This window comes from Triticum urartu, chromosome 3 (assembly GCF_003073215.2).
Source record: "Triticum urartu cultivar G1812 chromosome 3, Tu2.1, whole genome shotgun sequence".
NCBI classification, from domain to species: Eukaryota; Viridiplantae; Streptophyta; class Magnoliopsida; order Poales; family Poaceae; genus Triticum; species Triticum urartu.
The window spans coordinates 655,862,482-655,934,570 of record NC_053024.1 but is presented as its reverse complement, the minus strand read 5'-3'; the positions used below and the strand labels follow the sequence as shown (position 1 = coordinate 655,934,570).

At 45.7% G+C, this 72,089-nt stretch overlaps 1 protein-coding gene and 1 pseudogene across 1 annotated transcript; one reads left to right on the top strand and one right to left on the bottom strand.

Annotated features, from left to right (window-relative positions):
- The first annotated feature begins 9,691 nt into the window (after positions 1 to 9,691).
- On the top strand, positions 9,692 to 10,250 carry LOC125549016. Its single transcript, XM_048712520.1, has one exon. The coding sequence runs from the start codon at positions 9,738 to 9,740 to the stop codon at positions 9,972 to 9,974; it is 237 nt and encodes a 78-aa protein (XP_048568477.1). The 5' UTR covers positions 9,692 to 9,737; the 3' UTR covers positions 9,975 to 10,250.
- Positions 10,251 to 14,038: 3,788 nt separating this feature from the next.
- Positions 14,039 to 69,905, bottom strand: LOC125547115 (annotated as a pseudogene).
- Between the last annotated feature and the right edge of the window lie 2,184 nt (positions 69,906 to 72,089).

The following is a 72,089-nucleotide window of genomic DNA, read 5'->3' as shown; positions in this document are numbered from 1 at the left end:
ATCATGATAGAGGCAAAGGTGTCCCGATGTTTCGATGAGATGGTGGCTATCGTTTTCTGTGGGAGTCGACCTTGACGATCCGACTACGAACGTGCGAGATGTCGCGCCTTAGCAATCGCTAAACCAACTTCTGAGGGTTATTGACCATACCGGAGCACGATCAACCTGACCACGAGGGTCTGTTTCCTGCAAGAAAACGAAGAACAAGCAAGAAACTGAGATTGCAATCTGGATATTGCGAATATAAGATGAAAGCTTTATTGATCAAGGTGGGGTTCTGTGACGCCTTGGTCTGGTCATTGAACATAAACGAAGTATGCGAAGTTGCAGCTATGGCGAACTTTTAATCTAAACAAAACCCAAAGTCTAAACGATGCCCTAAGGGCTGTATATATGGAGGAGAGAGGGGGAATTTCGTGGACCTTGGTGGTGGGGTCCGAAACCAACCCTAACTCTTCTTTCCCCACACATACGGACTCTAAAAACAGCCTATACTTAAGTACTTCGAAAATACATGGGCCTGGCCCAATAATAAGGTGACGCAGCACCTAAAATAGCCTCTGGACGAAATTTATGAAGTGGCATCTTGTATATTTTGTCCCATGCTTCATGCACTCATTATGGTGGCTTCAAAGTCCTGGAATCATCACTTGTAACTCCGTTCTTGTTCCCCTTGCGCATGCCATCATCTCCATGCTTGAACTTGCTCCAAGGTTCATCTTTCTTGTCCAAGCTAGGCCCTTCCTTTGTAAGCAAAACAAATGTATCCAATTTAGGCATCATCATATTCTCATGAACATTAGAATCGTTACCAAGAAACGGAAGTACCTGATAATTCAATTGGCGTGCGCGAGCTCTAGTAATTGGTCCAGTATGTATAGCAGTAGGTGCTGTGGGTGTAACAATGGTATTGATGTCCTCATCATCCTCCCCTTCTTGAAATGAAGTCGTCCTCGATGAAAGTTCATCGTCCTCACCCAAATAAGGCTTCAAATCTGCAATGTTAAAAGTGGGACTAACCCCAAAATCTGCAGGCATCTCAAGTTTATATGCATTATCATTTATTTTCTCTAACACCTTAAAAGGACCATCAGCACGTGGCATTAGCTTTGATTTGCGCAAATTAGGAAATCTATCCTTACGCAAATGTAACCAAACAAGATCTCTAGGTGCAAACACAACATTTTTCTACCCTTATCTCCAGCAAGTTTATATTTAGCATTCATACGCTCAATGTTTTCCTTAGTTAACTCATGCATTTTTAAAATCAATTCAGCACGTTCTTTAGCATCAAAATTAACCTTCTCCGAAGATGGAAGAGGCAACAAATCAATAGGTGCACGAGGTAGGAAACCATACACAATTTCAAAAGGGCACATCTTAGTAGTAGAATGCAATGAACGATTATAAGCAAATTCAATATGAGGCAAGCATTCTTCCCACATTTTCTTGTTATTCTTCAAAACAGCCCTAAGCATAGTAGACAATGTTCTATTGACTACTTCAGTTTGTTCATCAGTTTGGGGGTGACAAGTAGTACTAAAAAGCAGCTTAGTCCCCAACTTAGCCCATAAACATCTCCAAAAGTGGCTAAGAAATTTAGTATCACGATCTGAAACAATAGTATTTGGCACACCATGCAAGCGAATAATTTCACGAAAGAACAAATCAGCAACATTAACAACATCATCGCTTTTATGACATGGTATAAAGTGTGCCATTTTCGAGAACCTATCCACGACAACAAATATGCTATCCCTCCCCTTCTTTGTTCGAGGTAAACCTAAAACAAAGTCCATAGATATATCCTCCCAAGGAACACTAGGTACAGGCAAAGGCATATATAAACCATGAGGATTGAGTCGTGACTTAGCTTTTTGACATGTAGTGCAGCGATCAACAAAACGCTCAACATCCCGTCTCATCTTTGGCCAAAAGAAATATGTAGCAAGTATATCCTCCGTCTTCTTGACGCTAAAGTGTCCCATTAATCCTCCTCCATGCGCCTCCTGCAACAGCAAAAGACGAACAGAGCTAGCTGGAATGCATAGCTTGTTAGCACGAAACACAAATCCATCATTAAGAACGAACTTGTTCCAAGTTCTCCCTTCCTTACAATTCTGCAATACATCTTTAAATTCAGCATCATGAACATATTGATCTTTGATGGTCTCCAAACCAAATATTTTAAAGTCAAGTTGTGAAAGCATAGTATAACGACGAGACAATGCATCAGCAATAACATTTTCTTTACCCTTCTTGTGTTTAATGACATAAGGGAAAGTCTCAATGAATTCAACCCATTTGGCATGTCTATGATTCAGTTTTGCTTGAATTTTAATGTGTTTCAAAGATTCATGATCAGAACGTATAACAAATTCCTTGGGCCATAAATAATGTTGCCATGTTTCTAAGGTCCGAACAAGAGCATATAATTCTTTATCATAAGTAGAATAGTTCAGACTAGGCCCACTCAATTTTTCAGAAAAGTATGCAACAGGTTTGCCATCTTGTAATAACACACCTCCTAATCCAATTCCACTAGCATCACATTCAAGCTCAAAAGTCTTATTGAAATTAGGAAGTTGGAGTAAAGGAGCATGTGTCAACTTATCTTTCAATACCGTGAAGGCTTCTTCCTGTGCGGTACCCCAAACAAAAGGCACATCCTTTTTTGTATGCTCGTTGAGAGGTGCAGCAATGGTGCTGAAATCTCTCACAAAACGCCTATAGAAACCAGCGAGGCCAAGGAAACTCCTCACTTGTGTGACCGTTTTGGGCTGCGGCCAACTCTCAATAGCTTCAATCTTGGCTTTATCAACTTCAATTCCCTGTGGAGTAACAACATAGCCAAGAAAAGATACTCGGTCGGTGCAAAAGGTGCACTTTCCAAGGTTACCAAACAAACGTGCATCACGTAGGGAAATAAAAACAGCACGTAAATGTTCCAAATGTTCCTCCAAAGATTTGCTATAAATCAATATGTCATCAAAGTAAACTACCACAAATCGTCCAATGAAAGCACGTAAAACTTCGTTCATTAACCTCATAAAAGTACTAGGTGCATTAGTTAACCCAAAAGGCATGACTAACCACTCATATAATCCAAACTTAGTTTTAAATGCTGTTTTCCATTCATCTCCCAATTTCATACAAATTTGATGGTATCCACTACGCAAATCAACTTTGGAGAATATTGTAGAGCCACTCAATTCATCAAGCATATCATCTAGCCTAGGAATAGGATGACGATAACGAATAGTAATATTATTAATGCCTCTACAATCAACGCACATACGCGACGTACCATCCTTTTTCGGCACTAAAATGATAGGAACAACACAAGGACTAAGGGATTCGCGTATATAACCTTTGTCGAGCAGTTCTTGTACTTGACGCATAATCTCCTTCGTCTTCTCTAGATTGGTACGGTATGGTGCACGGTTGGGTAATGATGCACCGGGAATTAAGTCAATTTGATGCTCAATCCCTCGAATAGGTGGTAATCCCAGTGGCACGTCTTGTGGAAAGATGTCAGCGAACTCCTGCAAAATGTTAGTGATAGCAGGAGGCAAAGAGGAAGGCACGTCCTCGAATGAAAATAATGCCTCTTTGCACACAAAAGCATAGCAAACAGATTTGCTAAAATCTAGATCATCAATATCAGATTTGGTGGCAAGTAAACATGCACTTTTCAATTTAATTTCAGAAGCAACAGTAGATTGTTTATTATTAGGCTGCATTTGTTGCTCAAATTCTTTTGCCACAATCTGATTTTCACTCTTATTTTTCTCCTGTTTTGCTTTATTAGCTCTATTAATATAATCTTTCAAAATGGAATCAAGATTCATAGGAAGCAAAGTAATATTTTTATCCATATGAATAAGAGTATACTGATTGTTTCTACCATGGTGTACAGAATTTTTATCAAATTGCCATGGTCGACTAAGTAATAAGGAACATGCTTGCATGGGTACCACCTCACAATCAACATAATCAACATATGTAGAGATACTAAAATGCACACGAACAGTACGTGTTACCTTAACCTTGCCGCTGTTGTTGAACCATTGGATGTAGTAAGGATGTGGATGTGGTCTTGTGGTGAGAGATAGCTTCTTCACCTCAAGCAGGCCACCTCCTCGCGTCGTCCCCGTCTCCGCTCAACCTCAAGCGCGGCCACGCCTGAAGACCGCTGCCTCCACCCCGCCGCTCTTCCCGCCAAGCTCGCACCGCCCTCCCCAAGCCTCCCCTGCAACGCTGTGAGCGGCCTCCTCCCCCTCCTCGATTCACCGTCGTAGGCCGCCGTTCGCACCGTCCGTGGCCGCGGTCATCGCGCAGTCGCTGCGCCCAGTCTCGCTCGCCTGTGCACGGCCTCGCCCCTTCCCGCTCGCGTCGCTTCACTTCTGCCCCCGCACCGCAGCCACTGCCCATGACCATGCCCGCTTCCCTTGCTGCTCCGGCCGCGCCGCATCTGCGCCGCTATGGCCCCGCCCCAGCTGGTGTCGCGCGCCGCCGACCGTTTCGGCCGGACCCCAGGTCATCGCCGCCGAGCCCCTGCCCCTCCCCTGCATGCGTTGTTGTGCAGGCGGGAGGTGGCTAGATGGGTCACTGACCACCGGGCCCACGCCCCTGTCTTAATAAAAATGAAAAACAAATGTTAATAAAAATTAATTAATTAATTAGTGGTTCAGTTAATTAACTTAATTAATTTTTCCTAATTAACTAATTAGATAATTAGTTAGTCAGAGGACTCTATGATAGTGGGGCCCCACCCCTAGTTAGCTTAATTTAAACCCCCCTTTTTTAAAATATGTGTCACTGACAGATGGGCCCCATTGACTGGTCAACTTTGACCCAGTCAACGCTGACTGTACTGCTGACTGGGCACTGACCGGCCCCACACGTCAGGGTTGACCATGGTCAACTCAGTTGACGGATGACGTCATGCTGGTGCAATAACCCTATTTTAGTTTAATAATAATTTCAGGATATTGTTTAAATCTTTGAAAAATCATAGAAAATAAACCGTAGCTCGGACGAAAAAGCTTTATACATGAAAGTTGCTCAGAACGATGAGACGAATCCGATTACACTCTCCGTTCGTCCGCCAGACATCCCTAGCATAGCGAACCTGCAACCGTCCCCCTCCGGTTCGTCTGTCCGAAAATACCAAACTTCGGGAAAACATTCCCGGATGTTCTCCCCCTTCGCCGGTATCGTGTAACACCATGTTAGATCATGTCTAGCTCTGCTTGTTGTCCTGTTATGCACTTGCTTGCTATGTATTTATTGTTTCTTCCCCCTCTTCTCTCCGGTAGACCCCGAGAACGATGCTGATGCCCTTGTGATCGACTACGTCGTCGACGACACTTCTTCTTTTTCAGCAGAGCTTCGAGGAAAGCAAACCCCCCTTGAGCATTCCGATATCGCCTATTTCTTTCCCTCTCATGCTTGGATTAGAACTGCTACTGCTTTCTGTATGATCCTACTCTGATGCATAGCCTTTTGTTGTTACCTGCTTTCATACCTTACCTGCTTATCCTAAACTGCTTAGTATAGGTTGGTTAGAGATCCATCAGTGACCCCCACCTTGTCCTTGTTGCCCCTGCTTCATCATTGAAGACCTGATCAACGGGATCGGAGACCAGGCCCCGGCACCGCACATCACTTTCCCCTTAGTTGCTCGACACTACTGGGTTACTATCGAGTGCCGAGGGTGAGACCTCTACAGCACTTCTGATGTTAACCCTGTAGTGTAGCTATTCGGTCGTGGTCATTGAGGGTGATTCCGCCTTAACCACTTCCGATACGACTTTGTCGTGCAACCCCTCAAGTGTGAACCTCGAGGGTGGTTCCTCTTACGTTCACCTTGATGATTACATCGAGTGGAATTCACCGGGGGTGATTCCTCGGGTTTTCCCCTTGATGTTTGGACACATGGATACTTGGACTTTACCACTGTTACTTGGAAAGACGGGTCGGCCCTGAGGGGTATCCGCGCGAGCTTAATTGCGAGTGATGTGGAGTCGGGTTGACCTGGAGGGTGCCCGTGAGATAATTACGAGGCGTGGCCGGGCATTCTTAGCCCTTGCCGCAAGTCCTCGAGACGGGGCGACGGGGTCACATCTTTCGTGAGTCTTTGCTTGTTACCGCGCGTTCCTAATCCACTACGATTTGGATATTTGATCCAAGGGGCCTCTGGCCTGATAGCACTAACCATCACGTGGGCATAGTATGGGCGTTCTGCGTCGTATACATCAGTCGAAGCTTAATAGACGTCAGCGACTGAGCCGCGCGCACTGTGTTGGACTGGTAAGCTCCTGCCTTTTTAGGGAGGTAGCTAGGTCTGCTCACCAGCCGCGTACGCAACGTGCAGGAGTTCCCGGGGCGATGGCCCATGACCCCTGGGGGCATAGGTTTAGTCCGGCGTGCTGGCCTCTCTATTAAGCCTAGGTCGGGTTGCGGCGTATTGTTTGGCCGAGGCCGGGCATGACCCAGGAAAGTGTGTCCGGCCGGAGTTAATCGAGCGTGGTGGGTAAGTTGGTGCACCCCTGCAAGGAAGAAAACATCTATCAATAGCCTGTCCTACTGTAACGGACACTTGGAGTTGTATCCCGATCGATACAACTAGAACTGGATACTTGTGATGAGAAATGGATTGTGATGAGAATTGGATAGTATGGCTCTGGGATTGCTTTCTCGCAGGGAGTCGAGAAAGGATCTCTGGCCAAGGTTGATAACACTACTGCTACTTTACTTTATGCTACTCTACTCCCTCCTGTTGCTGCAAGATGGTGGGTTCCAAAAGATGCTAGTCTTCGATAGGCTAGGCTTTCCCCTTCCCTTCTGGCATTCTGCAGTTTAGTCCACAGATACAACCCATTCCTTTGATACAGATGCATACTTAGTTTAGATCTGATGTAAGTCTTGCGAGTACTTTAGATGAGTACTCACGGTTGCTTTGCTACTTCTTTTCCCCCCATATCCGATTGTTGCGACCAGATGACGGATCCCAGGAGCCAGACGACGCCACCGATGACTACTACTACCCGGAGGATGCCTACTACTACGTGAAGACCGCCGACGACTAGGAGTAGTTAGGAGGCTCCCAGGCAGGAGGCCTTGCCTTTTCGATCGATGTTGCTTTTGTGCTAGCCTTCTTAAGGCAGACTTGTCTAACTGATTTCTGTACTCAGATATTGTTGCTTACGCTGACTCTTGTGTTTCCGAGCTTATGTAATCGAGCCCTCGAGGCCCCTGGCTTGTAATATAAAGCTTGTATTATTTTATTTTGTGTCTAGAGTTGTGTTGTGATATCTTCCCGTGAGTCCTTGATCTTGATCGTACGCATTTGCGTGTATGATTAGTGTACGATTGAATCGAGGGCATCACACTAGAGCAACTCGCCACTCCTTCACGAGCTGGCTTGGAGCGGCGAGTTGCTCAACCATGGGCCAGCTTGGAGCGGCAACTTTCTCCGGCGGGCTAGGCGTCGTAGGTGGAGCAGCGAGTTGTCTCACTCTTATCCGGTGATCTCGGCGGGCCACCCAGCTGGCTTTTATGCCGGAGAATTGCTCTTCCTACTCGTCGGGTGCCATCGAAAGGGTGGAGAAAATGATGGAAGTAAGAGATGGGGAGCTGTGGAGTGGTACAGTTCTTGCCCGGCGTCTGGCATCCTTTAAATAGCGGGCGAACTAGAGGAGCTTGCCCGACGTTAAGTTTAATGTCGGCCCGCTCGTGAATGAACGTGTGCTAGGAGTAGGTTTCTCGACTTTCACGCGGGTTTGAATGCAGCGAGGAGGCGTGTTCTGTCGGGCGTGCAGCGGGCGGCGCCCTCGGCTAGCGCACCGCTTCAATGACGGAGGCAGTGAAAGTTCGTGTTCGCACTGAACCATTTTCAACGTGGAGCGGCCACTCTACAGCGACATGAATGCTGGCAGCTTGCGTCGGAGAGAGAACACGCGCGGGCGAGGGAGGAGGGGGTGGGTGGGTGGGCCAGTTTGGTTAGAAGCGGGCGTGGGTGCTATCCGGACGCCCACAAGGCCGAAAAATGTTAACTGAGTATTAAAAATGTTAATCTTGTACTTTAAAATTATTAATTGTGTATTAAAAAATAAATTAGATATATACCAGAAATGTATACGAAAAGACAGTGAAAACCAAGAAAAAACATAAAAGCCAATAAAAACTAGAAAGAACCAAACAAAACCGGAGAAATAAAGAAAAAGGCCAAGAAAATGTAGAAAGAAACGAAGAATACCAAAGAAAAACAAAGAGAAGTAAAGAAAAATAAAAGGCCCAGTTAAAACAGAGAAATCCAGTGAAAAATATTGAAAAAAAACAAAAATAGGAAACACCTGGAAAACCAGTGGAATAACCGGCTCTTTTACCTTTACTTGCCCGCGCCCTACTGTCCCATCACAACTCCTACATTGAGCTACTGGTTTGTGGCATGACGCTTTATCCTAGAGAGCTGGGTTCATTCCCCTTGCTTCTTCTTTCTTCTTCTTTTTTATTTGAAGTGTTCACTATTGGGCCGCTCATTACTGTTGATGCCTCAGGCGAGAGCACCTTCCCATCTTGCCTGAAGCGAGACATAGCTCTTGCTGCGCCCAGGCAACGTATATAGGGGGCATGTTTTAATCTCAACCATTAATCCATATCAAAAATGGTAATGTTTCGAAAAACAAGGTGTTACCTAAACTATTTCGTACTCCCTTCATTTCAAAATATTTTAAGTTTTACATTTGTCTTAAATCAAACATCTTTAAGTTTGATCAAATCTATAAAAATATATCAACATATACAACATCAATCGTATATAGCATGAAAATATACTTCATGATGAATTTTTATAGTTATACTTTATGATAAATCTAATGAGACTAATTTGATGGTGCAGATGAATTATCCATAGGCATAGTCAAAATTGAAGATCTTTAACTTAGGGCCTGTTCGGAGGCCCTTCGCTCCACACGTCCCGCTCCAGGAGCAGCCGGAGCTGCAGTTTAAAACAGCGGAGCGAGGAAATTGGTACTCCGTAGATTCTGTGATTTCCGAAGCGGGTGGGTTTCCGAACAGCCCCTTAGAATCAGCCGAAAATTCGGGTATTTTGGAACATAGTGTATTTTCTAATAGTTAAATAATAATTAAATGCCCTGTATTTTTTAGGGTAAAAATGCGCTATAATTTAAAACAGTTTTGCTAAAGCACATCTAGATGTGTCATAAGTATTGCACTCATATGTCATTGATCTTACATTAAGATTCATGTGAATATTTTCTTTCCCTTTTATCTTTTTCTCTTTATGCTTGATTCACTCACTTAGATGTGCAATAACTAGGGCACATCTAGATATGCCCTAGACACATCGAATTTAAAAACCATTTCTCCTTTCGTTTCTCGAAGATATGGATTACGGGACCGAGCAAAGTTTAAAACACATCGCATGCATGACGCATACCAACCGAAGGTCCCATGCTAATAGGCGTTCCAATGGCTTCAACATTAGGAATATAGGATGCACGCCATTCGCCTACACTTAAGCAGAACCGCAAGAACACGAGACATTCTCCTGAACCCACTCCCCACCACCCCTCTCGCCCTCTCCTCCCACTATAAATCCTCAAGAACACCGCATCCTTCACCCACCACAAGAGCTCGCTAATAATCCACCGCAATAAGCAGATAACCAACCTCCGTCCGCGCAATCTCTCAATCTTCCACAGGCATCAATGGCGGGCGCAAGGAACAACGAGCTGCGCATGACCCTGCTCGGCCTGGCCCTGCTGGGGCTCCTGCTGCTGAGCCACACCGCGGCTCCGGTGGAAGCCGCCGCGGGCGTGCAGGAGAACAGCTTCTCCATGAACGGCGCCGGTGGCCGCAGTCTCAACAGCTTCAGCATGAACACCGCCGAGAGCGCTGAGGTCGCCAAGGGGGGGAAGGCCAAACCCGCCGCCGGCGACTTCTGATCGACGACCCTCCGCCCGCCGCCGTCGAGTACTAATTAAATAATTTATCCTCCGGTTACCTCGTGCTTGCATGCATGCGTGCATGGCTCGTGCGGTGGGCGCGCAGGATCGATCGATCGGCCGGCCACCCAGAGCTCCTGCATGCACGCGCGTGAATGCTGCCTCGTTTGATTAGGTATCGTGATTTTTGTTTGTGTTTGTAATTTGGATGTGCAGATGCAGTGCATGTGCTGCACCCATCCGTTGTGTTCTTCAGTGTAAGGGCCGTCTGTTCTTTCGTACGTGGCCTCATTGATCATTATGAAAGTTATTATATTACTAGTAAATGTGCCCGTGCGGTTGCTATGGGTTGATTGGGAAAAAAATTCTTCAATATCATTTTTGTTCTCGTGACATCACTCAACCATTTTTGTTCTCGTAATATCTTTCAGCTTGAACAAGATGAAGAAACTATTTTAGGACATGATAACCTCAAATTATACATAACCGAGTACTATAAGCAGTTGTTTGGACCTTCGGAGGATAGTTGTGTGTCCCTGGATGAGTCCAGGATTGAGGATGTGCCTCAACTCACTGTTGATGAAAATGATACTTTGGTTGCCTCGTTCTCGGAGAAAGAGGTGTTTGAAGCTATTGCGCAGATGAAAAACAATAAGGCTCCAGGGCTGAATGGATTTTCGGCGCAGTTCTATAAAAAGTGTTGGCATATTATTAAGGGGGATTTGTTACCAATGTTTCATGATCTATTCTTTGGATAGTTTCAGTTATTTCATTTAAATTTTGGAATAATAACACTGCTTCCTAAGAAAACGGAAGCTGTGAGAATTGAGCAGTTCAGGCCGATCTGCCTCCTCAATGTTAGTTTCAAAACTTTCACCAAAGTTGGGACTAATAGGCTCACACAAATTGCGCATTCTGTGGTGCAACATTCCGAAACTGCTTTCATGCCGGACAGAAACATCCTAGAAGGGGTGGTGGTCCTTCATGAAACGCTCCATGAAATTCACACGAAAAAGTTAGATGGAGTTGTTTTTAAGGTGGATTTCGAGAAAGCGTACGATAAAGTCAAATGGCCATTCTTTCAACAGGCCTTGCGTATGAAAGGTTTTGATGAAGCCCAGCGACGCCAGGTAGAATCGTTCACGCAAAAAGGGAGTGTTGGAATTAAAGTGAATGACAACATAGGTCATTATTTCCAGACACATAAGGGCCTGAGACAAGGGGATCCGATGTCTCCTATCCTGTTCAACATTATAGTTGATATGTTGGCAATTTTGATAGGAAGTGCTAAGGAGGCTGGTCAGGTGGGTGGCTTGGTACCTCATCTAGTTGATGGAGGTGTGTCCATCCTTCAGTACGCCGATGATACGATCATCTTTATGGAGCATGACTTGGACAAAGCGAGAAATATGAAGCTGGTGTTATGCTTATTTGAACAATTGACCAGGTTAAAGATTAACTTCCACGAAAGCGAATTGTTCTGCTTTGGTAGAGCCAATGACGAATAAGAGGCATATAGGCAATTGTTTGGATGCGAATTGGGGACTTTACCTTTTACGTACTTAGGTATACCAATCCACCATCGTAAGCTGACAAACAGAGAATGGAAGTGCATCGAGGACCGCTTTGAAAAGAAACTGAGTTGCTGGAAGGGCAAGCTCATGTCATACGGAGGCCGATTAATTCTGATTAACTCGGTTCTCACGAGTATGCCTATGTTTCTTTTGTCGTTCTTCGAAGTCCCAGTTGGAGTTAGGAAAAGACTAGACTTCTATCGATCACGATTTTTCTGGCAAAGCGATGAATTAAAAAGAAAATACCGACTCGCCAAATGGGATATCATCTGTCGAACGAAAGACCAAGGGGGTCTTGGTATTGAGAATCTTGAGGTCAAGAACAGATGTCTTCTCGGTAAGTGGCTGTGGAAGTTATCGACTGAGACTGATGCTACTTGGGCGCAAATCCTCCGTAGCAAGTATCCTCACTCCAAAACTTTGTCATAGGTGACAGCAAGGCCGACTGACTCACCTTTTTGGAAAGGGATTATGCAAGTCAAATTAACCTTGTTTAATAGGACAAAGTTTATTATTGGCAACGATGCTAGTACGCGATTCTGGGAGGATACTTGGCTCAGAGAGACCCCCCTTGCCATTCAATACCCGTCTCTGTATCGTATTGTTCAACGACGTGAGGCGTTCGTTGCAACGGTACTTCAACCCAATCCCCTTAATATTCAGTTCAGAAGGACGCTAGTTGGCAATCATTGGGAAGAATAGCTCCATCTAGTAAGTAGACTGATGGAGGTTCAGTTATCTCAACAACCCGATAAATTACGCTGGAAACTTACTAGGTCTGGAGAGTTTACAGTTAAATCAATGTATGTTGATGTTATCAACTCAAGCTCGATTCCTAGTTCCAAACATGTTTGGGCTGTCAAAATTCTTTTGAAAATCAAAGTGTTTATGTGGTTTGTCCATAAATAAGTAATATTAACCAAGGACAATTTGGCAAAGCGTAATTGGACAGGACCAACTAGGTGTAGTTTCTGTGATTGGGATGAAACCATCAAAACACCTTTTTCTTAATTACCCGTTAGCCAAAGGCCTATGGCGGACAGTCCATATTACATTTAATATTACTCCACCGAGTTCCGTTAACACGTTATTTGGAACGTGACTTAACAGGATAGAGCCTGTAAGAGCGAGACATATTCGCGTAGGAGTTTGTGCTTTATTGTGGGCAGTCTGGAACTGCAGAAATGATTTGGTTTTTAACAGAACAACAAATATTCATTTTTTGCAGGTTATCTTCCGAGCCACCGCGTTGATCCTTATGTGGTTGCTACTCACTCCGACGGAGGTCAGGGAGCGTTTGGTTACTGGATCTATCCGCTGGGAGATGGTAACACGGGATATCTTCAATCGGTTTGGATGGCGGTCATGTAATAGGATAGGCAATTAGTTTACCTGTCTCTCTTATGCCAGCCAGTTGTGGCTTTTTATGGCCAGTTTGTTTTTTGACCCTTTTGGCTCTTTGTGAGCCCTTCTTTATTTTCGTTTTGAGACTCTAAGACCTTGTTGAACCTATGTTTCTTTTTAATAAGATGGCCGTATGCATCGTTCTGATGCAGAGGTCGGGGAATCCCCTTTTTGAAAAAAAGGAAAAAAACTCAACCATTTAAATTGGCCCCCCTTTGATAGCTAAAAATCTTTGGCTCGCTGTCCAAGCTTTAGGATGGAAAATGGCATAACTCAAACATTGTCCTAAAATTCAGCGGTAGCGTCAAATTTGACTCTTTATACGTCAAGAGCTTCTTTATTAATTTTTTTAACTTCCAAATCAGTATAACACAACATTCCACACACACATAATAATAATTCAATAAATTTCACAAAAATAATTCAATTATGTTTCAATTTGGTCAACCTTTAGTTAGCATTTTGTTTTCTTTGATATACCTTTTTTTACTCAACTTTGATTTTGTTTTTATTAAATCTACTATTTTAGACACATTTTTAGTTTAAAATGTACACCTTTCTCTACTTCTTCTCACTCTTTATATCCCACTCGCATTATAACATTTCTACCTATCAAATACCTATCTCATGCACAAACGTTTTATACTACATGACGTTTCATAACAAAAATTCAGAGAAGCAAGCAGTATCAACAAAGCATCAGTTTACACTTAACAATGTTATAGCAATTTACCTGCTAGCAAGCTGCAGCTATAGCAATTTTAGCAGCAACGCAAAAAAGCGACACGCATAGCTAGCAATCAGCAGCCAACACACGCGCGTAGCTTAGTAATCAGCGGCAGTAGCAAAACATACAGAGCAACATCTTCTCACCGTCTCATCTCTGGCACACATCAGAGGCAGAGCACGCCATGCTCTCCCCTTGATCTCCTCCCTCCCCTCCTCAGTCCTCACTACCGAGGCCCCTACCTCCCCCATCCCCTCTGGCTACCTTCCTTCCCGTGCTGGCCGTCCCCATCCCCTCCAATCGAGCTCGCCCCCAAGTGCATGTCGTAACTCCCCTGCTGGAGCTCGACGGTGTACCTATCATGCGTGGGGCGAGCTCACCTCCCTCCCCTGCTGGTCACTCTGCCCTTTCTCCACGGGCATGGCCATGGCCACGACGGGAAGGATGTCCGGCTTCACGGAAAAACAATGTCAGACCAGGAAGGACACCGACAAAAATGGAAGTCATGGGAGTTGACCAAGAGCCAGGTGTTGTTTCTGACAGATAGTTGTAAGATGGGTCACTGGAAATGCAAAGTAACATGAAGCACTTATAAATAGATGCATAAGTATGACATAATAAATTCTATTGTTTTCAATAGTAACAACAAAAACTATTTTATGAAGCAAAAACTATAGATGTGTGAGCAATCAAACAGAGTACCATGAGGTTGCTATTTTCAAGGTGTTCTATAGCTGAAAGCTCCTTAATAAATTCAAAAGACAAACGTGAGATGGAACTGTTAGAACCAGTATAGAAGTTGAAACATTTTGTAAGATCAATTATTAGATATACTCCTGAATTAATGGCATATAGCATTTTCATGTCAGAAAGTTATACAGTGGAGGGGTCACCCCCTCCATTACTTTGTGTATAATATAGATTTCCTCCTATAACGTAAATAATATGAAATGTCTCTTGACATCCTATTATAAAATGAGAAGACTAATTGAGGCTCAATTTAGGCAACAATTCAGTCACCTGCTATCATAACAGAACAATCGTAAGGATATAAGGTGCATTTTTTTTGCTCTCTTCGAGGTACATCAAGTTAGATCAAGATTTACTGTAGTACCCATAACTAACAACAGTAAACGTGCACTACAATTTTTGCACGAGAAAAATGGAAGAAAATATTTATAAGTTCAAGATATGAAAGAGAATGAAATCTGGGGAAACCGTCTTAGTGAAATTGATAAAGTTAACAAACTATATTGAATAGAAACATAAACTTTTAAAAGGCACACCATTAATGTAGTTCTTATATTTAAATATGCCTGTAAGTTCCTATAGAGCTATAATTTGCCGTCTTGATAGCACATAGGAACCCCTCTAGAAGAATATTGTCAAGCAGCAAGTCCTACAAAAGAAACCAGATGCCAGTTTAGAGAATATTTCCCAAAATCAGAGCTAATACATGTTCACGCAATTCATGCTCAGAGCCATTCTTACCAGAAATGTTTTATTTGGTGTGGCATTTTATAACACAACTGACGAGTGACGAGTGCCACTCAAGCGGAGGGCGGTGCCCTTGGTATGGTCCATGCCAGCAACCATACTAGCCTCTGATAAGTCTGGCTTGTATCCAGAGGATGCAAGCCTCTGCTCGATCTCATCCAGCTTCGCGTATATCTCCTCTGACCGAGGGGGTGACGTGTCGCCTACGACAAACTGATGAACCAGGCCATCCATTTCAATGGAGCTGAACCCTGGCTCCTTTTTGAGAACCTCGTCGCTCATCAACCGACGGACCATGCCCACGTCGTTCCACTTCTGTGCAGATGCATAGACCCTCGAGAGCAGGATGTAGACACCACTGACAGCAACATCCGGATGTTGGATTAATTATGCATCTATGGGATGCCATTAGCAGGATCAAAATTGCATCTAGATCACCCAATAACCATGAACAGAGAAGGGATCAGAGGTTCTTTACATGTCACGGCAGTGGACATGATTGCATGCTCGATGTAGGCGTGATGAAGGGGTGATGTAGTTGAGGTAGAAGTCCTCCTCAACGTCCTGATGCCCTCAGGACGCCACCGGCACTGTCCGGGGACGGCAACGGCGGCTGGAGTAGGTCTTCCCGTCGCTGCAGCGCTCCCCCTGATCGGTTGGGGTGAGAGGATATCAGGAGGGGAGTGAAACCGTACGAGAATTGTGATCGCGCAGGCTGCCAACCCTCTTCCGTACCTCCTTTTATCTAGCGCTGGAGACAGGGGACCTAAACAATCAGTTGGTTTGGGTGCCCCCAATCAGGGCGCCTTAGTTGGGATAAAAAGCCCACGTACGTTGGTGCGTGGGGCCTTTTTCACTAACGCTACCTTCCTTTTTTTCTATTAGACTAATAGATCTAACTGACCTGTTTAAGTCGTCAGATCAAACCAACATTCTCCCCCTTGATCGTTAGGCTTAACTTCATTCCCCCATTCTACATAGGAATGATGTACCAAAGTGATGTGTTACAACAGCTCAAAACGCCATAGAATCTCAACACTTATAGCACACCCTGCCTATTTCGAAATGGAAAACATTTTGCTAATTAAGGAGTGTTTATTTTAATGGTCCTCTTATTCCAGAATCATAAGGCTTCTAGTAGTCCCATGCCGGCAACATGCTCACAAAAAATATTGGGTGGTAAGCCTTTTGTTAGCGGATCCGCAAGCATATGCTTCGTTGTTATATGTTTAACATCAACTATTTGATCCTGGATTCTATCTTTCACAACACGATACTTGATGCCAATGTGTCTGACAGCATCACTTGACCTGTTGTTACTCGTATAGAAAAATGTAGGTTCATTATCACAGTATAATAAAATTGGTTTAGATATGTTGTCAACCACTTTAAGTCCGGGAATAAAATTCTTTAGCCATACAGCCTGCCCGGTGGCCTCATAACATGCTACAAATTCTGCTTGCATCGTAGATCCAGCAGTTAACGTCTGTTTGGAGCTTTTCCACGATATAGCTCCTCCCGCGAGTGTGAATATATAGCCTGACGTGGATCTCTTACTATCCACACACCCGGCAAAATCAGAGTCTGAATAACCAAAAATTTCTAGGTTATCAGTTCTTTTATATGCAAGCATGAAATCCTTAGTTCTTTGCAGCCTTCCAATGGTCCGGTCCTGGATTTGATTGGTATCTGCCAAGCATCCCAATTACAAAACATAAATCTGGCCGTGTACACACTTGAGCATACATGATGCTTCTGACAGCTGAAGCATAAGGAACCGACTTCATCTGATCAGTTTCATATTGGTTCCTCGGACATTGAAATGTCCCAAACTTATCGCCCTTAACTATAGGAGCAGGTGAGGGTGAGCACTTATGCATATTGATTTTTTTCAGTGCTCTCTCAAAGTATGCTTTTTGAGATAGTCCTAACGTTCCTATGTACCTATCTCGATGCTGAGGACATACGAGGCTTCACCAAGATCTTTCATATCAAAACTGGATTACAAAAAATTATGCAGTGTATCCTTATCGCTACATGCCAACAATATGTCATCAACGTATAGGACTAAAAATGTGAACCTACTGTCTTTAAACTTAACGTATATGCAGTTGTCCACAACGTTTTCGGTGAAACCAAAAGTTTTGATAATTTTATCAAACTTGAGGTACCACTCTCTTGAAGCTTGCTTCAAGCCATAAATTGATTTCTTTAGATGACATGCTAAATGTTCCTTCCCTTCCACAATAAGGCCTTCTAGCTGAGCCATGTAAACTTTTTCTTTTAATTCACCATTTAGAAATGTCGTTTTAGCATCCATTTGGTGTAGTTCTAGGTCGTAATGAGCTACTAATGCCATTATGACTCTGAAAGAATCCTTGGTTGACACAGGAGAGAAGGTTTGCTTATAATCAATGCCTTCTCTCTATGTATACCCTTTTGCCACTAGCCTTGCCTTGAACCGTTCGACATTCCCTTTGGAATCATACTTGGTTTTGTAGACCCACTTGTGCCTACTTTCTTAGCTCCATCGGGAACTTCTACTAAGTCCCAAACATCGTTTGAACCCATAGACTTCAACTCGTCTTCCATGGCAACAAACCACTTGGACGAATTTTCACTTTTAATGGCTTCCTTATAAGAGGTTGGATCCTCCACCTTTCCCAGATCATTCATATCCTCAATCATGAAAGTGACATAGTCATCTGATATGGCTTTCTTCCTCTCATGCCGTGGTCTACCCACAGGAGGAGGTGGTGGTGGTACATCATGAAGGAAATATGCCCTAGAGGCAATAATAAAGTTTTTATTTATCATGATAAATCTTTATTATTCATGCTAGAATTGTATTAACCAGAAACTTAGTACATGTGTGAATACATAGACAAAAGGAGTGTCACCAGTATGCCTCTACCTGACTAGCTCGTTGATCAAAGATGGTTAAGTTTCCTAGCTATAGAAAAAGAGTTGTCATTTGATAAACGGGATCACATCATTAGAGAATGATGTGATTGACTTGACCCATCCGTTAGCTTAGCACGATGATCGTTTAGTTTACTGCTATTGTTTTGTCCATAACTTATACATGTTCCTATGACTATGGATCATGCAACTCCCGAATACCGAAGGAACACTTAGCGTGCTATCAAACGTCACAACGTTACTGGGTGACTATAAAGATGCTCTACAGGTGTCTCCGATGGTGTTTGTTGAGTTGGCATAGATCGAGATTAGGATTTGTCACTCTGAGTATCGGAGAGGTATCTCTGGGCCCTCTCGGTAATGTACATCTCTATAAGCCTTGCAAGCAATGTAACTAGTGAGTTAGTTACGGGATGTAGCATTACGGAATGAGTAAAGAGACTTGCCGATAACGAGATTGAACTAGGTATGATGATACCAACGATCGAATCTCGGGCAAGTAACGTACCGATGACAAAGGGAACAACGTATGTTGTTATGTGGTTTGACCGATAAAGATCTTCGTCGAATATGTAGGAACCAATATGAGCATCCAGGTTCCGCTATTGGTTATTGACCGAAGATGAGTCTCGGTCATGTCTACATAGTTCTCGAACCCGTAGGGTCCACACACTTAACGTTCGGTGACGATCGGTATTATGAGTTTATGTTTTTGATGTACCGAAGGTAGTTCAGAGTCCCGGATATGATCACGGACATGACGAGCAGTCTGAAATGGTCGAGACATAAAGATCGATATATTGGATGACTATGTTTGTACATCAAAATGGTTCCGGGTGAGTTCGGGCATTTACCGGAGTACCGGGAGGTTACCGGAACCCCCCGGGGAGTGTATGGGCCTTATTGGGCCTTAGTGGGAGAGAGGAGGAGGCGTCCTAGGAGGGGGCGCGCCCCCCAAGCCCAATCCGAATTGGAAAGGGGGGCCGGCCCCCCTTTCCTTCCTCCCTCTCTCCTCCTTCCTTCCTCTCCTACTCCTACTTGGAAGGGGGAAATCCTACTCCCGGCGGGAGTAGGACTGCCCTAGGGCGCGCCATAGAGGGTCGGCCCTCCCCCTCCTCCCCTCCTTTATATACGGGGAGGGGGCTGCTACCTCTTGAGCATTGCGTTGGATTTCCCCGAAGAGGAGAGGATGATGCAGCAAAGTAGCGTAAGTATTTCCCTCAGTTTTTGAGAACCAAGGTATCAATCCAGTAGGAGGCCACGCGCGAGCCCCTCGTACCTACACAAAAACAATAGCTCAACGCAACCAACACGCTTAGGGGTTGTCAATCCCTTCATGGTCTCTTACGAAGGTGAGATCTGATAAAGATGATAAATAATATTTTTGGTATTTTTGGTATAGATATGCAAAGTGAAAAGTAAAAGCAAAGTAAAAGCCAAGCGATAATAAAGTGATGGAGATTGATATGATGAGAAAGAGACCCGGGGCCATAGGTTTCACTAGTGGCTCCTCTCAAGAGCATAAGTATTCTATGGTGGGTGAACAAATTACTGTTGAGCAATTAACAGAATTGAGCATAGTTATGAGAATATCTAGGTATGATCATGTATATAGGCATCACGTCCGAGACAAGTAGACCGACTCCTGCCTGCATCTACTACTATTACTCCACTCATCGACCGCTATCCATCATGCATCTAGAGTATTAAGTTAAAAATAGAGTAACGCCTTAAGCAAGATGACATGATGTAGAGGGATAGTTTCATGCAATATGATAAAAACCCCATCTTGTTATCCTTGATGGCAACGATACAATACGTGCCTTGCTGCCCCTTCTGTCACTGGGAAAGGACACCGCAAGATCGAACCCAAAGCTAAGCACTTCTCCCATGGCAAGAACAACCAATCTAGTAGGCCAAACCAAACTGATAATTCGAAGATAATTGCAAAGATAACCAATCATACATAAAATAATTCAGAGAAGATTCAAATATTATTCATAGATAGACTTGATCAGAAACCCACAATTCATCGGTCTCAACAAACACACCGCAAAAAGAAGATTACATCGAATAGATCTCCACGAGAGAGGGGGAGAACATTGTATTGAGATCAAAAAAGAGAGAAGAAGCCATCTAGCTACTAACTATGGACCCGTAGGTCTGAAGTAAACTACTCACACTTCATCGGAGAGGCTTGGATGATGATGTAGAAGCCCTCCGTGATCGATGCCCCCTCCGACGGAGCTCCGGAACAGGCCCCAAGATGGGATCTCGTGGATACAGAAAGTTGCGGCAGTGGAATTAGGTTTTTGGCTCCGTATCTGATTGTTTGGGGGTACGTGGATATATATAGGAGGAAGAAGTACGTCGGTGGAGCTTCAAGGGGCCCACAAGGCAGGGGGCGCGCCCTAGGGGGGGCGCCCTCCACCCTCGTGACCGCCTCGTGGCTTTCTTGACGGAGGGTCCAAATCTCCTGGATCTTATCTGATGAGAAAATCACGTTTCCGAAGGTTTCATTCCGTTTGGACTCCGTTTGATATTCCTTTTCTTCGAAACCCTAAAATAGGCAAAAAAAAACTACAATTCTGGGCTGGGCCTCCGGTTAATAGGTTAGTCCCAAAAATAATATAAAAGTGGATAATAAAGGCCAATAATGTCCAAAACAGTAGATAATATAGCATGGAGCAATCAAAAATTATAGATACGTTGGAGACGTATCAAGCATCCCCAAGCTTAATTCCTGCTCGTTCTCGAGTAGGTAAATGATAAAAACAGAATTTTTGATGCGGAGTGCTACTTGGCATAATTTCAATGTAAATCTTCTTAATTGTGGTATGAATATTCAGATTCAAAAGATTCAAGACAAAAGTTCATATTGACATAAAAATAATAATAGTTCAAGCATACTAACAAAGCAATTATGTCTTCTCAAAATAACATGGCCAAAGAAAGCTATCCCTACAAAATCATATAGTCTGGCTATGCTCTATCTTCACCACACAAAGTATTTAAATCATGCACAACCCCGATGACAAGCCAAGCAATTGTTTCATACTTTTGACATTTTCAAAACTTTTTCGATCTTCACGCAATACATGAGTGTGAGCCATGGATATAGCACTATATGTGGAATAGAAGGGTGGTTGTGGAGAAGACAAAAAGAGGGGAAGATAGTCTCACATCAACTAGGCGTATCAACGGGCTATGGAGATGCCCATCAATAGATATCAATGTGAGTGAGTAGGGATTGCCATGCAACGGATGCACTAGAGCTATAAGTATATGAAAGCTCAAAAGAAACTAAGTGGGTGTGCATCCAACTCGCTTGCTCATGAAGACCTAGGGCATTTTGAGGAAGCCCATCATTGGAATATACAAGCTAAGTTCTATAATGAAAAATTCCCACTAGTATATGAAAGTGACATAATGAGAGACTCTCTATCATGGAGATCATGGTGCTACTTTGAAGCACAAGTGTGGTAAAAGGATAGTAACATTGTCCCTTCTCTATTTTTCTCTCATTTTTTTGTTTGGGCCTTCTCTTTTTTATGGCCTCTTTTTTCTCGTCCGGAGTCTCATCCCCACTTGTGGGGGAATCATAGTCTCCATCATACTTTCCTCACTTGGGACAATGCTCTAAAAATGATGATCATCACACTTTTTATTTTTCGTACAACTCAACAATTACAACTCAATACTCAGAACAAAATATGACTCTATATGAATGCCTCCGGCGGTGTACCGGGATATGCAATGAATCAAGAGTGACATGTATGAAAGAATTATGAACGGTGGCTTTGCCACAAATACGATGTCAACTACATGATCATGCTAGCAATATGACAATGATGGAGCGTGTCATAATAAACGGAACGGTGGAAATTTGCATGGCAATATATCTCGGAATGGCTATGGAAATGCCATGATAGGTAGGTATGGTGGCTGTTTTGAGGAAGGTATTTGGTGGGTGTATGATACCGGCGAAAAGTGCGCGCTATTAGAGAGGCTAGCAATGGTGGAAGGAAGGAAAGTGCGTATAATCCATGGACTCAACATTAGTCATAAAGAACTCATATGCTTATTGCAAAAATCTAGAAGTTATCAAAGCAAAGTATTACACGCATGCTCCTGGGGGGATAGATTGGTAGGGAAAGACCATCGCTCGTCCCCGACCGCCACTCATAAGGAAGACAATCAATAAATAAATCATGCTCCGACTTCATCAAATAACGGTTCACTATACGTGCATGCTACAGGAATCGCAAACTTTAATACAAGCATTTCTCAAATTCACAACTACTCAACTAGCATGACTCTAATATCACCATCCTCATATCTCAAAACAATTATCAAGCATCAATTTTTTTCTTAGTATTCACCGCACTAAAAAGAAAGTTTTACAAATCTTGAATACCAAGCATATTATTATTAAGAAAATTACCATGCTATTAAGATTCTCAAAATAATCTAAGTGAAGCATGAGAGATCAATAGTTTCTATAAAAACAAATCCACCACCGTGCTCTAAAAGATATAAGTGAAGCACTAGAGCAAAATTATATAGCTCAAAAGATATAAGTGAAGCATATAGAGTATTCTATCAAATTCCAAATTATGTATGGCTCTCTCAAAAGGTGTGTACAGCAAGGATGATTGTGGTAGACTAACAAGCAAAGACTCAAATCATAAAAGACGCTCCAAGCAAAACACATATCATGTGGTGAATAAAAATATAGCTCCAAGTAAAGTTACCGATAGAAGTAGACAAAAGAGGGGATGCCTTCCGGGGCATCCCCAAGCTTTGGCTTTTAGGTGTCCTTAGATTATCTTGGGGGTGACATGGGCATCCCCAAGCTTGCCACTCCTTGTTCCATAATCCATCAAATCTTTACCCAAAACTTGAAAACTTCACAACACAAAACTTAAAGTAGAAAACTCGTGAGCTCCGTTAGCGAAAGAAAACAAAAGACCACTTCAAGGTACTGTAATGAACTCATTATTGATTTATATTGGTGTTAAACCTACTGTATTCCAACTTCTCTATGGATTATAAACTATTTTACTAGCGATAGATTCATCAAAATAAGCAAACAACACACGAAAAACAGAATCTGTCAAAAACAGAAAAGTCTGTAGTAATATGTAGCTAGCGCAAGATCTGGAACCCCAAAAATTCTAAAATAAATTTCTGGACGTGAGGAATTTATCTATTAATCATCTGAAAAAATAATTAACTAAATATCACTCTCCAAATAGAAATCACAGCAGTTCTCGTGAGCGCTAATGTTTCTGTTTTTTACAACAAGTTCAACAAGACTTTTCCCAAGTCTTCCCAACGGTTCTACTTGGCACAAACACTAATTAAACACAAAAAAACACAACCAAAACAGAGAATAAATAATTTATTTATTACTAAACAGGATCAAAAAGCAAGGAATAAAAATAAAATTGGGTTGCCTCCCAACAAGCGCTATCGTTTAACGCCCCTAGCTAGGCATAACAAGCAAGAATAGATCTAGGTATCGCCATAATAGTAAGATAGATTATTAAAACTCATTTCATATTCTCTATGTTCGGCAGCAAGTTTTCTTTGAGGCAAGCAAAAGTAATCAAAAGGGCTAAATTTAATGGGACAAAAGTCCCCAAGATCAACCTTGGGAGGTATAGGTTCCTCCTTTGGTCCTTCATAATGCACAACCAATTCATCATTATAAGCATTCTTTTGACAGAACTTTGTGAGCCTATATTCAAGAGAATATCCTAGTTCATTATTTCGAATAGCCAAATCATCATTAAGTTCAGAAATTCTATCAACTAAAACATTGGTAGGAACCCTTTTTCTAAGATTTTCATTGAAAGCAACATAGTCTAGAGAATGAAAACGCATTATTTCTTCTTGATCAAAGAGGATAGCCTCTATGGGAGGACGGCAAGCATCCACCCTATAATGTGCAAAGATTTCTTTGGCTTCTTTTATTATGAATCTAAACTCATGAGCCAAAAATATATTAGCGGCACGCTTAACAAAAGAATGCTCAATATTTGAAAATTCCAGAAAAATCCTTTGTATGGAAGGATGCATGTGCATGAATTGTCTTTCAAGTTCAACTACAAGCATGGCAATAGCGTCCGCAAGACTACTAGTTCTGTGAAGGATAGAACTACCCATAGAAGGTAAAACACCGGCGCAAGTAAAGAAATCTTGAATAACTCCTTTTCCAATCATATTACCAGTACCAACAAGGAATTTTTTTGTACGAAAGATGGTAGGTTATTTAGCAGGAGCATCAGAATTTTTCATGATATTATTATTGTCCATATCGACAATAATTTCCCCAATTTCATACATAGAGGCAGAAGGTAAAGGACTTGACATAACGACAAGCTAGCAAACTAACACACAAGCAAACAAAAGGCAAACGAGCAAAAAGAGGCAAATAGAGAGGGAGAGGGAGGATAGAGAGAGAGAGGGCGAATAAAATGGCAAGGGTGAATTGGGGGGAGAGGAAAACGAGAGGGAAATGGCAAATAATGTAATGCGGGAGATAAGGGTATGTGATGGGTACTTGGTATGTTGACTTTTGCGCAGACTCCCCGGCAACGGCGCCAGAAATTCTTCTTGCTACCTCTTGAGCACTGCGTTGGATTTCCCCAAAGAGGAGAGGATGATGCAACAAAGTAGCGTAAGTATTTCCCTCAGTTTTTCAGAACCAGGGTATCAATCCAGTAGGAGGCTACGCGCGAGTCCCTCGTACCTACACAAAAACAATAGCTCAACGCAACCAACACACTTAGGGGTTGTCAATCCCTTCACGGTCACTTACGAAAGTGAGATCTGATAAAGATGATAAATAATATTTTTGGTATTTTTGGTATAGATATGCAAAGTGAAAAGTAAAAGCAAAGTAAAAGCCAAGCGATAATAAAGTGATGGAGATTGATATGATGAGAAAGAGACCCGGGGCCATAGGTTTCACTAGTGGCTCCTCTCAAGAGCATAAGTATTCTATGGTGGGTGAACAAATTACTGTTGAGCAATTAACAGAATTGAGCATAGTTATGAGAATATCTAGGTATGATCATGTATATAGGCATCACGTCCGAGACAAGTAGACCGACTCCTGCCTGCATCTACTACTATTACTCCACTCATCGACCGCTATCCAGTATGCATCTAGAGTATTAAGTTAAAAACAGAGTAACGCCTTAAGCAAGATGACATGATGTAGAGGGATAGTTTCATGCAATATGATAAAAACCCCATCTTGTTATCCTCGATGGCAACGATACAATACGTGCCTTGCTGCCCCTTCTGTCACTGGGAAAGGACACCGCAAGATTGAACCCAAAGCTAAGCACTTCTCCCATGGCAAGAACAACCAATCTAGTAGGCCAAACCAAACTGATAATTCGAAGAGACTTGCAAAGATAACCAATCATACATAAAAGAATTCAGAGAAGATTCAAATATTATTCATAGATAGACTTGATCATAAACCCACAATTCATCGGTCTCAACAAACACACTACAAAAAGAAGATTACATCGAATAGATCTCCATGAGAGAGGGGGAGAACATTGTATTGAGATCCAAAAAGAGAGAAGAAGCCATCTAGCTACTAACTATGGACCTGTAGGTCTGAAGTAAACTACTCACACTTCATCAGAGAGGCTTGGATGATGATGTAGAAGCCCTCCGTGATCGATGCCCCCTCCGGCGGAGCTCCGGAACAGGCCCCAAGATGGGATCTCGTGGATACAGAAAGTTGCGGTGGTGGAATTAGGTTTTTGGCTCCGTATCTGATCGTTTGGGGGTACGTGGATATATATAGGAGGAAGAAGTACGTCGGTGGAGCTTCGAGGGGCCCACAAGGCAAGGGGCGCGCCCTAGGGGGGCGCCCTCCATCCTCGTGACCGCCTCGTGGCTTTCTTGACGGTGGGTACAAGTCTCCTGGATCTTATCTGATGAGAAAATCACGTTTCCGAAGGTTTCATTCCGTTTGGACTCCGTTTGATATTCCTTTTCTTCGAAACCCTAAAACAGGCAAAAAACAGCAATTTTGGGCTGGGCCTCCGGTTAATAGGTTAGTCCCAAAAATAATATAAAAGTGGATAATAAAGCCCAATAATGTCCAAAACAGTAGATAATATAGCATGGAGCAATCAAAAATTATAGATACATTGGAGACATATCAGGGGCACCCCATAGACACACAAGTTGATCATTGTCTTAGCCGTGTGCGGTGCCCCCCTCCACCATAATCCACCTCGGTCATATTGTAGCAGTGCTTAGGCAAAGACCTGTTCTGGTAGCTTCATCATCGCCGTCATCACACTGTCGTGCTGACGAAACTCTCCCTCGACACTCAGCTGGATCTAGAATTCGTGGGATGTCACCAAGCTGAACGTGTGTAGATCGCGGAGGTGTCGTACCTTCGATGCTAGGATTGGTCGGATCGTGAAGACGTACGACTACATCAACCGTGTTGTCATAACGCTTCCGCTTACGGTCTACAAGGGTACGTAGACAACACTCTCCCCTCTCGTTGCTATGCATCACCTAGATAGATCTTGCGTGTGCCTAGGAAATTTTTGAAATTACTGCGTTCCCCCAAAGTGGCATCCGAGCCAGGTCTATGCGTAGATGTTATATGCATGAGTAGAACACAAAGGAGTTATGTGCGTGGGTATATACATATTGCTTGCCGTCACTAGTTGATTCTTTATTCACGGTATTGTTGGATGAAGTGGCTCAGACGACATTACGCGTACGCCTATGCGAGACTAGTTCTACCAACGTGCTTCCCACACAGGTGGCTAGTGGCTGTCAGTTTCTCCAACTTTAGTTGAATCGGTTTCAATGAACATGGTTCTTTATGAAGATCCAAAAGCAATCACTATACCACGTTGTGGTTTTTGATGTGTAGGTAAGAATGGTTATTGCTCAGCCCGTAGCAGCCACGTAAAACTTGCAACAACAAAGTAGAGGACATTTAACTTGTTTTTGTAGGGCATTTTGTGATGTGATATGGTCAAGACATGATGCTAAATTTTATTGTATGAGATGATCATGTTTTGTAACAGAGTTATCAGCAACTGGCAGGAGCCATATGGTTGTCGCTTTATTGTATGAAATGCAATTGCCATGTAATTGCTTTACTTTATCACTAAGCGGCAGCGATAGTCGTAGAAGCAATAGTTGGCGAGACGACAACGATGCTTCGATGGAGATCAAGGTGTCAAGCCGGTGACGATGGTGATCATGACGGTGCTTTGGAGATGGAGATCAAAGGCACAAGATGATGATGGCCATATCATATCACTTATATTTGATTGCATGTGATGTTTATCCTTTATGCTTCTTATTTTGCTTAGTTCTGTGGTAGAATTATAAGATGAACTCTCACTAAATTTCAAGGAACAAGTGTTCTCCCTGAGTATGCACCGTTGCTATAGTTCGTCGTGCCGAGACACCACGCGATGATCGGCTGTGATAAGCTCTACATTCACATACAACGGGTGCAAGACAGTTTTGCAGACGCAGAATACTCGGTTTAAACTTGACAAGCCTAGCATATGCAGATATGGCCTCGGATCACTGAGACCGAAAGGTCAAGCGTGATTCATATAGTAGATATGATCAACGTAGTGATGTTCACCATTGAAAAATACTCCATCTCACGTGATGATCAGACATGGTTTAGTTGATATGGATCACGTGATCACTTAGATGATTAGAGGGATGTCTATCTAAGTGGGAGTTCTTAAGTAATATGATTAATTGAACCTCAATTTATCAAGAACTTAGTACCTGATAGTATTTTTCATGTCTATGTTGTTGTAGATAGATGGCCCGTACTGTTGTTCCATTGAATTTTAATCCGTTCCTAAAGAAAGCTAAGTTGAAAGATGATGGCAGCAATTTCACAGACTGGGTCCGTAACTTGAGGATTATCCTCATTGCTACACAGAAGAATTATGTCCTGGAAGCACCGCTAGGTGACAAACCCACCGCAGGAGCAACACCAGCTGTTGTGAACACCTGGCAGAGCAAAGCTGATGACTACTCGATAGTTCAGTGTGTCATGCTTTACGGCTTAGAACCGGGACTTCAATGACGTTTTGAACGTCATGGAGCATATGAGATGTTCCAGCAGTTGAAGTTAATATTTCAAGCAAATGCCTGGATTGAGAGATATGAAGTCTCCAATAAGTTCCACAGCTGCAAGATGGAGGAGAATAGTTCTGTCAATGAACATATCCTCAGAATGTCTGGGTACCACAACCACTTGACTTAGCTGGGAGTTAATCTTGCTGATGATAGTGTCATTGACAGAGTTCTTCAATCACTGCCACCAAGCTACAAGAGCTTCGTGATGAACTATAATATGCAAAGGATGGATAAGACGATTCCCGAGCTCTTCGCAATGCTAAAGGCTGCGGAGGAAGAAATCAAGAAAGAGCATCAAGTGTTGATGGTCAACAAGACCACCAGTTTCAAGAAAAAGGGTAAAGGGAAGAAAGGAAACTTCAATAAGAACGACAAGCAAGTTGCTGCTCAAGTGAAGAAGCCCAAGTCTGGACCTAATCCTGAGACTGAGTGCTTCTACTGCAAAGGGACTGGTCACTGGAAGCGGAACTGCCCCAAGTATTTGGCAGAGAAGAAGGATGGCAAGGTGAAAGGTATATTTGATATACATATTATTGATGTGTACCTTACTAATTCTCGCAACCTCTACATCTAATATTTGCAACTCGAAACAGGGGCTATGGATTAAGCGAAGATTAGCTAAGGACGTGGTGACGATGCGCGTGGGGAATGGTTCCAAAGTCGATGTGATCGTCGTCGGCACGCTACCTCTACATCTACCTTCGGGGTTAGTTTTAGACCTAAATAATTGTTATTTGGTGCCAGCGTTGAGCATGAACATTATATTTGGATCTTCTTTGATGCGAGACGGTTATTCATTTAAATCGGAGAATAATGGTTGTTCTATTTATATGAATAATATCTTTTATGGTCATGCACCCTTGATGAGTGGTCTATTTTTACTAAATCTTGATAGTAGTGATACACATATTCATAGTATTGAAGCCAAAAGATATAAGTTTAATAATTATAGTGCAACTTATTTGTGGCACTGTCGTTTAGGTCATATTGGCGTAAAGCGCATGAAGAAACTCCATGCTGATGGACTTTTGGAATCACTTGATGCTTGCGAACCATGCCTCTTGGGCAAGATGACTAAGACTCCGTTCTCCGGAATAATGGAGCGAGCAACAGATTTGCTGGAAATAATACATACTGATGTATGCGGTCCAATGAGTGTTGATGCTCGCAGCGGGTATCGTTATTTTCTTACCTTCACAGATGATTTGAGCAAATATGGGTATATCTACTTGATGAAACATAAGTCTGAAACATTTTAAAAGTTCAAAGAATTTCAGAGTGAAGTGGAAAATCATCGTAAAAAGAAAATTAAGTTTCTATGATCTGATCATGGAGGTGAATATTTGAGTTACGAGTTTGGTCTTCATTTCAAACAATGCGGAATAGTTTCGCAACTCACGCCACCTAGAACAGCACAGCATAATGGTGTGTCTGAACGTCGTAACCACACTTTATTAGATATGGTGCGATCTATGATGTCTCTCACTGATTTATCGCTATCGTTTTGGGGTTATGCTTTAGAGACAGCTGCATTCATGTTAAATAGGGCACCATCAAAATCCATTGAGACGACACCTTATGAACTGTGGTTTGGCAAGAAACCCAAGTTGTCGTTTCTTAAAGTTTGGGGCTGCGATGCTTATGTGAAAAAGCTTCAACCTGATAAGCACAAACCCAAATCGGAGAAATGTGTCTTCATAGGATACCCAAAGGAAACTGTTGGGTACACCTTCTATCACAGATCCGAAGGCAAGATATTCGTTGCTAAGAATGGATCCTTTCTAGAGAAGGAGTTTTTCTCGAAAGAAGTGAGTGGAAGGAAAGTAGAACTTGACGAGGTAATTGTACCTACTCCCTTATTGGAAAGTAGTTCATCACAGAAATCAGTTCCAGTGATTCCTACACCAGTAAGTGAGGAATCTAATGATGATCATGAAACTTCTGATCAAGTTACTACCGAACCTCTTAAGTCAACCAGAGTAAGATCCGCACCAGAGTGGTATAGTAATCCTATTCTGGAGGTCATATTACTTGACCATGACGAACCTACGAACTATGAGGAAGCGATGATGAGCCCAGATTCTGCAAAATGACTTGAGGCCAGGAAATCTGAGATGGGATCCATGTATGAGAACAAAGTGTGGACTTTGGTTGACTTGACCGATGATCGGCAAGCCATAGAGAATAAATGGATCTTCAAGAAGAAGACTAACGCTGACGGTAATGTTACTGTCTACAAAGCTCGACTTGTTGCAAAAGGTTTTCGACAAGTTCAAGGAGTTGACTACGATGAGACCTTCTCACCCGTAGCGATGCTTAAGTCCGTCTGAATCATGTTAGCAATTGCCGCATTTTATGATTATGAAATTTGGCAAATGGATGTCAAAACTGCATTCCTTAATGGATATCTTAAAGAAGAGTTGTATATGATGCAACCAGAAGGTTTTGTCGATCCAAAAGGTGCTAACAAAGTATGCAAGATCCAGCAATCCATTTATGGACTGGTGCAAGCCTCTCGAAGTTGGAATATATGCTTTGATAGTGCGATCAAAGTATATGGTTTTATACAGAGTTTTGGAGAAGCGTGTATTTACAAGAAAGTGAGTGGGAGCTCTGTAGCATTTCTGATATTATATGTGGATGACATATTGCTAATCGGAAATGATACTGAATTTCTGAATAGCATAAAAGGATACTTGAATAAGAATTTTTCGATGAAAGACCTCGGTGAAGCTGCTTATATATTGGGCATCAAGATCTATAGAGATAGATCAAGATGCTTAATTGGACTTTCACAAAGCACATACCTTGATAAAGTTTTGAAGAAGTTCAAAAAGGATCAAGCAAAGAAAGAGTTCTTGCCTATGTTACAAGGTGTGAAGTTGAGTCAGACTCAATGCCCGACCACTTCAGAACATAGAGAGAAAATGAAAGTCATTCCCTATGCTTCAGCCATAGGTTCTATAATGTATGCAATGCTGTGTACCAGACCTGATGTGTGCCTTGCTATTAGTTTGGCAGGGAGGTACCAAAGTAATCCAGGAGTGGATCACTGGACAGCGGTCAAGAAACATCCTGAAATACCTGAAAAGGACTAAGGATATGTTTCTCGTTTATGGAGGTGATAAAGAGCTCGTCGTAAACGGTTACATCGATGCAAGCTTTGACACTGATCCGGATGACTCTAAGTCACAAACCGGATACATATTTTTATTAAATGGTAGAGCTGTGAGTTGGTGCAGTTCCAAGCAGAGCGTCGTGGCGGGATCTACATGTGAAGCGGAGTACATAGCTGCTTCGGAAGCAGCAAATGAAGGAGTCTGGATGAAGGAGTTCATATCCGATCTAGGTGTCATACCTAGTGCATCGGGTCCAATGAAAATCTTTTGTGACAATAATAGTGCAGTTGCCTTGGCAAACAAATCAAGATTTCATAAGAGAACCAAGCACATCAAGAGACGCTTCAATTCCATCTGCGATCAAGTCAAGGAGGGAGACATAGAGATTTGCAAGATACATACGGATCTGAATGTTGCAGACCCGTTGACTAAGCCTCTCTCACGAGCAAAACATGATGTAGGATCGAAAGTATGTCTAGAGGGGGGGGTGATTAGACTACTTGACCAAATAAAAATCTAGCCTTTTCCCAATTTTATGTTTTGGCATATTTTAGCAAATTAGCACTAGTCAAGCAATCAACCTACACATGCAAGTCTAAGAGTATAGCAGCGGAATGTAAAACATTACAGATGATGGTAAAGGGAGGAGTTTGGAGGGAGCAAACGCAATGTAGACACAGAGATTTTTGGCATGGTTCCAATAGGTGGTGCTATCGTACGTCCACGTTGGTGGAGACTTCAACCCACGAAGGGTAACAGTTGCGCGAGTCCACGGAGGGCTCCACCCATGAAGGGTCCACGAAGAAGACACCTTGTCTATCCCACCATGGCCATCGCCCACGAAGGACTTGCCTCACTAGGGTAGATCTTCACGAAGTAGGCGATCTCCTTGCCCATACAAACTCCTTGGTTCAACTTCAACAATCTTGTCGGAGGCTCCCAAGTGACACCTAACCAATCTAGGAGACCCACTCTCCAAAAGGTAATAGACGGTGTGTTGATGATGAACTCCTTGCTCTTGTGCTTCAAATGATAGTCTCCCCAACACTCAACTCACTCTCACCAATTTGGATTTGGTGGAAATAAGATTTGAGTGGAAAGCAACTTGGTGAAGGCTAGGGATCAAGATTCATATGGTTGGAATGGAATATCTTGGTCTCAACACATGAGTAGGTGGTTCTCTCTCAGAAAATGAACGTTGGAAGTGTAGGCATGTTCTGATAGCTCTCTATATGAATGAAGAGTGGGTGGAGGGGTTTATATAGCCTCCACACAAAATCTAACCGTTACACACAAATCACCAAACTCGGTGGGACCGAATAATGAAACTCGGTCAGACCGATTTAGTTCAAAATGTGAACGTTAGGCTTTTCAGTGGGACCGACATGTCAACTCGGTGTGACCAATTTCATTAGGGTTTGGTCATAACGTAATATTGGTGATACCGATTACACAAACTCGGTGGGACCGATTTTGGTAATAAGCTAACCAGAGAGTTGGTCAGGCAAACTCGGTGGGACTGAACCGCTCATTTTGGTGAGATCGAAACGTTATGAAAGGGAAACAGAGAGTTTGCATTGCGAACTCGGTGGGACCGATCACTCATCTCGGTTGAACCGAAATGTTATGAAGGGAAACAGAGAGTTGTCAATCCCATCTCGGTGAGACCAAGATCCCTATCGGTAAGACCGAAGTGACTAGGGTTTCTGGTAGTGGCTATGTCAAATGAACTCGGTGGCGCCGGATAGAAAATTTTGGTGGGTACGAGTTTGACTTTTGGTTTGGGACATATGTGGATATGAGCAAGTGGTTGAGGGTTTTTGGAGCATATCACTAAGCATTTTGAGCAAGCAACCCATTAAGCAACACCTCATCCCCTTTTAATAGTATTGGCTTTCCCTATGGACTTAATGTGATCTTGGGTCACTAAAAGTAAAATGTAGAGTCTTCAGCTTTAGAGCTTGAGCCAATCTTTTGTCCTTAGCATTTTGAGGGGTCCACATTTCTAATCCATTCCATGCCAATCATTGAGCCTTCCTGAAATATTTATCTTAAGATATCATTAGCTCAATGAGCTATATGTTGTTAGGAATTACCAAAACCACCCAAGGATAGTTGCACTTTCAATCTCCCCCTTTTTGGTAATTGATGACAACATATAGATCAAAGCTTCGACAAATGATATAAGACTGAAATGCATCGTCTCTTTGAGAAGTATGTGATAAGCAAGAGCTCCCCTAAATTTGTGCATTATTTAAGATTTGCTTTTGAATGCAAATGCACAATCAATTAGGATCATGGGTTACTCTTTCATGTCACATACATCTTTGTGGAGCGCTCAAAATGATGGAAATTAAAAGCATGCACTCATCACCAAGCAAAGTGAATGATCATATATGGGATATTAGAGATAATATCATCTAGGCAATCATTAAAGTAGCATATGATCAAACACATGATCAAACAAGTATCTCACACAAACATAGAGTATCAACCAAGCACACAATAAAGTTCAACCAAAAGCAAGAGAGACAAAGAAGCAAAAACACACTCTCTTTCGAAGCCTATGATCTATACATTTCTCCCCTTTTGGCAACAAGTTACCAAAAAGTTCGAAAGTTCATAGTGTTATGCGTCTCTCAGGCTTGGTCTTTGGGAGGTGGTGTAGAGTGAACTCCAAGGATGAAGGCATCTGTTGATGTAGTTGGAGCTGGTGGGTTGGCTGCTGGAGGTGGCACTGAAGTTGTAGCTCCTGGTGCTGACGATGTAGCTGTAGAATCTGGTACTGGCACTGCAGCAGACCTTTGACTCCTTGGCACACGCTGAAAAGCATCCGTAGTTGCCCTTCCTCCCCTCTGCTAAGCTTCCTCCTGGAGCTGCTCAACTGCAGTCTGTATCTCAGTCACCTTGAGGTCAAGATCATAGAATTTTGTCTCAACAATCCTTTCAAAGCTCTCTTGATTCTGAGTCAGGGTGGCCAAGCCTTTCTCAGTCCTCAATGTTGCTTGTATCAGATAACCCAATTGATCTTGTTTGCTTTTTAGGAACACCTGAGATGCTTCCTCAGCAGTTGGCATCCTTGCAGCTTTCTCTGCCTTAGCCTTAGCTCTCTTTTCTTGTGCTTGTGCTGATGAAGGTTCATTCTCATTCGTCACAACTATGATATCTTCAAGTTCTGGGTGCAAAGGTAAGTGCTCCTTGTCCAACAGGTAGGTGCATGTGCCCATCTTTGAGCTGATGAGCTCCTGAATGTTTGGCGCATACCCACAAGATCTTTTCTGATATGTTGATGTCCTCTTGATTGTCTCTACAATCAGACTCATGACCTTGAATTTTTGAGGTACATTAAAGATTTGCAGCAAGTTGATGGAATGTCCTCTAATCATCTTGTGATCTCCAGACTTGGGTAGAAAAGTATGCCTTAAGATGGTGTTGATAGTGGGTAGACCAGACAACAAATAGTGTACAGATCCAAGCCTGTGTGTCTCCAAAGCATTATCAGGGATCTCTTTGTACATGTTTGCCATAGAGTTGTGGTCTTTCTTCTTCTTGGCATACACATCCAAATCATCATCATGTTCCTCCAGGGCATTGATCAACTTGGCCCATTCTTCAACAGTTGATTGGTACCTCACACCTTCAGACATCCATACCATCCTTCCATCTGGATAGAAATGAGTAGTGGAGTAAAATTGCATAACTAGCTCATCATTCCATTTGGTCAACTTTTGACCCACAAACTCATCAACTCCACAAGCTCTGGAGCTGTCATGTACACCTGGAAAATAGTCTTCATTCTCATCAATGTATTCCCAATCGACCCATTTCACATCGCAGACAATTGGCTTCTTGTCAAGAAGAATAGTCTCATAGAAATCCTGCTGTTCCTTGGTGTGGAACCTATAGTCTACAGTAGTCCTCCTCCTCACAGCATAAGGATCAGACAGTCTCTACAATCTCAATCCTGCATCTTTTCTGATGTTCATGTCCTCGGCTACTGGATGATCATCATTGTGGTCTGGAATCTTGGGTTTCAGTTTTCTTAGCACTAGGGCTTCATCATCCACTTCTTCAGCTTCAGGCACTAGGGCCTTGTTCTTCTCTTCAGCTGGAATGTTTTTGGTGCTTCTCTTGGGCTTAGACATGGTGGTTTGAGCAGCAGCTTTGGGAGCAGTTTTGGGCTTTGAAGCAGTAGCCCCTGATTTGATAGCATCTCCCATAAGCTTTTGTGACTTGGGTGCTGGAGCAGCATCCTCTTCCTCTTCATCTTCTTCTGGCTCTCTCATGTTGGAGGATCTACCAAGAACTCTGGCAGTGGTCTTCTTGACCCCCTCCTTCCTCTTCTTGCCATCTCCAGCCTCTTTGGGTTCAAGAATGAACTCCATGGTTTCTTGAGTGGAGGCTCTGGCCTTATACATAGGAATCCTTTTTGCAGGTGCCTTCTTGTTCAACCCTGGTTTGGTTGTTGCAGCTATGTCATACTCTTTCTTCAGCACCTTCTTCTTGGAGCTAACTTCCTCTTTAGTGGCCACATAGTACTCATCTTCAGAATCTGAGGTTTTCTTCTTCCTTGACCTGGTGGCTGCCTTTGGCAAATTACTGGGAGTGCTCCTGCTGCCATCATCTGAGGTACTTGAGGGACTAGTGCCCTCACTCAATTGCACTTGCTCTTCTGATCTGTTTTGGCTATCACTCTGGTCTAACATCTTGGCAATCAAACTGACAACCCTGTGAATAGATATAGATGAGGTAGAATATATAAGCATCACAAAATGCAGAGTTTTTGCAAAATTGATGACTCAAAAACTTAGTTTTAGTTCTCCACAGAAAGCATTTTGGAGCTACCAATTTGTTAAACTCGGTGATACCGAAGCAATTTTGGAACCTAAACTAGGGAACTCGGTCAGACTGAGTCACAGTTCGGCGGCACCGAGACTGCTAGGGTTTCACAAAGAATCCAACTCGGTCACACCGATTTGCAATTTTCGGTCAGACCGAAAAGCGCATGTGCAATGGCCTAAGCCAAATCAGTGAGACTGATTTGTACAACTCGGTCGGTCTGAGATGAGTTCGGCGGAAACCTAACCCTAAATTTTCGAATCAAACCTAACCTAAAGGATGTTTTCTGTGGCTAGATTGTTTTCATACGTGGTAAAGATCATGGAAAAGCAATGTGCTATTAATCGGAGTAAGGAAATAGCACAAAGAGTCAAACCCATACCCTAGTTCGGCGGGAGTTCTCTAGGGCGACAACGGCAGAGCAAAATTCCGTTGACGGTGAAAGAAACCAGCGGGGGGAGGTCGCTGGCGGTGAGGAGACAATCCAGAGACCCGAGGAGGCAGAGCAGGAGACACATAGGCTGAGGAGGTTTGAAGAAGTTTCCAAATTCTCAGCCGTGGGTTTATATATCCCAACCCTGTCGGTGTGACCGAGTGGAACAACTCGGTGGCACCGATATGCGGAATCGCAAGCGGTTACTGCAACTCGGTGTGACCGAAAAGTTCAAATCGGTTGCACCGAGATGGAAAACCTAGATCAACTTAGTGAACTCGGTGCGACCGAAGTGGATGACTCGGTCATACCGAAATGCACAAAGAGTTTGGAAGTTTAAGTCTATGACGAATCGGGGACTCCGAGTGCCCCTCACACAGAGTGGTTCAAATCTGACTTGATCAAACTTTGTGATGTAGCATGAATAGAGTTTGAGACGAGAAAAGCATAGATACCTAGAGGAGGTTCTTAGGCATTCTTGTTGATCCACTTGGCAAAAGAGAAAATGCCAAACAATTAAAACAACAAGTGGATGTCCTCAAATGTGTAAAATATGCAATCAACATGCTCACACAATAAAATGGCAAATGAAATATGTGATGGAGCATGCACAAACACTCTAGCATCTATCAAGCAATTAGCAATGACTAGGTCATCTATATATGAGTATATTGACTGAGGAGTCAAATGAGAACATTTGATCATAGGTCATACTCATCGTTTAAGCACAAGTGGGGTTGCCACTTTTACATAAAGCATTGTTGTGTCCACACCTTTAGAGTTGCTTTAGCTCAATTGATTAGAGTAAATCTCCCCCTAGATGTGATATCCCCCTAAGAGGGATGAACTAACCTTGGGTTTTGTCAATGATGACTTCATGTAGGTGTTGAAGATGTAGATGCTCAATGTTGATGTAGATCATTCGGAGGAATCCATTGGAGTGAGTTGCACTTTCAATACCTACATGCGTTAGTCCCACAAGGAACAAACAAGGATATCCATAGACATAGAGTGATGTTCACATAAGATGATGTCCATGAAAGCATTAGGTTACCTTTTCCCTTGTCTTACCAACAAGAGGGTTTGTGACTCCTAGAACTAGTGCAAGATGTGGACGTTGTTTGCACATGTCCTTGCCAAAAGATATGAGTGAAATATGTTGGCGGAGTCACCCTCAAGAACTCTCTAGTTCTTCTTCTTCGAGATCCACATCATCTTGATGGGAATCCTTGGAGTTGTAGTCGTACTTGATGTAGTCTTGGGAACCCACTTGACCAAGGCCTTGGGAGCTTCTTTAAATGCATCAATCTCCTCTTGAAGATTGTCCTTCCCTTTTGGCTTGTGGTCTTGTGGTGGAAGATCATCTTGAGATTGTGTCCCTTAGAAAGAAGTTGGATCATACTTCTCTTGTTGAGGAAAAAACTTCGTCTTGGGGTATTGATCTTCTTCCCACTCAACTCCATTGGCATTGAACTTTCGTTCAAAACCAATTCCTTGATTCTTCCGGTGCCTTCCTTGCTTGCATACAATTTCCTCATATTGCTTACTTCCGGCAAGACTCTTATAGACACCTTTCTCTATAATTCCCTTCAATAAGTTGTTTTCTTGATCAAGTGTAACTTGGCTAAGAGAATCATTAGTGGAATCAAGAGAACTACTAGAAGCAACAACATTGGATTTAGCATGATTATTGTTACTACTAGAAGAAGAATCTTTCTTACTCTTGTTGCTAGATTTAACTTGTGGCATGTAAGTAGACAAGAGTAAACGCTTGGCAATGTAAGAAGAACTTTTTTGTGAATATCATCATTGATTGCCTTTAAGAAATCATGCTCTTGCTCAAGGTTGAGCTTTGCAAAACGTAATTTTTCATGAGTCTTTAAAAGTTCTCGATGATCTTCCAAGGTAGTTTCATGAGCTAACTTAAGAGTGTTTAGTTCTTTAGTCAGACGCTCAATCTCCTTCTTACCATCGTCATTCGTTTTATCTTTATTAGCATGATTAATAGCAAGTTCATCATAGTTTTCATAACTAGAGTTGTCAACAAGTAAATCATCATCTCCTAGCAAATCATCCTCATCACTATTGAAATCAACATACTCGGGGTGTGATACCTTTGGGCCTTTAGCCATGAAGCATCTTCCAATTCTTTCATTTGGTGAGTCAAATATGTCGTAGGAGTTGGTTGACACAAGTGCTAAACCCGCAACACCTTCATCTTGAGTATATTCGGAGTCGGAGTGGTAACTTCTCTCGGAGTGATTGTCGTAGTCGGAGCCGGATACCCATTCACCAACATGAGCTTGATGTCTTCGTTTTGTGTAGCTCCTTGATGATTTGTCCTTCCTTCCCGAATCCTTGCTTCTCCATGATGTTCTTCGTTCATAACGGTCATCTCTACTCCTTCTCTCTCTAGGTGGTGATTCTTCTCTTCTACTTCTCCTTTTGGGTGAATCTTCTCTTCTTTTGTAGGGAGCCGTACACTCATTGGAGTAGTGCCCGGGTCTTCCACAATTGTAGCACTTACATTCACGACTTGAAGATCTTTTGTCATTCTAGGACCTTGAGTTGGAACTTTTCTCCTTGCTTCTACTCTTGTAGAACTTGTTGAAGTTCTTCACCATTAGGCTCAATTCTTCATTTAAGGCTTGTTTCTCACTTGATGATGTAGGAGCATCACATGAGGCTTTGTAAGCACCACTTGACTTGTTGTGAAGCTCTTCCTTATCCTTGAGTGACATCTCATGAGCAACAATTCTTCCAATGACTTCCGTTGGCTTGAGATCTTTGTAATTGGGCATCATTTGAATCAATGTACACACGGTATCATATTTTCCATCCAAGGCTCTTAAGATCTTCTTGATGATGAATCTATCGGTCATCTCTTCACTTCCTAAGCCGACAATCTCATTTGTGATGAGAGCAAGCCTAGAGTACATTTCAGTGACACCTTCACCATCCTTCATTTTGAACTTGTCAAGTTGACTTTGAAGCACATCCAATTTGGATTCCTTGATGGAGTCGGTACCTTCGTGCATATCAATCAAAGTATCCCAAATTTCCTTTGCATTCTCAAGACGGTTGATTTTGTTGAATTCTTCGGGGCACAATCTATTGAAGAGAATATCACAAGCTTGAGCATTGTATTGCAGCATCTTCAACTCTTCCGCGGTAGCTTCACGGTTTGGTTCTCTCCCATCAAAGAATTCACCTTGCAAGCTAATACACACAATAGCCCAAACGACGGGGTTATGTCCAGGAATATGCATTTTCATCTTATGCTTCCAACTAGCAAAATTAGTACCATCAAAGTAAGGACCTCTACGGTGGTAATTTCCCTCGCTAGATGCCATACTCTCCTAGGTTGTGAAACCAAGTCTATGATCACCAAACGCTATGGAAATCAAGGCAAATGGAGACCAAAGCTCTGATACCACTTGTAGGATCGAAAGTATGTCTAGAGGGGGGGTGATTAGACTACTTGACCAAATAAAAATCTATCCTTTTCCCAATTTTAAGTATTGGCATATTTTAGCAACTTAGCGCTAGTCAAGCAATCAACCTACACATGCAAGTCTAAGAGTATAGCAGCGGAATGTAAAACATTGCACACGAAGGTAAGGGGAGGTGTCGGTGTCAAAACCGGCGGATCTCGGGTAGGGGGTCCAGAACTGTGCGTCAAGGCCGGATGGTAACAGGAGACAAGGGACACGATGTTTTTACCCAGGTTCGGGCCCTCTCGATGAAGGTAATACCCTACTCCTGCTTGATTAATATTGATGATATGGGTAGTACAAGAGTTGATCTACCACGAGATCAAGGAGGCTAAACCCTAGAAGCTAGCCTATGGTATGATTGTTGTGTATGGAGTTGATTCTGTCCTACGGACTACAACCCTCCGGTTTATATAGACACGGATAGGGTTAGGGTTACATAGAGTCGGTTACAATGGTAGGAGATCTTGAATATCCGCACCGCCAAGCTTGCCTTCCACGCCAAGGAAAGTCCCTTCCGGACACGGGACGGAGTCTTCAATCTTGTATCTTCATAGTCCAGGAGTCCGGCTGAAGGTATAGTTCGGCTATCCGAACACCCCCTAATCCAGGACTCCCTCAGTAGCCCCTGAACCAGGCTTCAATGACGATGAGTCTGGCGCGCAAATTGTCTTTGGCATTGCAAGGCGGGTTCCTCCTCCAAGCCCTTCATAGAAGGTTGTAAACACCAAGAGTAGTGTCCGGTTCTGCAAAATAAGCTTCCACATATTGCCATAGAGAGAATAATATTAACACAAATCAAATCTGCTGACGTATTCCGCAGTGCGTCATCACACTACAGCCAAGTTCTTCATCCGAATCGTTTTCACCTTTCCACCTCAGCATGTTTCGCGAGGCGGTTTCCTTGGCACGTCTTGTCAAAGCAGAGATCGTGTACCCCTCTTTTACGGGATTCTCATCAATACGGACGTGGGTAACCCAACCGCGCCACTTATCACGGCGCTTGGGAGGCAAGTGAGTTTTACTAGGCAGGCGGGGATGCACAACCGCATCCGCCCATATAAGGGGACAAGGATCCACCTTTTTTACCTATGCCTTCTTCCTCTCTTGCCTACCCATCTCTCGCGCACCCGAGCTCTAGCGCCCAAGCCCGCACCTCCCACCTCAACCTTCTCCAGCAATTTCCGGAGCGGGAGGCAAGTGGATGGTCTCCTCCGTCACGGAGCGCAAAGTTAAGAAGCTAAGGAAGGCCGGGTATCTGTCCAAGGACATCGCGCACCGGCTTCCCGAAGAGGGGCAGCTTATCCCCACCCCAAGGCCCCATGAGAGGGTAGTATTTCTCCTCCATTTCCTCCGCAGACTGGGTTTTCCACTCCACCCATTTGTCCGGGGGCTCATGTTCTACTATGGCCTGGATTTCCACGATCTGGCTCCGAACTTTGTCCTCAACATCTCGGCGTTTATCGTCGTGTGCGAGGCCTTTCTCCGCGTCCCCCCTCATTTCGGCTTCTGGCTCAAGACCTTCAACGTCAAGCCCAAGGTGGTGGGCGGCAGCCAGGCGGAGTGCGGAGCCGCTATGGCGGGTAAGATGGCCAACGTCCTATGGTTCGAGGGCTCTTTCGTGGAGACCCTAAAGGGATGGCAATCCGGGTGGTTTTATATCACCGAGCCGCGCGATCCGGAATGGACCGCAGCCCCCGAGTTCCGATTCGGACCCCCCACGCGGCTTATGTCTTGGAAAGAGACGGGCCTGTCATGGGGTGACGAAAAAGAGGTGACTGGATTGCAAACATGCATCCAGTCCCTGGTGAACAAGCCAATCCGGCTTGTTAATATAATCCAGGTTATGCTCGTCCGCCGGATCCTCCCGTGCCAACACCGGGATTTTAATCTATGGGAGTTCGACCCGGTGCAGCATCAAACCCTCAGCAGGCTCTTCGACACAACGTACAAGGACGCCTGGAAGATGCTATTCAAGGGCGCCAAGGCTCCCGCATCCGCTTCCGAGGACCGCGGATACAGCTCGCAGCGTCACGCTAGCAAGGTATGCCATCTACACCTTTTACAGGATGTTAAGCTTTTTTCATAGTTTGACTCTATGCGGGATCTAAACTCCCTTACCTTTGACAGCCTTGGCGGGCGATAGCCGAACCGATTAACTGTCTGGCTCCGCTGCCCGAAGACCCAGCCCCAGCTCTACTAGCGAAGCTGCTGACTCCGGCGCCTTATGTGGTGCCGGATAAGAAGGCCAAGAAGAAGAAGACCACAGGTGCTCGAAAGACTGCCCGCAACGTGGTGGTGTCGGACTCGTCGTCTGACGAGTCCGAGACACCCTCCTCCCGCGAAAACGAGGAGGAGGAAGAAGAAAACTCTCCCCCCCCAGCGGAGGGAGGAGAGAAGAGGAAGGCCGCCCCAACGGGGGAGGCCGAGGGGTCTAGGAAAAGGAAGACCCCTCCGCGGGACTGCGCCCCCAACGCCGAAGAGGGCGAAGAGGAGTGGCCAAACAGGGCCAAGCGTCCGGCGAAATCATAAGTTCGGATATTAGAGTAACTCATGATGTTCCTTTGTTGCACAGCTTTCCCTAATGTCGAATGTAATTATGCAGTCTGCCCCGGGCCGAACTCAACGAGTCGTCGAGCGGCTCCCTGGATTCATCGGACGTGAACTCCGTTCCGCCCGCTGTCTCCCCCCGCACTGCGGACGACGCCGAAGTGGCGTCATGACAAGCTCCAGGGCAGGAGGAAGTGGTCCTGGAGGAGCCGCAAGGCAACCTCCCGGACTCCAGGAGTAAAGGGGACAAGACCCCCCAGGGCTCCAAGTCCGGCTTTGAGCCGGACACCATGCCAGAATCTTCAACAATTCCGGACCACGGCAGGAGAACTCCTTCCAAGAGGAGCAAGCCTTCTGAGCCGGCAGCCTCCATCCAACCGGAGGCGCCGGACAATCTGCTAGAGGTGCTTGAAGGCGCCTCCATCGACGAGGAGCACCGTACTATTATGAGTACGGTGATCCGAAAGGTTCAGTCCGCCAAGAGCGGACTGACTGAAGCTTGCGCTAGCCTTCTAACAGGCTTCAAGGTAAGTAAAAATATGTAAAAATATTACCGCATAGACAGTAGCCCCTGATGCTCTGTTTGGCGTTCGGAAAGAAAAGCCGAATAGAGGATCTATTAAATTTCGCAGGAGTCTAACAATAAGGAGTCAATCTGCGTATGCAGGCTTCGCTGCTATCCACCGCCGCATTGACGGTGGAGGTGGGTGTCCTGAAACAGGACCTCGAGCGGACCGAGCAAGAGCTCGGCCTGGCCAAGCGGCAGCTCAAGGAAAAATAAGGTAAGAAATACCTTACAGAAAAAGTGCCTATAGAGAGGCGTGATTGCAAAAGAGAAATAACAGGATTGTACTGCTTATTGTAGGGGCCATGATGGAGGTGGCGACCCTCAAGCAGGCGCTGACCGAGGCCGAAAGGAAAACGGCCGCGGAGCGCACCGAGCAAGAGAAACTTGGGGCTCAGGTCGGCGAGGTGCAGCAAGAGCTTCAGGCTCTCATGAAAAAACATGAGAGTTTGGAGCTTGAGTCAAAGACCCAAGCGTCCGAGCTCGCGGCGGCCCTTGAGACTGCCAAGTCTGCCAAGGCCGAAGCCCAAAAGGCCCTCCAAGAGTTGGAGGAGATGAAGAAGATAGCAGCAGGTAAGGCATTCTTCATGCAAAGCAGAAATATAAAAGTAAACTACTTGTTACTTACCCAAATCCGGAGCTCTCCAGGGGCATTCGCAGATCTTCCCCGCAGCGTATCTGCCGCCGCCGCATTCTACCGAGCCGAAGAGGGCAGCTCGACAGAGAGGGTGTTCTGGTCTCAGTATGCTGAGGCCGGACACCCTGTGCCCTTGAGCGACCAGCTGAAACAGTTGGTCGAGCTCCACAAGGCGGCCGAACAGGCCATGAAGGGCTTCATAGTTCGGCTGTGGCCCGGAGAGGCCCTACCTGGGAGCTACTTCGGGCTGGTGCGGTTGCTGGTGGAGGCCTGTCCAAGGCTCGAGGTCATCAAGCGGTTCGTCTCCATCGAAGGAGCCCATAGGGCCCTTGCCCGTGCGAAGGTGCACTGGGGTAAGCTGGACGGTGAGAAGCTTGTGAGGGACGGGCCGCCGCCGGGGAAGGAGCATCGCAAGCCCGAGAACTACTATAAGGATGTTCTTTCGGGTGCCCGCCTTGTGGCGGATGAATGTACTAAGGATGTAATTTTTGAATGAACTTGCTCGTGTTTATCTTGTGCGCTAAAAACTTGTTCATAGGCGCTAAGCAATGCTTGTTGAATTTAAAATATTATTTTCTGTGCGGCCGTTTATCAAAAATTGAGAGATGGCCAGTCGTCGGCTTCTGCCCCCATGCCACTAGTGCTGGGGTGTTCGGGATAAACCTGAGCGCTCTTTTTCCCATAGTTGGGTCCTTCGAGGGAGGCGCTCAGCACAACGAACCAGGCAATCGGACTATAATGCTTGAACACTCTCACTTAGCCATAGAACTTTATAATTTTAAATTTCGGCGAAGCCCCTAGTTCGGAAGACCGAGTTCGGGGCGCTATCCATGCCTTGGCCGGACAAATCCGGCTCCTCGCTCGAAGCGGCATAAGTCTTTAAGGACTCGAAAAACCTCTCGAACAGCGACCGGTCTCTCGCCTCATCATGACAGTTAGTTTTAGCTTTCTCCACTGAGGTGCTTAACCCAGCTCAACCGGGGCACAATCGCAGTGGTTCTCCTAGTGCTACCTTAGCCGATATAGCAGAACGTAAGGCACCAAAACATAGGAGCCGGGCAAACCCAACTATTGACCCAAATCATGATTCGGAGCCGATGCATATAGTGCTATAAGTTCGGGGTGCCGCACTTGTGAAAATGTACGGACTTCCCACGCCATATTGAAGGGTACTGAAGCCCCTGGCGTATTTGCCGTACCACCGTGTACGGGTGCAACATGTCATTAATGAACATATATAAAAGAAAGTAATGCAGAAAATAGACAAAGGCTATGCATTGTTTATATAAAGGCTGCTGTCAGAGCAGAACGATACAAGTGGTATTGTTATCAAAAAGAAATTGGACTATTTAGTGTGTCCTGACCAGGGGCAGGCCGCGGAATTGTATTTAAAACAGGTATACCGCTCGTAACAGAGACCACCTGGGAGTTCCATAATGCGGCATGGCTTGTCTACCTCGCTGGAGCTTGCATCGTTTGTGCGGCAGTCGAATTTCCAAACAGGTCGTCCGAAGAATGGAGACCTGAAAGTAAGAAAAAATTAAAAAGGAATCCGGCAGCCCCTAGTTCGTTTTAAGCCGTACGTTGGGCAAGCCGTTATTATGCCCCTTCCCCTGTGCCCATGGTATTTCAAGGGCATAGTTATGTACGCGAGGTACTGGTTTCGTTATGTCACGAGAGCTGGGGTTGGGGCCACATTGCTATGCTTGCTCAGAGTGTGCCAGGCGGTCCTGCTGTAGGTTACACCGGGCGCGCTTGGCAGTGTCTAGCTTTTTGATGGCCGGACTGGAGAACTGCCTGAGAAGGCTACTTTGTACCTCCGCTGCGGGAGCCGCCGTGTGCTCCTCCGTACGGAGGGAGCGTTCGGTGTTTCCGTTGACCGTGATTACTCCTCGAGGGCCTGGCATCTTGAGCTTGAGATATGTGTAGTGCGGCACCGCATTGAATTTTGCAAATGCAGTTCGTCCGAGCAAGGCGTGATAGCCGCTGCAAAACGGGACGGGATTATATCGAAGATTAATTCTTTGCTTCAGAAATTGTCCAGAGATCCGAAGACCACATCAAGTGTTACTGAGCCTGTACAGTTGGCTTCTACACCTGGTATAACGCCTTTAAAGGTCGTTTTTGTGGGCTTAATCCTTGAGGGATCTATGCCCATTTTCCGCACTGTATCTTGATAAAGCAGGTTCAGGCTACTGCCGCCGTCCATGAGGACTCTTGTGAGATGAAATCCGTCGATGATTGGGTCGAGAACCAATGCGGCGAAGCCGCCATGACAGATGCTAGTGGGATGGTCCCTTCGATCAAAAGTGATCGGGCAGGAGGACCATGGGTTGAACTTTGGGGCGACTGGCTCCATCGCGTATACGTCCCGTATCGCACGCTTCCGCTCCCGCTTGGGAATGTGGGTTGCGTATATCATGTTCACCGTCCGCACTTGTGTGGGAAAACCCTTCTGTCCATTGTTGTTCGGCGGCTTGGGCTCCTCCTCGTCGTCGTTGTGTAGCCCCTTGTCTCTGTTTTCGGCCCTTAACTTGCCTGCCTGCTTGAACACCCAACAATCCCTGGTAGTGTGATTGGCTGGCCTTTCGGGGGTGCCATGTATCTGGCACGAGCGGTCGAGTATTCGGTCCAAACTGGACGGGCCCTGAGTATTCTTTTTGAATGGCTTTTTCCGCTGACCGGATTTATAGCCTTTGAATCCGGCATTGACTGTCGTGTCTTCATTGTTGTCGCTGCTAACGCGGCGTTTTTGCTTATTCCGACGTGTCCTGCCACTTTTGTCCTTGGTATCCGAATTACCAGGGTTTTTTGATAAGTTGTTGCTGCGAGCTAGCCAGCTGTCTTCTCCCGTGCAAAAGCGGGTCATGAGTGTCGTGAGGGCTGCCATGGATTTCGGCTTTTCCTGTCCCAGGTGCCGGGCAAGCCACTTGTCGCGGATGTTATGCTTGAAGGCTGCTAGGGCCTCTGCGTCCGGATAGTCGACTATCTGGTTTTTCTTTGCTAGGAACCGTGTCCAGAATTGTCTGGCCGATTCTTCTGGCTGCTGAATTATGTGGCTTAAGTCGTCGGCATCCGGTGGTCGCACGTAAGTACCCTGGAAGTTGTCGAGGAATGCAGCTTCCAGGTCCTCCCAAGAACCAATTGAGTCTGCTAGCAAGCTGTTAAGCTAATGCCGGGCCGGTCCTTTAAGTTTGAGCGGGAGGTATTTGATGGCGTGTAGATCATCGCCGCGTGCCATGTGGATGTGGAGGAGATAATCCTCGATCCATACCGCCGGATCTGTTGTGCCATCATATGATTCGATGTTTACGGGTTTGAAACCTTCTGGGATTTTATGATCCATTACTTCATTCGTGAAGCATAGCGGGTGTGCGGCGCCTCTGTACTGGGCTATATCACGACACAGCTCGGAAGAGCTATGTCTGTTGTGTTCGGCTCGGCCGGATTTGTTGTATCCGGAGTGAAGATCATTGTCACATGCCGTAGGGCGCCTGCGCGATCCGTAGATCGATCTTGTTTGTCTTGCCTTATCCTCCAGTATGTCTCGCAAGTCGGGCGCATTTTCCCGTGCCTTAGTTGAGCGGCATCGGGGCATGGCTTGGGTGGAGGGCCGAGAGGCCTCTCTGTCGCGGCCGCGAGGTGGGCGGTCTGCCATGTCATGCGCTGGTGATGTAGGTGCTTCCTCCTCTAATTGGGGTAGCGGCATGCGCCTCGGGTAACTCTTGGAGGGGCCTTCGAGTTCATACTCTTCAACCGCAAGGACTTCAGTCCATCTGTCAGCTAGCAAATCTTGGGCAGCTCGAAGCTGTTGCTACTTTTTCTTGAGGCTGCTTGCCGTGGCTAAAAGCCTGCGTTTAAAACGCTCTTGTTCGGCGGGGTCTGATGGTATGACGAATTCGTCGTCATCGAGGCTTGCCTCGTCCTCGGAGGGAGGCGTATAGTTATCGTCCTCGACCTCTCGGTCTGCCGCTCTCTCATGAGGGATGGCTTTTCCATCTTCCTGTGCCGAATCTTGCTGAGGTGGGTGTTCTTCGGCGCTATCCGGGGTAGTACTATCTCCCGTGCCAGAATCACCGTTTTTGCTTTGGCGGGATTTAGAGCGGCGCCGCTGACGCCGGCGCTTTGGCTGTTTCTTGGGGGCGTTATCCCCCTCTGTTCCCTTGCCATCTCCATCTTTTGGAGTATCCACCATATATATGTCATATGACGAGGTGGCCTTCCAGCGCCCTACAGGTGCTGATTCCAGTTCGTCTCCTACATCGTCGTCCATGCCGTCGATGTCTTCGGAGCCAAAGTCAAGCATGTCGGTTAGATCGTCGACAGTGGCTATGAAGTGGGTGGTGGGTGGGCTTTGAATTTCTTCATCGTCCGTATCCCATCCTCGCTGACCGTAGTTCGGCCAGGGCTCTCCTGATAAGGAGAGAGACTTAAGAGAGTTCAGGATGTCGCCAAAGGGCGGATGCTAAAAGATGTCTGCGGCTGTGAACTCCATTATCGGCGCCCAATCGGATTCGATTGGCAGGGGCGCGGGGGGTTCGGAGTCCAGGGAGGAGTCCGGATCCTCGGAGTCACGGCTCGTGCAGAGTGCGAGGCTGGAGTTCGGCTCGATCGCCTCTGAGATGGCAGCCCCTGAGGCAGCGTCCAACTGCTGATCCTCGATCGGCGCAGTAGGCTTCAAATCAATGGTCGAAACCAGTGCACGTGCAGCCTCCAAAGCGCTTTTCGGCGGCAGAGCTACATCATGCCCATCGAGACAGTGCGGCGCGCTTGGCTGTGGCTCGAATCCGTCGAAGATCAAGTCCTCGCGGATGTCGGCCGTGTAGTTTAGGCTTCCAAACCTGACCTGATGGCCAGGGGCGTAGCTTTCGGTCTGCTCAAGGTGGCCGAGCGAATTGGCCCGCAGAGCGAAGCCGCCGAAGACGAAGATCTGTCCGGGGAGAAAAGTCTCACCCTGGACCGCATCGTTGTTGATGATCGAAGGAGCCATCGGGCCTGAAGGCGAGGACACAGAGGAACTCTCAATGAAAGCACTAATGTTGGTGTCAAAACCGGCGGATCTCGGGTAGGGGGTCCCGAACTGTGCGTCAAGGCCGGATGGTAACAGGAGACAAGGGACACGATGTTTTTACCCAGGTTCGGGCCCTCTCGATGGAGGTAATACCCTACTCCTGCTTGATTAATATTTATGATATGGGTAGTACAAGAGTTGATCTACCATGAGATCAAGGAGGCTAAACCCTAGAAGCTAGCCTATGGTATGATTGTTGTGTATGGAGTTGATTCTGTCCTACGGACTACAACCCTCCGGTTTATATAGACACCGGATAGGGTTAGGGTTACATAGAGTCGGTTACAATGGTAGGAGATCTTGAATATCCGCACCGCCAAGCTTGCCTTCCACGCCAAGGAAAGTCCCTTCCGGACACGGGACGGAGTCTTCAATCTTGTATCTTCATAGTCCAGGAGTCCGGCTGAAGGTATAGTTCGACTATCCGAACACCCCCTAATCCAGGACTCCCTCGGGAGGAGTTTGGAGGGAGCAAACGCAATGTAGACACGAAGATTTTTGGCATGGTTCCGATAGGTGGTCCTATCGTACATCCACGTTGGTGGAGACTTCAACCCACGAAGGGTAACGGTTGCGAGAGACCACGAAGGGCTCCACCCATGAAGGGTCCACGATGAAGCAACCTCGTCTATCTCGCCATAGCCATCGCCCACGAAGGACTTGCCTCACTAGGGTAGATCTTCACGAAGTAGGTGATCTCCTTGCCCATACAAACTCCTTGGTTCAACTCCACAATCTTATCGGAGGCTCCCAAGTGACACCTAACCAATCTAGGAGACACCGCTCTCCAAAAGGTAATAGACGGTGTGTTGATGATGAACTCCTTGCTCTTGTGCTTCAAATGATAGTCTCCCCAACACTCAACTCTCTCTCACTGATTTGGATTTGGTGGAAATAAGATTTGAGTGGAAAGCAACTTGGATAAGGCTAGAGATCAAGATTCATATGGTTGGAATGGAATATCTTGGTCTCGACACATGAGTAGGTGGTTCTCTCTCAAAAAATGAATGTTGGAAGTGTAGGCATGTTTTGATAGCTCTCTCTACGAATAAAGAGTGGGTGGAGGGGTATATATATAGCCTCCACACAAAATCTAACCGTTACACACAAATCACCAAACTCGCTGGGACCAAATAATGAAACTTGGTCAAACCGATTTAGTTCAAAATGTGAACGTTAGGCTTTTCAGTGGGACCGACATGTCAACTTGGTGTGACCGATTTCATTAGGATTAGAGCATAACGTAATCTTGGTGAGACCGATTACACAAACTCGTTGGGACCGATTTTGGTAATAAGCTAACCAGAGAGTTGGCCAGGCAAACTCGGTGGGACCGAATTGTTCATTTCGGTGAGACCGAAACGTTACGAAAGGGAAACATAGAGTTTGCATTGCGAACTCGGTGGGACCGATCGCTCATCTCGGTTGTACCGAAATGTTATGAAGGGAAATAGAGAGTTTGCAATCCCATCTCGGTGAGACCGAGATCCCTATCGGTAAGACCGAAGTGACTAGGGTTTCTGTCAGTGGCTACGTCAAATGAACTCGGTGGCGCCGGATAGAAAATTTCGGCGGGGCCGAGTTTGACTTTTGGTTTGGGACATATGTGGATATGAGAAAGTAGTTGAAGGTTTTTGGAGCATATCACTAAGCATTTTTAGCAAGCAACCCATTAAGCAACACCTCATCCCCTTTTAATAGTTTTGGCTTTTCCTATGGACTAAATGTGATCTTGGGTCACTAAAAGTAAAATGTAGAGTCTTGAGCTTTAAAGCTAGAGCCAATCTTTTGTCCTTAGCATTTTGAGGGGTCCACATTTCTAATCCATGTCATGCCAATCATTGAGCTTTCCTGAAATATTTATCTTGAGATATCATTAGCTCAATGAGCTATATGTTGTTAGGAATTACCAAAACCACCCAGGGATAGTTGCACTTTCAATCTCCCCATTTTTGGTTATTGATGACAACATATAGATCAAAGCTTCGACAAATGATAATAAGATTGAAATACATTGTCGCTTTGAGAAGTATGTGATCAGCAAGAGCTCCCCCTAAATTTGTGCATTATTTGAGATTTGCTTTTGGATGCAAATGCACAATCGATTAGGATCATGAGTCACTCTTCCATGTCACATACATCTTGGTGGAGCTCTCAAAATGATGGAAATTAAAATCATGCACTCATCACACAGCAAAGTGAATGATCATATATGGGATATTAGAGATAATATCATCCAGGCAAGAATTAAAGTAGCATCTGATCAAACACATGATCAAACAAGTATCTCACAGACATAGAGTATCAAACAAGCAGATAATAAAGTTCAACCAAAGGCAAGAGAGACAAAGAAGAAAAAACACTCTCTCTCGAAGCCTATGATCTATACATTTCTCCCCCTTTGGCTACAAGTTACCAAAAAGTTTGAAAATGCATAGTGCTATGCGTCTCTCAGGCTTGGTCTTCGGGAGGTGGTGTAGAGAGAACTCCAAGGACGAAGGCATCTGTTGATGTAGTTGGAACTGGTGGAGTGGGTGCTGGAGGTGGCACTGAAGTTGTAGCTGATGGTGTTGACGATGTAGCTCTAGAATCTGGTACTGGCACTGCAGCAGACCTCTGACTCCTTAGCACACGCTGGAAAGCATCCGTAGTTGCCCTTCCTCTCCTCTCCTCAGCTTCCTCCTGGAGCTGCTCAACTGCAGTCTGTATCTCAGTCACCTTGAGGTCAAGATCATAGAATTTTGTCTCAACAATCCTTCCCAAGCTCTCTTGATTCAGAGTCAGGGTGGCCAAGCCTTTGTCAATCCTCAATGTTTCTTGTATCAGATAACCCAATTGATCTTGTTTGCTTTTTAGGAACACCTGAGATGCTTATTCAACAGTTGGCATCCTTGCATCTTTCTCTGCCTTGGCCTTAGCTCTCTTCTCTTGTGCTTGTGCTGATGAAGGTTCATTCTCATTCATCACAGCTGTGTTATATTCAAGTTCTGGGTGCAAAGGTAAGTGCTCCTTGTCCAATAGGTAGGTTCTTGTGCCCATATTTGAGTTGATGAGCTCCTGAATGTGTGGAGCATACACACAAGATCTTTTCTGATCTACTGCTGTCCTCTTGATTGTCTCTACAATCAGACTCATGACCTTGAATTTTTTTTAGGTGCATCAAAGATTTGCAGCAAGTTGATGGAATGTCCTCTAATCATCTTGTGATCTCCAGACTTGGGTAGCAAAGTATGCCTTAAGATGGTGTTGATAGTGGGTAGACCAGACAACAAATAGTGTACAGATCCAAGCCTGTGTGTCTCCAAAGCATTATCAAGGATCTCTTTGTACATGTTTGCCATAGAGTTGTGGTCTTTCTTATTCTTGGCATACACATCCAAATCATCATCATGTTCCTTTGGGGCATTGATCAACTTGGCCCATTCTTCAATAGTTTATTGGTACCTCGCACCTTCAGACATCCATACTATCCTTCATCTGGATAGAAATGAGAAGTGGGGTAAAATTGCATAACTAGCTCATCATTCCATTTGGTCAACTTTCGACCCACAAACCCATCAACTCCACAAGCTCTGAAGTTGTCATGTACACCTGGGAAGTAGTCTTCATTCTCATCAATGTATTGCCAATCGACCCATTTCACATCTTAGACAATTGGCTTCTTGTCAAGCAGAATAGTCTCATAGAAATCCTGTTGTTCCTTGGTGTGGAACCTATAGTCAACAACAGTCCTCCTCCTCACAGCATAAGGATCAGACAGTCTCCACAATCTCAGTCCTGCATCTTTTCTGATGTTCATGTCCTCATCTACTGGATGAGCATCATTGTCGTCTGGAATCCTGGGTTTCACTTTTCTTAGCACTAGGGCTTCATCATCCTCTTCTTCAGCTTCAGGCACTGGGGCCTTGTTCTTCTCTTCAGCTGGAATGTTTTTGGTGCTTCTCTTGGGCTTGGACATGGTGGTTTGAGCAGCAGTTTTGGGCTTTGAAGCAATAGCCCCTGATTTGATAGCATCTCCCATAAGATTTTGTGACTTGGGTGCTGGAGCAGCATCCTCTTCCTCTTCATCTTCTTCTGGCTCTCTCATGATGGAGGATCTACCAAAAACTCTGGCAGCAGTCTTCTTGACCCTCTCCTTCCTCTTCTTGCTAGCTCCGGCCTCTTTGGGTTCAAGAATGAACTCCATGATTTCTTGAGTGGAGGCTCTAGCCTTAGACATATAAACTTAACCGGAAACTTAGTACATGTGTGAATACATAGACAAACAGAGTGTCACTAGTATGCCTCTACTTGACTAGCTCGTTGATCAAAGATGGTTAAGTTTCCTGGCCATAGACAAGGAGTTGTCATTTGATAAACGGGATCACATCATTAGAGAATGATGTGATTGACTTGACCCATCCGTTAGCTTAGCACGATGATCATTTAGTTTACTGCCATTGCTTTCTCCATAACTTATACATGTTCCTATGACTATGAGATCATGCAACTCCCAAATACCGGAGGAATACTTAGTGTGCTATCAAACATCACAATGTTACTGGGTGACTATAAAGATGCTCTACAGGTGTCTTCCATGGTGTTTGTTGAGTTGGCATAGATCAAGATTAGGATTTGTCACTCCGAGTATCGGAGAGGTATCTCTGTGCCCTCTCGGTAATGTACATCACTATAAACCTTGCAAGCAATGTAACTAATGAGTTAGTTACAGGATGTAGCATTAAGGAATGAGTAAAGAGAGTTGCCGATAATGAGATTGAACAAGGTATGATGATACCGATGATCGAATCTCGGGCAAGTAACATACCGGTGACAAAGGGAACAACGTATGTTGTTATGCGGTTTGACCGATAAAGATCTTCATAGAATATGTAGGAACCAATATGAGCATCCAGGTTCCGCTATTGGTTATTAACCGGAGATGAGTCTCGGTCATGTCTACATAGTTCTCGAACCCGTAGGGTCCGCACGCTTAACATTCGGTGATGATCGGTATTATGAGTTTATGTGTTTTGATGTACCGAAGGTACTTCGGAGTCCCGGATATGATCACTGCCGGGGTACTGATCCACGGACACCTATGGGACCGGCGGACCGAGTCCCTTTCGGTTCGGCGGGGGCGGAGATCGTGCAAAGAGCAAATCGAGGCGAAGCACACAAGCGATTTACCCAGGTTCGGGCCGCACGGATGCGTAAAACCCTACTCCTGCTTTGTGGTTTGTATTGATTTCTTGCTCGGGAGCGCGAAGTGCTACAGTACACTTCAGCAGCTAACGAGACCGAGCGTGAGTGAGTCTGAGCTAGCCAACCCCCCTCAACGTTGCACACGGGCCTCCTTTTATATGCTCAAGAGGTCACCGACAGGTGGCAACGGAGGCAAAGGGTAGAAATGGAAAAATGCTGCGGTAGGCACAGCTACCCGCTATAGTGTATCATACCTAACCCTGACGGCAGGGGACAAGAGCCTTAAATGCCTGTCTGCGTCGCCTAAACAGTGTGAAAAGGGACCGCCAGGGACGCCACCGTCCGCCACGATGGCGATCTTGTCAGCGCCGCTTGCCACCGCACGCCCCTAGCTGCACAGCCTCCCGCCACGTACGCCCGGAAGAGCCCCAGAGCGACACGTTGGTGGATGTGCTGGAGCGCGGGCACAGAGAGGTGGCTTGCCGCGGCAAGCGCCTTGCCGCGGTCGTTGTCTTGTCGCGTCCGGGAGCTTGTCGCTCACCGGGCCTTGCCGGGGCGCGCGGTGCGCCGCGGCAAGTTCCTTGAAATGCCTTGGGTGGCCTTCCCGGTAAGCTCCTCTTGCCGGGGTCTTGGGATGCTTTTGTTAGCTTTCCCGGCGAGCTCCTCTTGCCGGGGTCTTGTCTTTTTAGCTTGGACACTTTGTTCTTGAATGGCTCCAGAGGAACCACGGAGGATCTTGGCGGTCACCCGGCGAGCTTTGCCGCGGGATGCTGCGACTGCCCGTGCACAAGTTAGGGATACTAGGGTACCCCTACTCTAGTACACCGACAATCACGGATATGACGAGGAGTCTCGAAATGGTCGAGACATAAAGATGAATATATTGGATGACTATGTTTGGACATCGGAATGGTTCCGGGTGTGTTTGGGCATTTACCAGAGTACCGGGAGGTTACCAGAACCCCCGGGGAGTGTATGGGCCTTATTGGGTCTTAGCGCCCCCCCCCCCCAAGCCCAATCCGGATTGGGAAGGGGGTCGGCCCCCCTTTCCTTCCTCCCTCTCTCCTCCTTCCTTCCTCTCCTACTCCTACTTGGAAGGGGGGAATCCTACTCCCTATGGGAGTAGGACTCCCCTAGGGCGCGCCATAGAGGGCCGTCCCTCCCCCTCCCCCACTCCTTTCATATACGGGGGAGGGGGCACCCCATAGACACACAAGTTGATCATTGTCTTAGCCGTGTGCGGTGCCCCCTCCACCATAATCCACCTCGGTCATATCATAGCGGTGCTTAGGCGAAGCCCTGTTCCGGTAGCTTCATCAGCACCGTCATCACACCGTCGTGCTGACGAAACTCACCCTCGACACTCAGCTGGATCTAGAGTTCATGGGACCTCATCGAGCTGAACATGTACAGATCGCGGAGGTGCTGTACCTTCGGTGCTAGGATCGACCGGATCGTGAAGACGTACGACTACATCAACCGCGTTGTCATAACGCTTCCGCTTACGGTCTACAAGCGTACGTAGACAACACTCTACCCTCTCGTTGCTATGCATCACCTAGATAGATCTTGCGTGTGTGTAGGAAAATTTTGAAATTACTGCGTTCCCCAACACATCATCTTTTTGAGAATTATTATTTTCCTGGTGGCCCTCATTTATTTTCCTGACCATGGACATTGGATGTCGTTGATAACGGGATCACATCATTAGGAGAATGATGTGATGGACAAGACCCAATCCTAAGCCTAGCACAAAGATCGTGTAGTTCGTATGCTAAAGCTTTTCTAATGTCAAGTATCATTTCCTTAGACCATGAGATTGTGCAACTCCCGGATACCGTAGGAGTGGCTGGGTGTACCAAACGTCACAACGTAACTGGGTGATTATAAAGGTGCACTACAGGTATCTCCGAAAGTGTCTGTTGGGTTGGCACGAATCGAGACTGGGATTTGTCACTCCGTGTAAGCGGAGAGGTATCTCTGGGCCCACTCGGTAGGACATCATCATATGCGCAATGTGACCAAGGAGTTGATCACGAGATGATGTGTTACGGAACGAGTAAAGAGACTTGCCGGTAACGAGATTGAACAAGGTATAGGGATACCGACGATCGAATCTCGGGCAAGTACAATACCGCTAGACAAAGGGAATTGTATACGGGATTGATTAAGTCCTTGACATCGTGGTTCATCCGATGAGATCATCGTGGAACATGTGGGAGCCAACATGGGTATCCAGATCCCGCTGTTGGTTATTGACCGGAGAACGTCTCGGTCATGTCTGCATGTCTCCCGAACCCGTAGGGTCTACACACTTAAGGTTCGATGACGCTAGGGTTATAAAGGAAGCTTGTTTGTGGTTACCGAATGTTGTTCGGAGTCCCGGATGAGATCCCGGACGTCACGAGGAGTTCCGGAATGGTCCGGAGGTAAAGATTTATATATAGGAAGTCCTATTTCGGCCATCGGGGCAAGTTTCGGGGTCATCGGTATTGTACCGGGACCACCGGAAGGGTCCCGGGGGCCCACCGGGTGGGGCCACCTATCCCGGAGGTTCCCATGGGCTGAAGTGAGAAGGGATCCAGCCCAAAGTGGGCTGGGGCGCCACTTCCCCTAGGGCCCATGCGCCTAGGGTGAAAGGGGAACCCTAAGGAAGAGTCCCAAGGAGGGAAGGCACCTCCTAGGTGCCTTGGGGGGGAGGGAAACCTCCCCTGGCCGCCGCCCCCTAGGAGATTGGATCTCCTAGGGCTGGCGCACCCCCACCCCTTGGGCTCCCTATATATATTGAGGGTAGGAGGGCCTCTTGAGACACCCCTTATGCCTTTGGTGCAGCCCTCCCTCTCTCCCAAGTTCTTCTCCTCTCCCGTGGTGCTTGGCGAAGCCCTGCAGGATTGCCACGCTCCTCCATCACCACCACGCCGTTGTGCTGCTGCTGGATGGAGTCTTCCTCAACCTCTCCCTCTCTCCTTGATGGATCAAGGCGTGGGAGACGTCACCGGGCTGTACGTGTGTTGAACGCGGAGGTGCCGTCCGTTCGGCACTAGGATCATCGGTGATCTGAATCACGACGAGTACGACTCCATCAACCCCGTTCACTTGAACGCTTCCGCTTAGCGATCTACAAGGGTATGTAGATGCACTCTCCTTCCCCTCGTTGCTGGTCTCTCCATAGATAGATCTTGGTGACATGTAGGAAAAATTTTGAATTTCTGCTACGTTCCCCTTCACTCTCCTTCCTTCTGGGCGAGCAGATGAAGGTCACTCTCTTGGCCATGAGGTTTGTGGCCGCCTGTAAAGGTGCCGACAAACTGATGGCATAGATCAGCCCAAGAGGATATGGAGTTGTCCGGCAAGTGCATGAGCCAGGACCTGACGTTGGGCTTGAGCACCAACGGGAAGTAGTTGGCAAGGATCTTGTCGTCTCGCCCCCCGGCAGCCTACACCGCGATGGTGTAGATGCTGAGGAACTCCGACGGATGCGTCTTGCCATCGTACTTCTGTGGTACATCTGGTTTGAAATTCTTCGTGCTGGGCCACTGGACTTGCTGCAGCTCACGAGTGAACGCAGGGCAACCTACCGCGTACGGCAAGTCGCCTGGTTCCCCTGGCGCATGCATGTCAACAGAGGGCCCAGCGTGCTGGTCTGATTGACGTCGCGCTTCTCTTCGGCGCTCGATGCGAGTACGAGCGTCCTCTTGTTGTCGTTCTTGAAGAACTTGGCGCTGATCGCGACGAGCTCGCGGATCTGATGACGCGGTGGAGTCGCTGTCGAGGTGGATCCGGCGAGCTGGCGATCTCGGCCTTCGGGGCGAAGAGTGCGCAGTAGTTGCACCCCCACCAGTCTTGTCGTCTCTGGCTCGTGCCTGGCTGGCTTGCCGCGGCTGCGACGTGCTCGGCTGCCGTGGAGTGTCGCCGTTGGCAAAGCCGATGAGACTCTGGATGGTGGCCCTCCAATCGTCGATCTTGTCCGCCGTTGGAGGGTAGTCTAGGAGCAGCTGAGCTCGCGCCAAAGCTTCTGCTGTAGTGGCGGGCGGTGGTGGCGAACGGTGCGAGGAGCGGGATATGCTCGGACTTCTAACCACGTTAGACGGAGCAATATCCTGTCCAGGCGACCGTGCCTCGCTCATGCCAGCATGTTGGCGTGCATGGTGGTCCTGAGCGCTCCGAGATCCACCAGCCCGGTCTTGGTCTAGCAAACGCATGGTACCGTGAGTACCATGACGCTGTCGGTCCCGCGCCTCCTGTGGCAGGCGCGGTGCATGTACAGACGCGGAGGTCTTGGAGTGCGCCCGGTCGTTGTGGGAACCGGCTACACCGCCGATGGGCAGCGCAGCCTTGTCCTTGGACCTGGCAGCACCGTGAGCTTCCTCGTCGATGCGCGTTCTTCCGCCGGCGCCTGCCCCATCAGCCGTTTGCTCCGGCGATGGTGGGTTCGGCGCGGACGGAGCAGTCGCCTCCGAAATCTTCTTCTTCGGCGGCATGTTGATGAAGATGATGAAGATCTAGCTCGCGAGAACGCCGGATCTAGTTCACACAACTTCGACGCCCCCTACCTGGCGCGCCAAAGATGTCGGGGTACTGATCCACGGACACCTATGGGACCGGCGGACCGAGTCCCTTTCGGTTCGGCGGGGGCGGAGATCGTGCAAAGAGCAAATCGAGGCGAAGCACGCGAGCGATTTACCCAGGTTCGGGCCGCACGGATGCGTAAAACCCTACTCCTGCTTTGTGGTTTGTATTGATTTCTTGCTCGGGAGCGCGAAGTGCTACAGTACACTTCAGCAGCTAACGAGACCGAGCGTGAGTGAGTCTGAGCTAGCCACCCCCCCTCAACGTTGCACACGGGCCTCCTTTTATATGCTCAAGAGGTCACCGACAGGTGGCAACGGAGGCAAAGGGTAGAAATGGAAAAATGCTGCGGTAGGCACAGCTACCCGCTATAGTGTATCATACCTAACCCTGACGGCAGGGGACAAGAGCCTTAAATGCCTGTCTGCGTCGCCTAAACAGTGCGAAAAGGGACCGCCAGGGACGCCACCGTCCGCCACGATGGCGATCTTGTCAGCGCCGCTTGCCACCGCACGCCCCTAGCTGCACAGCCTCCCGCCACGTACGCCCGGAAGAGCCCCAGAGCGACACGTTGGTGGATGTGCTGGAGCGCGGGCACAGAGAGGTGGCTTGCCGCGGCAAGCGCCTTGCCGCGGTCGTTGTCTTGTCGCGTCCGGGAGCTTGTCGCTCACCGGGCCTTGCCGGGGCGCGCGGTGCGCCGCGGCAAGTTCCTTGAAATGCCTTGGGTGGCCTTCCCGGTAAGCTCCTCTTGCCGGGGTCTTGGGATGCTTTTGTTAGCTTTCCCGGCGAGCTCCTCTTGCCGGGGTCTTGTCTTTTTAGCTTGGACACTTTGTTCTTGAATGGCTCCAGAGGAACCACGGAGGATCTTGGCGGTCACCCGGCGAGCTTTGCCGCGGGATGCTGCGACTGCCCGTGCACAAGTTAGGGATACTAGGGTACCCCTACTCTAGTACACCGACAATCACGGATATGACGAGGAGTCTCGAAATGGTCGAGACATAAAGATGAATATATTGGATGACTATGTTTGGACATCGGAATGGTTCCGGGTGTGTTTGGGCATTTACCAGAGTACCGGGAGGTTACCAGAACCCCCGGGGAGTGTATGGGCCTTATTGGGTCTTAGCGCCCCCCCCCCCCCAAGCCCAATCCGGATTGGGAAGGGGGTCGGCCCCCCTTTCCTTCCTCCCTCTCTCCTCCTTCCTTCCTCTCCTACTCCTACTTGGAAGGGGGGAATCCTACTCCCTATGGGAGTAGGACTCCCCTAGGGCGCGCCATAGAGGGCCGTCCCTCCCCCTCCCCCACTCCTTTCATATACGGGGGAGGGGGCACCCCATAGACACACAAGTTGATCATTGTCTTAGCCGTGTGCGGTGCCCCCTCCACCATAATCCACCTCGGTCATATCATAGCGGTGCTTAGGCGAAGCCCTGTTCTGGTAGCTTCATCAGCACCGTCATCACACCGTCGTGCTGACGAAACTCACCCTCGACACTCAGCTGGATCTAGAGTTCATGGGACGTCATCGAGCTGAACATGTACAGATCGCGGAGGTGCTGTACCTTCGGTGCTAGGATCGACCGGATCGTGAAGACGTACGACTACATCAACCGCGTTGTCATAACGCTTCCGCTTACGGTCTACAAGCGTACGTAGACAACACTCTACCCTCTCGTTGCTATGCATCACCTAGATAGATCTTGCGTGTGTGTAGGAAAATTTTGAAATTACTGCGTTCCCCAACACATCATCTTTTTGAGAATTATTATTTTCCTGGTGGTCCTCATTTGTGTCTGGATTTTCATTACTAGTCTCCGAATCACCATTCGACTGAGAAAGTGAACCGTGAGATTCAGGATCATCAGATGCCACATTTCTTCGTATTAGAAAAACAATCTCTTGGATAATCAGGGATGGTGTGCAAACCAGTTTCTCCTCAAGATCGATCTCCCTTAAATTTGTGACCTTATTATCCTCAAAAAAAATACCGCTTGCCTAGCGTCCACAAACTTGGTGGTGTGACTTGGACAATAAAAACGATATCCCTTTCCCCTATGAGGGTATCCAATGAAGAAACAACTAACTATTTTTGGATCGAATTTCTTAAGTTGTGGATTGAAAACTTTAGCTTCAGCAGGGCAACCCCACACTCGTAAGTAATTCAAGCTCGGTTTCTTTCTCGCCCACATCTCGTAAGGTGTGTTCGGTGCTGACTTAGTTGGAGCAAGATTTTGTATGTGTGCAGCTGTCTTTAATGCCTCTATCCAAAGGCTTACTGGTAAAATTGAGTGACTAAGCATGCTTCGCACCATATCCATAAGGGCGCGGTTGCGGCGCTCGGCCACATCATTTTGTTGTGGTTCACGAGGCATTGAGTACTGAACAATGATTCCATTTTCAGATAAGAACTTGGCAAAAGGTCCAGGAATCTTCCCATAAGGAGCATGCCTACCATAATACTCTCCCCCGCGATCAAACCGTACAACTTTGATTTTTGCGTTCAGTTGATTTTCAACCTCAGCTTTATAGACTTTGAATTTCTTCAAAGCCTCCGATCGGTCACATATGGGATAAATATACCCATAGCGGGAAAGTCATCTGTGAATGTAATGAATGGATCAAAACCATCTACAGACTTAACATTCAGGGGTCCACATATGTCAGTGTGAATTAATTCTAAAACCCCTGTGGCTCTTACTGCTCCTTTCTTAATTGTTTTTGCGAATTTTCCTTTAATGCAGTCGACACATTTGTTTGCATCTGAGAAGTCTAATGGGAGGAGTATTTCATTTTTAACTAAGCATTCCATTCTCCCCCTGGAAATGTGGCCCAAACGATAATGCCAGAATTTCGAGAATTACTAACTCCGTCCCATTTCCTCTCAACATTAATTTCATCACTCACATGCATAACTGAATCATTATTAAGAGATAACATGTATAGTTGGCCTCGTCTAACACCGATACCTACATTCTTATTACATTTGTTCAAAGCAAATTGTTTCTTGCCAAAATGGCACTCATACATATCATCATCTAAATGAGAATCTGAAATCAAATTCCTACTTAAGTTAGGCACATAAATAACATTATTTAATCTAAGAGGGTGGCCGATGTGTAGCTCCAATGCGAGAGATCTCACAGCTTCAACACGGCCTCAACTCTGTTCGCAACCTTAAACTTTCTTGTTCCTCCTCTTATAGTTTGGATCGTATCGAATCCCTGCATAGAGTTAGCAACGTGAGCGGTTGCACCTGAATCAATCCACCATGACTTTATAGAAAAATCGACATAAAGAGATTCATCTACAAAATTAATTTCACCAATACCTCTTTTGTTCATCCATTTTAGAAAGCCTGGGCAGTCCTTTTGATAGTGTCCCTCCTCTTTGTAGAAGTTACAAGCATTTTCTCCAGCTGAAGAAGAGTTGCCGACTTCTTTACCCATGAATGGCTTAGGGCCTTCTTTCTTGAATTGCTTTTTCTGATGCTTAGGGAAACCTTGCCCTTCACGCTTTCTCTTGTGAGAGTCAACATGAAAAACATGGTCTTTCTTCGATCTCATGATCCTCTCTTCCTCCTGGACGATCCTTGCAGTCATCTCACCGAGTGGCCATTTTTCCTTGAGAGAGTTATAGTTAACCTTAAATTGTTCAAATTCTTCTGGAAGAGACTCAACAATCATTATTACAAGAAAATATTCACTTAAGGAACACTCCAAAGCTTTAAGCTTGGTGTAAGCATTCACCAGCCTTAGTATGTGCTGCCTAACATTTCCATCAATGGTGTATTTCTTAAAAAGCTTAGTAAAAAGTTCATGAGCATACACTTTGTCAGAGCATTTAAATTGCTCCTCCATTGCATTGAGGAATTCTTTAGCAGTGTCTTTCTTAGGTAGTGCTTCAGAAATGTCTAGCAATATTGTCGCTTTCATGATGAGAAGGGCAATATGGTTGGACTTGTTCCACTTTTCCATCTTAACATCATAGTCCTACTTGAGTTCTGCATACCCTGTAGCACCTGCCACATGTATCACAGGTTTTCTTCCCTCAAGGCACAATCAAACTCATTACTACCCAAACATAATTCGACTTGGGACTTCCAACGAGGGAAGTCACTCCTCATAAGTGGTTCGACCATGTCGGACCGGAATGGAGCGGAAGCTGAAATTATCATAAAAATTCATAAGTAAACTTATATGATTATAAATTTATGTTGGTAAATAAAAAAACATGGCAAGTATTTAATTTCAACTCCATGTCAAAACACCGTTCGGCAGGAAAAACATGGAATTAAAATATCCTAAGGGATGACTCATAATAATAAAACAACCTCGGTCCGAATTAAAATTAGAGTCATTTCATTCTCAATTTAAACATCAACATAAAAAACATTATCATTATTTGGTGTCTAAAAAGTTCATCATGCAAACACATAATAAATCCTCAATAAAATATCTCGTTGCTTCAATTTTACCCAGAATAATAACGTGTTCATTATATTTTTAGGCATTTTCTGTTTTAAATAGTGCAAAAACATAATAACTATTAACTTAAACGCACTGGAAAAATATAGAAAATAGCCAAAATTATTTCGGCCCAAAAATGCCCACGGTTATCCCCCAAAACGGCCAAAACCAGCAGCTTAAAGTGTAAAGAAAAAGACTTTGTGCCGGAATAAGGCAACTTGGGCTTCAGCCCGGCCGAGGAAACGACCCATAAAGCGCCCGAAGGCCTCCAAGGAGTCGCGCCTCACTCTCAGTCGTTGGATCGAGCCGACGTCTCGGATCGCCCCGCAACTGAGCAAAACCAGCGGCCGGGTGAAATCCTACCCATTTCTTCCCCCCCTCCCCGGTGTTCACTCTCTAGCAGAGCGACGACGAGCTCGACGGCTCGAAGGCGCGCCGGCCATGGCGGCGCGCCGGCTACGCTCGTCGGAGGAGCGTGCAGCAGGATGAATCCTGCGCGCTCCCTCGTCGAATGTGGCCCCGGTGTCCATGCACATGGCGCATCAAGGAGGCGGGAGGGGCGCTGGCCATCACGGCATGAAGGGGTCGACAGCGATGTGTAGGGTGATGGCCCATACACGCACGCGTCCGTAAGAGCGACAGCAAGGCGTTGGAGCATTCCGCTCGTCGGCCAGGGCACGACGGCGTCGCGGCATCTCCGCTCTCGCACAGCGGTGGGCGCTGTGCGGGCCCCGAAGGGAAAAGGCGGCTATGCAGTGCATTAGGTGAGGATTCTCCTCATTCTTCTCCAATTCGTGTACATCAGTGCTTGATTTGGGGGGAAAACAGTCCTAATTTCAGAATTAGGGTTCTTTCTAATTGTGGATAAATTCAAGGGTTCTTCAACATGAGGGGTTGCTACTGTTGACATGTGTGTATTAGATCTTAACTTGGATTAATTAAAATTGATGAAACCAGGTGGCGGTACTGATCTATAGTATATTGGAATGAAAACATCATCAACAGTGGGCAATTGATATCAACATAAAAAATAGTAGCAATCAAACTTGATCTACTGAGGGCCTAAACTTGAGATTGATTTACTGATCATGATGTAGGGATCTAAAAGCAATCAAAATTGGTGACTGATACCATTGTTGGATTAATTATGCATCTATGGGATGCCATCAGCAGGATCAATATTGCATCTAGATCACCCAATAACAATGAATAGAGAAGGGATCAGAGGTTCTTTACATGTCACAGCAGTGGACATGATCGCCTGCTTGATGCAGGCGTGATGCAGGGGTGATGTAGTCGAGGTAGAAGTCCTCCTCAATGTCCTGATGCCCTCAGGACGCCACCGGCACTATCTGGGGACGACAGCGGTGGCTTGTGTAGGTCTTCCCGTCGTTACAGTGCTCCCCCTGATCGGATGGGGTGAGAGAATATCGGGAGGGGAGTGAAACCGTACGAGAATTGTGATCGCGCACGCTGCCAACCCTCTCCCGTACTCCCTTTTATCTAGCGCTAGGGACAGGGGACCTAAACAATCAGTTGATTTGGGTGCCCCCGATCAAGGCGCCTCAGTTGGGATAAAAAGCCCACGTACATTGGTGCGTGGAGCCTTTTTCATTAACGTTATCTTTCCTTTTTCTGTTAGACTAATAGATCTAACTGGCATGTTTAAGCCGTCAGATCAAATCAACACCGGAATGTCGAGTGACAGCTTGACCATGGCCTCGCTAAGCTCCAACCCATCATTCTACTTGCAGCATGCATCTAGTAGGCTCCTCCAGATGATAGCATCAGGCCGGCAGTTCATCCCAGACACGACATCCAGAGCCTCTTCGATGAAGCCAGCTCTTGCCAATATGTCCACCATGCACCCATAGTGCTCGATCCTCGGCCGGATCCTGCACTTGCTGACCATCATCTCGAAGTATCTTCTGCCTTCCTCCACCATCCCGACATGCTTGCACGCACTAAGAACTACAAGGAAGGTGATTGCGTTGGGCACAACATTCTCCACCCGCGTCATCCGATCAAATAGCTCCAAGGACTCGCGCATGCATCCTTGGTTGTCGAGCGTGAGAATCGCCACATTCCACAACGTGATGTCCCACTCGGGCATCTGGTAGGACACCTGCCGTGCGAGTTCGAGGGCTCCGCACTTACCGTAGAGGTCGACGAGCGAGTTGATGAGAATGTCGTCGTGGCCCCCGAGCTGGCGCAGCAGCGCATGCGCATAGACATCGACCGAGAGCACGCACGCGCCGAGGACGCTCTGCACGGTGTAGGCATCGGGCGCGAGGCCCATGCCCCGCTGCATCTCCTGGAAGAGGTCGAGCGTGCCGAGGTGGTTGCCGTTACCGGCAAGCGCGTCGACGACGGTGTTCTAGGAGACGAGGGACTTGCGGGGATGTGACAGAGGAGGAGCGTGCGGCCATGTTTTTCTGTATGACTTAAACATGGAGTGTGGGTTAAGTTTAGAAAACAGTAGGGACTTTTTCATAAAAAGGATGTGACAGTGTATCCGACAAAGTCAATCCGTGCTTTATTATTATTAGTAAAAATGCCCGTGCGTTGCAACGGGTATAAACAAAAACATGTGGTGAATTTTGATTGAGCAAAACAGTATAAAAAATACTCAAAAGTACCAAATGCGATTTTTCAAGTAAAACCCCTGAAAGTCTAAGCCTCTCCTATTGCAAAATCACATGGACTTGCATTTTTTCTTCCGTAGCAGTGATCTTTCCTCGCTCGTCATGTTTTCATGCCTCCTATTTCCTTTAACTCCACTATAATAATGAAGTGACAGTTCCTATAAGTCCAAATTGCATATCTCTTTAGGCTTTATCTGTGCTTGTTTCCCCTCTTTGGAGAGTTTTTGTTTCATCTTCTGAACTGAAGAACATGTGAATCACATCAGAATTCTGCCAGCAACCACCAGTACGACCTGTCCCAGCCTAGTAAACTTATACAACATGTACTTGCACGATCCAACCTTTGTGATCAAGTTAAGTAGGGTTTTCTTTACTTTGCTTGCCGGGGCTTCCAATAATTCGTTTTTTTACTTGATCTTCCATATCATTAACCAACCTCTCAACCTGTTTGTCTTTGTCTTATTTTTCAGATTTGTTTTGGTGGTTGCAACATCACTACTCATTTACCAAAACTGGAGCCTGCTTCTTTGAACATCGCATTGTTCTCATCTTCTCCTTGACGATGTTGTGCAGCTGCCTGCTTGGATCTAGCCAATTAATCTCAAAAGTTGATTCTTTCTCTTCATTAGGCCCAGCAGAGTTAGGAAGGAACCCGACTATAGTCTATATCCCGTGCTCGACAAATCAGCAGGGAACTCACCTAGTGATGCCAACCTGAGCCTCTGAATCTCCCGCTCCTTCTCGTCACACATAGAAGGCAAGTAAATAAGCACGATAAGAGAAGCATCGTCTTGGCGAGTAGGGCCCCGCGGTGATCTCTCTTGTACGCTGCTGAGCAGGCACTTGCCCGTAGATCATGGCATGTGGCGGTGGCGGCGATGGCTGCGTGTACTGCGGCATCACGGGTGGGATCGCTCCCTAGTGTCTGATGATCGGCATGCCTAGCATGCACCTCTGTGTCCGTCGTCTCCAATGGTCCTGCCCCTTTGTTGGCTCGTGCGCCGCTGCAGCCGGTGTCGTTATGCTCCTCCAAGGTGGCGCCCTTCTTGGAAGAGACGTAAGTGGCTGTTGCCGCTCGCCTGCACAGCAACCCGACTTTGAGCCTGAGGCGTTCCTGCGTTGCTTGCGACAGAGCTTGGAGACGATGCCAGAATTTTGTCGTCGTTGTTCTCAGGCACCGCCAGCTCAGGGGCAAGTACGCCTTCAAATTCGAATCTAGCGTCACCGTAAAAGAGGAATGTGCTAGAAATTCCCACATTAATCTGAAACATCTGACTGTTTATTAGATAGGAATATGCAATGTTGAACTGGAATTTAAATGTTTTGGTTGCAAGTGAACTCAGTACCACTCTTCTTGTTAGATATTTGTGATGTGAGCAAAATCATTGTACTACATATATAAATTGAATCAATATATACAGTTTATTTTACAAGAGCACACAATACAGTAATTTAGGATATAGATTAGAGGTTTCTATAGAATCTAAGCATTTAAAAGGAACATATTTTCACTCATGCTGCCATAACAACTTGACAATGAGAATCTTATAAGAACTACATTTTCAGCGATACAATCTGGAAATTATCAATTCCTAAGACCCTAGCTAGAACCCAATAATGATTTACAGCAAGGATGGTCTAGCAAGAGCAAGATCAACACCATCTCTGAATTTCCTCAAGCATGTGATGCACAGCAACCAACAATGGTGGAGCAAAGTGAGTTGTACCTGAATAGTGCCCGACCGAAGCGACTCAGTCTGAGATTTCGTAGCCACAACCATGGCAAGCGTGCACGGCCTCACCATGAGCGAGAGAGGGCACCAAAGCTATTCTGGCTCAAATAGGATGAAGATGTTAGTGGTAGGAGAAGCATATGCCCCCTGGCCGTTGCTTAGGCAGCTCCGTACATGCAAATACAATACAAAAAATTGTTGGAATTGTCAGCTAAATAGCAATTCAGTTAGAATTTCATGTCAACATAAAACCCCAATTTAATGAGATCAAGAAATCTTTTTTTTACAAAAATAATAAACACAAGTGCTAGAACAATAGTTGTACCTAAATACAGTTTACAGATGCACATGAATAGATCCACACGAATAGAGCCAAATGAAGGGTCGACTCAGTAACCTCACCATGATCCCGAGATAATTGCTATCCCATCTGGAGGCGACTCCATCATTGCTATGGAGTAGAGCTACAGAACCACAGAACAACATCTCTCCTCATGGAACCAGGGTGAGAAGAACACGTAGAGGAGCATGATATGAGGTCACATAGGCATGATGTCAGGCACACTGGCAGCCGACAATGCCATGGAGAAGAAACATAGCAGAAGCAGCTGAGCGAGGATGTAGTGGGTCAGTGGGAAGGTCAAACGCAGCAGCTTGGACCAATTGAATTGATGGCCATTAGATAGGTCAATGAAAGAGAATTGGGTGGCGCTTGGCTAGGGTCTTTCTTTGCAATGTTCTTCTTCTTCGGGATTGCACTCCATCGCCACACTTCCTCGTGGTCTTCCCCATCCCGCCAGACACCCCCTGCCTCTTCTCACGCTGTCCCGCGGTCTGGTGTCGCTCGATGGCCTCACTGCTCAGTAGCTACTGCACTGTAAGAATGGGAACCAATCTTGTTTAGAGAGAACATTCTGTGAGTGAAAACTACAAAATGCATAAATCATCATGAAAACGAATAGCAGTACATCATAACCAAGTGAAGAAATAAATAAGAAGTGAAAGGAACTTGCAGAAATCAATTGCTTATGTAAGGATAATCTGCAAAAATATGTTTGTCAAGACAAATCTAAAAATCAAACTGCTTGTGTGACTTTAATACGAATTAAATTGTTGAACCAAATATGTTTGTCAAGACAAATCTGAAAACCAAACTGTTTGTGTGACCTTAATACGAATTAAATTGCTGAACCTCACTATAGTGGAAAAGATATTAATAACCAACAGGGTAAGACTTTCAATCCTACTGTTTGCTAGCATGCATTACAATGTGGCTCCCAGCATACACCAACAATGCGAAAAAATTAGAGCTGTAAGGCATGAATTCCTAATACATAGAACATGATGATGAAAAACTAATTCAAGCTGAACAGAATCAAATCCTACAGCTCATCCATCTTATGAGGAAAGGATTCCTGCTTCCAAAATCTAATTGTCTCTGCAAATTCAGATGACCATTATAAGAATAATTAATATATCTCACCATGAGCGTCCAGATGTTATTGGAGCTGCTGTGTCTAGGCATAAAAAAGGGCAACACCTAACTGCAACTCCTTTATACGATTAAAGAAAGTTCAATATAAATTTGTCAAACAATAGGAGCCAGCGTACCCATGTGTCTTGAGACTCCACATGATGTAAATTAATTAGCAACCCATTATTCTAGTATCCCAATTAACTCCCACCATCCTACCATTTTTTTGAATCATATGGAAGGAGAGCTAATCTCGTATGTGGGAGTTTACTTCAAGGATCTGTGACTGAAACTGGCTCAGACAAACACACAAACACCTTGTGTGCAAAAAATAACCGAGAACATCCACAAACACATGTGCGTCTGAAGTTGAGGTGTAGGGCGGTGTAGAGGGGGTGGAGAGGTCGCGGGCAAGTGCAGGGAGGACCGGCTGGCGGTGGCGGCGAGCACGAGCCCTCCCAGCCAGCTTACAGGGAGGAGCTCGGGCATGCGAAGGAAAGGAGATGAAGCAGACCGGTGGTGCAGGATGCTTCGAACACCTCCGTCGGCCATCTGCCGGCGGCCGGCGCGGCACCGGACCGGCCGGCGGTGGCTTTGGTCGAGCGGCGAGCGCGAGCCCTCCCGGGCGGCGTACAGCGAGGAGCTCGGGCGCGCAAAGGAAAGGGGGGAGCTGAGGCAGACCGGTGGTGCAGTGTGCTCCGATCACCGGCGTCGGCCATCGGTCGGCGGCCGGCGCGGCACCGGATCGAGCGTCGCGCAGGTCGTGCGCCTCCTGGCGGCTAGGATCCGGAGGAGAGGGAGAGAGGAGAGCCCGTGGTCGTGTCTGTTCCTACGACCAGCGGAATTTTTTGCCTCCTCTCTAGATTGACTGGGCCGGCTACCACGGTGTCTCGTATGGATTCTACGGGCTGTGGCCCAGGTGGGCGACGGGTGACCCCAACGCCTACGAAAGAGAAAAGAAGGAAAAACAGGCGGACGGACGAAACGGTTAACTCGCGTATATGTTTTAAATTCAAACTGAAAGCGTAAATTTATGGGAAAAAGCGTATTGTGACGATGAACTCACAAAGTCAATCCATGCTTTATCAGGGAAACTAGCAAAAAGGCCCGTGCATTGTAACGGGAGAGAAAATTGTTGTGTTCATCAAAATATCCACATGCATGATATGATAGCATTGGACGACATACAATTTGCTGTAACATAGATTGACCTCGCAACGATATACGTCTGACTTTACATCAATGTCGGTCGTTCTTACCGTGTTTATGTGGTCGGCTTTGCGACGTCGTCCTTCTAACTTAAAATACCACCAGCCGTCCTTGTAGGGTATGCATAATCGGCTCGTCCTTCCGACTTAAAATACCACCAACCATCCTTGTAGGGTATGCATAGTCGGCTTTGCAACACGGCAGTCCAACTTTTCTAATGAAAAAGAATAGCGGCAAGCCGGCAACTGGTGTTGCATTGGCGTGCTTTCGCTAGATGCATATATAGGTCGTTCGGCCTAGATGCGCCGCGTCCCGCTTGCAGCAGCATCGACCACACTTGCAGTGTCATGTACTATTCTGGTTGCAGCAATGAGGTTCGATCAATCAGATAATTTTTCGAAGAAAAAAATGTAAATTTGGTTGAAAAAAAACATTCTTATATTCCGTTCTTTTATAATGCGCCAAATGCTATTCTGGCTCTCCTACGGTCGTCCCAATGTGGGGCATGAGTCTCCCCACGCTTTCTTCTTTCGTTAGTAAATCTCTAATTACATAGAGTCATGCAAAGCACAAGCATCCCTCTTCTTCTCTCTTTGGACGTCCCCTTTTCACTGCCATAAACAAAATCAAGAATACCAATCTAATCCTCATCCCACTTTGGGGACGTCGGTCACCGGTTGCTGCTGGTCATGTACGTACGTGTCCTGGCATCTGCGATCCCTGTGGTGATGCTTTCATGATAACACATCAGAAGCACAAATCCAAACGGCTGACTCTCACCAAATCAATCCCTTTTACTACTCAGGGATCAATTCCTCTTAATTTCCCAGCCATGCACAAAGCACGTTCCTCCCTGCATTAATTATTCTCTTAATTACAGACTATTAGGTAAAGAGCCTTGTTTTTAACAGACAGGCATGCTGGCTCTACTGGTTGCGGACTTCGCTCCCGGAAAATCCTATATGACGCATTCTGCGTCAAGATGTCGACATTTCGCACAGGAGGTCGCGATCTAGCGTTGCGATGGCCCGGCCCGTTCATGTGTTCTTTGTTCCCGGTTTCGGGACGCTTCTAGTAGGAGGTTCCAGTCGGTCTTTTCCGGTTTGAGGAATCTTCTAGAAGGTTCCTAAACCGGTTCTTTTATTTCATTTTTGTTTTCTTTTCGTTTTGTTTTTCATTTTTTTTCTGTTTCGTTTTTTCGTTTTTTCTGTTCTTCTTTGTTTCCTTTTCAGTTTCCAATTTTAAATAAATTCAGAATTTCATAATTTGTTTGGAATTTCAAATTTAGTACAACATTTCAAATAATGTTTGGAAAAATTGAATTTTGATCATGTTATTCAATAAATGATAAAAAATAAAAAATGTTCAGATTTTCAAAAGTTTGTTCACATATAGGAAACTTGTTCTATTAATACAAAAAATGTTCGAGTTTCGCATTTTTAAAAATGTTCAGATTTTCAAAAAAAAATTCAGGTTTCGAAATTTTGTTTCTATTAATTTAAAAAATGTTCGAGTTTCAAAACTTGTTCGCATTTTCAAAATTTTGTTCACATTTTCAAACATTCTTTCCCTTATTTCAAAAAATGTTCGAGTTCCAAAACTTGCTCACATTTTCAAAATATGTTCAGATTTTCAAAAAAAATCACATTTGAAATCTTATTTAAATTAATTCAAAAAATGTTTGAGTTTCAAATCTTTTTTGCTTTTTTCAAAAAATGTTCACAATTCAAAATAATGTTCGATTGCCAAATTTTGTTCAGAGTTACAAAAAATGTTCCCTTTCTCAAAACTTGTTCCCAGATCCAAAAATATGTTCGCTTTCTTCTAATT

Bases quoted from the DNA above. Each gene is read 5' to 3' on its own strand.
- LOC125549016 (XM_048712520.1), top strand. From the start codon at position 9,738: ATGGCGGGCGCAAGGAACAACGAGCTGCGCATGACCCTGCTCGGCCTG.